Source organism: Salmo salar, chromosome ssa19 (assembly GCF_905237065.1).
Source record: "Salmo salar chromosome ssa19, Ssal_v3.1, whole genome shotgun sequence".
NCBI classification, from domain to species: Eukaryota; Metazoa; Chordata; class Actinopteri; order Salmoniformes; family Salmonidae; genus Salmo; species Salmo salar.
In genome coordinates, this window is record NC_059460.1 from 74,586,721 (window position 1) to 74,652,243 (window position 65,523).

The following is a 65,523-nucleotide window of genomic DNA, read 5'->3' on the forward strand; positions in this document are numbered from 1 at the left end:
CTGAGGTCTGGAATGTTAGCGACGATCCGGTTAAGTGCCAACGATATGTCCCCAGTATATCAAAACCGCCGTCAATGTCAACATTCACAGCAGTGATTTGTGATGACACAAAGTACCCTTGATTCTTCACTGTCTTTTTTTCCCCCATAGAGTATATTTATACTATATATTTCACAGGTGTGCTCGTCACAATTCACTTCGGTTTTGACAAAACATCAAGTGGTCTGTAGAATGCTTACGGAGATCTTATGTGGTCACTGTTTATCCTTCAAGGCTTCCATAGTTCATCTCATGTTGAGTAGTGCTAGCAAAACCAGATTTGATCATGCTAACATGGTCAGTCATCAGTAATTTTTTTTTATATGATATCACTGTATTGATATTTTCATGAAGTGGTTTTCCTCTGTTGTGTTTTGCAGGAAGTTCTACTACATCACCCTGCTGAGGGACCCTGTGTCACGCTACCTGAGTGAGTGGCGCCATGTGCAGCGCGGCGCCACCTGGAAGACGTCCCTCCACATGTGCGATGGGCGCACACCTACGCCCGAGGAGCTGCCGCCCTGCTACGAGGGTACGGACTGGTCAGGCTGCACCCTGCAACAGTTCATGGACTGCCCCTACAACCTGGCCAACAACCGGCAGGTGCGCATGCTTGCCGACCTCAGCCTGGTGGGCTGCTACAACCTCTCCACGGTGCCCGATAAGCGGCGCTCGCAACTTCTCCTCGAGTCGGCCAAGAAGAACCTGTGCGACATGGCCTTCTTCGGTCTGACGGAGTATCAACGCAAGACGCAGTTCCTGTTCGAGCGCACCTTCCGACTGCGCTTCATCCGGCCTTTTGTGCAGTACAACAGCACACGGGCGGCCGGCGTGGACCTGGACAACGACACGGTGGCACGCATCGAGGAGCTCAACGACCTGGACATGCAGCTGTATGACTACGCCCGCGACCTCTTCCAGCAGCGCTACCAGTACACTCGGCAGCTGGAAAGACGTGCGCACCGCCTGGCGCTTCGGAGTCACGGGCTGGACCCCCGGGATTTGCTCAGAGAGGAGGGTGGTGTGGGGGGCGAGGGGACAGCCAGGCTGCCCACAGAGGACTACATGAACCACATAATTAACAGGTGGTAGCCCCTACCCCATCCCATCCCACCCCAACCACCCACTTTCCTGACCTCCCCATTGTCTGGTATGGTGAGGTTGCATCAGAGTGAATGTTTAGGAAAGGTGGCGTTTGGCACTTGTTGCTTCGGGAGGAAGAAAGATGCAGAGGATTGGGTGCTGCAGTGGCTTAGCTACGGACTTTGCATGAGGCGAGCTGTGGGTTGCGAACCAGATGACATCACTTCCAGCTACTGGATGACATAGTCCTTCTGGTCTTCTTGGACTATGTGGAGAGGTCAGATCTTTGATTGGAAGCCCATGATAAACCTGAGTCACGGGGCTTTGATTGGAAGCCCATGATAAACCTGAGTCACGGGGCTTTGATTGGAAGCCCATGATAAACCTGAGTCACGGGGCTTTGTGATTGGAAGCCCATGAGAAACCTGAGTCACGGGGCTTTGATTGGAAGCCCATGATAAACCTGAGTCACGGGGCTTTGTGATTGGAAGCCCATGATAAACCTGAGTCACGGGGCTTTGTGATTGGAAGCCCGTGATAAACCTGAGTCACCCTCTGGAGTTCACGGAGCAACAACTGTCTCTACTCAGATTCCCAATGGAGCTAAAGAAAAACGACAGATAATTCCTTTACAAAGTAAACAAACTTGTTTTACTTTCCTTTCTATGTCTTGGCCCATCAGAATAACATATGCGCTTAATATGTTGTTGTAAGGAATTACAAAGCAGTGAGATGGGAGATTACCTGTACTGGACATTTCTGACGAGCCATCTTTTTATTTATTAAATTGCTTTCTGATCATTTGAAATACATATTTTTCCAATGTGAGAGACTATTTGGCTCGGCTTGATATACAGTTTGACACTTGTAAGTTATAAAAGTCATGATGGTGACTTTAAAAAAAAAATCTGTCATAACATACTCATCCATTTGCTGAAAGGTTACTAACATTTGCTATCAAAGTTTAGAGCTATATCTTAATATAAATGATGGATAGTTTTTTTTTTTACACTTGTATGTTTTTACCATTTTGTCAATGTCGTGTGAAGAGGCCAGTCTCTTTGGTTCCGATGTATTTTAATTTGCCCGTTGTACTGTGATCTGTACACTAAAGGAGATGTACAGAATTGAATGAGAAGGTTAAATAATTAGTAAAGGTTTGTCCAAGAACATTTCTGACCACAACCTCCATACAAAAATGGATGCTCAACAGGAGACCGACCAAGTGTCTCGCACTGAAGGGGAAACAGGAAACACTGTCTTATTACTTGTACAAAATAAAACTTCTGTGAGTGTGTGCATGTGTGTAAGTGTGTGTATTGTAAGTGTGTGTGCGCGTGCTTTTGTTTCTGAGCTTTCATGCTCAATTAATTTCCTTCTGATTGGGATCAAATGTGTCACCTAAAACCAGAACTACAGTAAACGGGTGTAATGGATGGATTATCCATTGAGTTTGCCATGCTCCTCAAGATGTACACCTGTTGGGGCATTATAAAATAAAACGATGTAAAAAAAGTGCAACAGATTCCATATTAAAGGGGTGAAGAATGCACAGCCACTTGTCAACCATAAGATTTTTTTGTTAATAATTTTAAAAAAATGTAAACTGAAATAGGATGATCCCCTGGTAAACTGTGTTTAATTAACATTCTAACAGAATGTGTCTGGACATGATATAACCCTCATCAATCAATACTGGTGTATATGGAACCTCCATAACTATCCTATTTAAAATTAAATTCCCTAAGTCCCCCATCCAACAACAACAAACTGTAGTCCCACAGGCAGAGCCAGTACTAAAAACAGACCCAAGACTAATTGTTTGGGGAGTGTTAAGATGCTAATGCCTTATTATTAAGGACATTTGGACCAGTGTGTGCAGATCATGCAAATGACTGTCTTTTCGTCAAAAACAGAATGTTTGTTTTAGTGACGACTATTTACATTAAGTCCAACCCTCTCCGGAGCGGAGGTATAATGATTGGTAGCAGGAGACTTCTCTAATGCAAAGTATTTTTATCTTATTTGAGAAAGATGGCTTTGGGGAAGATGGATTACAAAACTATGGATTAGACAAATTGTTACAGAATGAAGTGTATGTGTGTGCGTGCGGTCGTGTGAGATAAAGAGAAAGCAAAAGTGAGAGAACAAGAGAATTGAGTGAAGTGGGACATTTCTAAATGGGCTCTGGTCTGGTTTTACCCATATTGTATTATTGCTGTGAGTATTTCTGTTCTTCAAGCAGATTGGATCTTCTATTCAACAATAAAAATAAACAAATATTCTTTGTATTTGAGTCTCTGCTCTTATCCCTCTTGTCATCCATTGTTTGTTGTCCTGTTTGCATTTGTTGTATTTGTCGTTTGTTTTCTATCTTGTTTGTACTGGGAATGGACCAGACAGCATCCAGAAAACTGCACAGCACGTTGCCAAGGACTGAAAGATGAGGAGAGGAGGGCCCCCCCCCCCCGATAGCATGTGAAATCACATAAGTTATAACATTTTTTTTTTATTACAGGAAGTTAGCTTTAAAATGACAATTTCTCTTAACCTCATGGCAAAATGTGTCAATAGCAGGAAATTAGCTCAGGGATTCTTGAAAGTCAGGACAATCCTTGTCTGGCTGGGAAACTTCTTAATATTTTTTTTTATTGTAGTTTATTTGTATTTTATTTTTTTGGCATTATATGAGCTTAAAATGAACCATTTAGGGGAATTTTTATGAGAAAATAATTTTTTGAATACTTTAAATGTTATTCATTTCAATGTCGGCTCCATACCTGGAAATGCCCTTGTCCAGAGCAAAGGATCCCAATTTTAAACTCCAAAAAAGTGTTTAAATTCTGAAAACTGGCCATGGATATTAACTGGAAAATTATGGTAAGTAGGTTCTTGCAATAGCCCTCTGACTTTTTTTATAGAATATTTATCTCAAAACTTGGATTCCTAAAAGTAAAGTGACCAGATTTATGACATGAAAACCGGGGACATTTCCAGTTTGGCGGTCAATATACCATTAAAATATCCAATGTTATTATCTATGAAATAAAAAAATGGGGGGGACAATTCCGGTTTCATGTATTGAATCTCACTGTGATAGAAAGAGAAAACAACTATATTACAGAAATCCTACAGAAAAGAGAACTGTCTGATGTGAGCAGGCATTAAGTGGTCCTGGTAGAATAAGAGCAGAAAAGAACATGAGCAAAATTGAAAAAAAAGAGACAATAGTATTTGTGAAATACTTAACATAAGAAATAAGATGAGATTGGTAACTACATAATATACTTATACCAACCTAATCTGTATATTTCTCAGAAGAATGTATCTTCTTCAGGATTGCTCTGTCTTTGGCCAGCTTCTCCATGATCTCCTGGCAGGGGAGGATGAAGTATGTCTTCACAAAAAGCATGGCCTTGATGGTTAGAACAGTGAACCTATTTCTTGCTGCTGTCCATATATCATTGATTTGGGAGAACACTCTCTCTACTGGTGCATTACTTCCTGGTAAGCACATGACAACAGACGCTAATCTAGCCCGGTTAGTGTGTGGGATGTCATTCTCTTTGAAGTGTGTAACCATCGTGCTCCATATCTGACTAAACGTTGTCTCCAGATGTTTTCCATTCTTGAAGCGATCTCCCCCTTTAGGAACTCTTGCAGGCTAGTAACCTCGTCAAACAATGCATCCTCATTGATGGTCACATTGGGGCATCTTTCCTGCAGTGTGGCTGCAGCCTTCTGGATCTCTTCACGCTGAGGTTGCCTTTTTAAAAGGAGACAATGTAAATCTTTTAGATTGTCTGTGTGCTTTCCCCATGCTTGCATGTAGTTCACAGCCGTAGGGAAGAATGATTGGGATGTTTTGAGAAAGCTCTCTTTAGACATTGCTCCATTTCCCTCTAGCTCTCTCAGAAGTCCTCTGACCAAAACTGGAATGAAGTTGTCATCACGTCTTGCAGTCAATTTTGCCTCAACGTTTCTCAGAATTGCAGCGGACTCCACAGCACAGTGGTCCTGGTCTTCAAGCATCTTGATCGTGTCACTGAATACAGTCAGGTTTCATGGACAAAGGCCAGCCAAAGTTCGGTCAGTGGATCTTCGAACATTGTTCGCAGGACAACAGCGCATTTGTCTTCAGAAAGAAAAAAGGATTTCAATGACACATACATGGACAGCCAGCACTCTTTCTAGAGCAGGGAGCATGGACAGCCAGCAAACATTGGTGTCCTAAAATGTTATGATACTCCTGGACAACAAACTCACAAAAGCTCTTCAGTCTTTCTACTCTGACAGTGAAAATATATTTGTGAGCAGATACTCAACATCAAGGGGAATCATATTAAAATCTGTTCTGGCCATGTTATTTACTTATTTATTTCACCTTTATTAAACCAGGTAGGCTAGTTGAGAACAAGTTCTCATTCACAACTGCGACCTGGCCAAGAATAAAGCAAAGCAGTTCGACACAAATGTTTGTTTTGAACTTCTATTTTTAGAGGCAAAAATGTCTGTTTTGAGTCAACTCTGTAAGTAGCTTCTCACCTCCGTCACTAATATTCTGAAAATATATTGTAACTGTTCTGCAACATATGCTTAATCAATTAACGGGGCAATCAGCAGTTGCTGCATTCATTTTTGGACTTTTAATATGTACTCATTGATTCTTGAAGAATATTACTTTTAAATGCCTCATGAGCTTAGTTCAACTGTTCTAGCCCGTCAGAACCCAAAATATAAGCTTGTTTTCCTCCAATGTTTGTAAACAAAGAATGTAAAGAAACACTATATACCCTCAAAACATGGTTAAAACTATAGTTTTGATATCATGGATGGTCAATCCGCTGTCTTTAAATTTGAAAGGGAAACAATTCCTCCAGCTTCATCCCTCAGCTTTTTACCGAACCAGGGGTGGGGAGACCGCTGTGTTATTGTGTATATTGCTGATTGACGCTTTAAAGTATTTGCTGTGCAAGACAAGACCTAAGGGATAATGTTTGCTTTATAAATGTTTTATGTTCTAAATCGATAAAAACAAAATGCTAACGTAATTAGCTCTGGAGCATGTAATTGTGCTATAAAACAAAAATAAGTTGATTTGTATTACATATACTCAAGTATGAGAATTGGGTACATTTTCGACCACTAAGTTAACTAACACTTTGGCTTAAATGAATAATGAGTTAAGGAGTTGATGAATGACTTGCTGTCGGTTGAGAACAGGGCTGTACAATGTTGTCTGCAAGAAGTCAGGAAACATTTTGAGAATGTTAAGCAAGTGCACAGTTCTGTTGGGTTTGAACAAGCGGCAGTGGAAACGGAGAGGGAATTGGGATTATGACGGTCTCCCTGTCCCTACGGAGCAAGTCAAACAGATGGCAACAGCTGGCCAGGTTTAACCTGGGGGTGAAATCTGCTTGAGTTGAGCTCCACATGAGGTACCGCTGAGAGCATTCCAAGGTCACACTCAATCACCCAGTATATATCATTACTCTCTACAGAGAGCATTATTGCATTAACAATGTATTAAAGAACTGACGCAATACACGAGACAGCACCACATTAGCCATTCTCTTGGAATACTGGTTGCGTGTTTATGTGTTTGAATTTATCGAAACATACAGTAGAGCAAACCACTTTGGGTAATTTCTAGGTGAAATTAAAACAGTCCTAACAGTACTTTCTGGTGTAAACATGATTTTGATAACATGTATGTTTACGTTGTATGTTTATCATATGTAGTGATTAAGGGTTCTGTTGGATTTTTCAAATTGACTGTTGAAACATTACTTGAATGTGTTTCCTTCGTGCTCACTTACCTCACAATTTCAGTTCCATCTTTCAAGGATCCTGTTTTTGTTACCAAACCACCTAGCCTACATTATGTGTATCCACTATATATAATGTATTACTTTCGGGGCTTCAAGCTTAACGTCGGAGTCCTGTTTACAACTGAAGCGTACATATTTCAGGTGCCATATAGGAGTATAAACATGTGTCCACAAACACAACCAGGTGCACTTGTCACTATAACTGACCTTTAACCCAGACATGATGAATTAACTGAATAACAAGTCTTTCTGATGATATATTGTAGACGCTGTTGGGTTGTTTCATGTTGGAATCACAATGAATAAGTCAGAGCTCAGCTGGTGGCTGTGTCTGGAGAGAACTCCAAAGAAAGACTCCATCAAAACATTGCAATGAAAGATGAGTCGATTTGGCAGAGAAAGAGAGGCTGAGGAAATAGCTGGAGGATTGGCCGTAGAGTATTGTGCATTTTTCGGTTTACTCAAGAAATGAGTAAACCTTGTGCTTCTCATCACCTTTAAAATGTGTAAGTTGCACAAGACCATACATTCGCAACTGCCTAACCCAATTACAGTGTGACAAATGGGGACAGAATTTAATTGACAGAGCGATTCATTTATGTGAGATAAAACAGGCTTACATTGTATAGAGCTCTGAGATCAAAAGACCGCCTCAAAACTAAGACTGTTGTTAAATAACTCAAACTATTTCTCTCTTTGGTTTCCCGTAATGAGTGAACCATGGAGTGATCTCTTGCAAACCATTCAATTAATTGACTCAAACACATCAAACCAACTGAGTGATATTTATATAATTGAGCATTATAAGTATTTATTTTCTAAACAAAAGTTTTGTGAGTTGATATAAGGTGATAGCGCCAAAACTTTTCACTAATCCTTGAGTGGATGTTGAATTAATATTGACTCCCGAGTGGCAGAGCGGTCTAAGGCACTGCATCTCAGTGCAAGAGGAATCACTACAGTCTCTAATTCGAATCCAGGCTGTATCACATCCGGACGTGATCGGAAATCCCATAGGGCGGTGCACAATTGGCCCAGTGTCGTACGGGGTAGGCCGTCATTGTAAATAAGAATTTGTCTTTAACTGACTTGCTAGTTAGTAATGCTTAAATTAAAAAAAAAAATGGAATGGAATTCAAAACTAGCTATCATAGATTAGTCTCTGTCTCCATCTGCTGGTTATAAGCTGCCAATCCACTACTCCCCATTTGTTGATCTTGAATGGCATTTTCTTTTTAGAAGGTTTAAGTAAAACTGAGCCAACACATATAATGCTGTATTTCTTGTAATAAGCATGTATAAACATTAAGGTTCATATTATAATCTATTTCTATGTTGTAATTTATCAATGTTTATAATGGATTAAAAAAGAAACTGTCTTTCAAAGATAATTTGTAAAAATCCAAATAACTTCACAGATCTTCATTGTAAAGGGTTTAAACACTGTTTCCCATGCTTGTTCATTGAACCATAAACAATTAATGAACATGCACCTGTGGAACGGTCGTTAAGACACTAACAGCTTACAGACAGTAGGCAATTAGTTATGAAACTTAGGACACTAAAGAGGCCTTTCTACCGACTCTGAAAAACACCAAAAGAAAGATGCCCAGAGTCCCTGCTCATCTGCGTCAACGTGACTTAGGCATGCTGCAAGGAGGCATGAGGACTGCAGATGTGGCCAGGGCAATAAATTGCAATATCTGTATTGTGTGATGCTGGACCAGACAGAACTGGCAAAAAGTGCTCTTCACTGACAAGTCGCGGTTTTGTCTCACCAGGGGTGATGGTCGGATTCGCGTTTATCGTCGAAGGAATGAGCGTTACACCGTTACACCGAGGCCTGTACTCTGGAGCAGGATCGATTTGGAGGTGGAGGGTCCGTCGTGGTCTGGGGCAGTGTGTCCCAGCATAATCGGACTGAGCTTGTTGTCATTGCAGGCAATCTCAACGCTGTGCATTACAGGGAAGACATCCTCCTCCCTCATGTGGTACCCTTCCTGCATTCTCATCCTAACATGACCCTCCAGCATGACAATGCCACCAGCCATATTGTTCATTCTGTGTGTGATTTCCTGCAAGACAGGAATGTCAGTGTTCTGCCATGGCCAGCGAAGAACCTGGATCTCAATCCCATTGAGCACGTCTGGGACCTGTTGGATCGGAGGGTGAGGGCTAGGGCCATTCCCCCCAGAAATGTCCGGGAACTTGCAGGTGCCTGTTTCAGTATGATATATTGGATAAAGTAATAAAGACAGACACCAATGTCTAGTTCAACAGCCTTGTTCATGCATTGTACAAATCCCTACACGCGGAGTCCGGGGAACAGTCCGGCTAGTCGATTACCTATCAACTAGACTCCGTAACATCATCCTTTTCAATAGAAAGTGCAAACATAACAGCATAACATTAAATTCTTAACAATCAAGTCATAACAATTGAAAAAGCATGACATTTTCTTTTTTACTTCAGTTGTCATCTTCCTTTCTTTTTTTTCTTATAAACAGAGGACAAGTTAACACAGTCTCTTGCTTACAGAGTAAGCCTGTCTGGTGGCTTGCACAGCCGACCCACCCGTGAGTAAGTATTGGCTCTGACAGGGGTAGGATTAGGGCCACGAGCTGGAGAGCTTGGTGGGCTAGAAGCCTCACCTTCAGTTGGCTCATGTCTCAATTCTGCGCCTCTTACCCTTAGGCCTGGACTGTGATCCAGCTCATCTAGGTGAGTGTATGGCGTGTTCTGGTTTGTCTGCTCTGCTACGCGCAGATCCACCCGATTGCGACGATCGAGGGAGCCACCAACCTCCACCGGGTAAGAACGTGGTGCAACTCTCTGTAGCCACGTGCCCAGCCCCCAAAGTCCTGTGTAGTCTCCCGGCAGCGGTTTCATCCTTATCGTTTCACCCACCTCCAGCTCTGGTAGGTCTCGAGCAGTCCGGTCGTAGAAGCACATAGCGAGCTGCTTTCTGTGACGCAGTTTGTCCATGACGCCAACCATGACGCAGGGCTCAAGTAGCGCGTTAGCTACGGGGATGGTAGTCTTCAGACGTCTGGACAGAAGGCGTTGTGCTGGGCTGCTGTCCAGGTTTTTGGTGGGTGTGTTCCTCCACTGTAAGATCGCTTTCCATGGGTCGTTGCTGTCGCGCACGGCCCTGCTTAATTAACAGGTTTTTTGCAATCTTGACAGCTGACTCTGCCTTGCCATTTGCTTTTGGGTGTCTTGGAGAGGAGGTCACGTGGTCAAACTCCCATTCTGAGGCGAAACGCTTGAACTGTGCAGTGAATTGTGGGCCATTGTCCGTGATTACATTGTCAGGCAGACCTTGCCTTGCAAACTACGCCTTGCAGCACTTTATGACCGTCTCTGCAGACAAGTCAGGGAGCAGTTAAATTTCCCAAAAGTCAGAGTAGTGATCAACAATGAGAAGATAGTCCTTTTGGCTGTGGCTGAATAAGTCCATGCTGACGATTTGCAGGCCCTTGTGGGCAGTTCGTGTGACATCATTGTTTCCTTTTGCTGTTCATGAGCATAATCGTTGCATGTGGTACAGTTGCTGACAAAGTCTTTAATTTCTGCTTGCATGTTTGGCCAGTATAATGTTTCACGTGCCTGGCAGTAGCATGTGTCACCTCCAACGTGACTGGAGTGTATGCGCGTAAGCATCTCTGGACGTAGTGATTTGGGAATAATGACCTTCTGACCTCTTAACAAGACGCCATTTTGCACGCTGATCTCATCTCGAAAGGTCCAGTATTCTCTCACTGAGAAAGGTGTGTCTCCTCTTTCAGGTATGGCCAACCTGCGAGAGCCATGGACTTCAGTGATTGTAGGTGTTCGTCCTTGTCAGTGTGTTGCCTGATCTGGGCTAGGTGGTGATCTGTGACGTTTAAGTAGTCTGCCTGATTGATCTGTTGAACATCTTGTTATTCCTGCTGTAGCGAACAGATGGCATGCCGCTGATAGGCAGTGCCTCTGCCTGTACATTGTGCTGTTGCCCTGCTCAGTGTGTCACTGATGTACATCTCTGGTCCTGGCTTGTAAATGACCTTCAGGCTATAGTTTTGCAGAGTCAGGAGCATGCTTTGAAGCCTGTTGGGCACGTTGAGGAGAGGTTTACTGAATATGGCAATGTGTGGTTTGTGGTCAGTTTCAGCGGTGACCAGCTCTCTACCATATAAGTAGTGATGGAATCGCTGGCAGGAGAAGACGATGCTGAGGCACTTTTTCTCAATTTGTGCATAGTTTTGTTCGGTGGGGGTGAGCGCTCTCGAGGCAAACGCAATGGGCTGGCCTTCCTGCATAAGGTAGCATCCAAGTCCCCTTTGGCTGGAGTCGCTCTGGATTGTGACAGGCTTCGTCATGTCGTAGTAGCGCAACACTGGCATGGATGAAGCCAAAGATTTCATCTCCTGCACCGCGGCCTCATGCTTGGGTAGCCAGTGCCATGGTGTGTCTTTGTCCAGCAACCGGCGCAGAGGCTCACAGACTGCTGATAGGTGTGGCATGAACTTTGCAAGATAGTTTGCAAAACTGATGAGACGCTGTACTCCTTTTGCATCAGACGGCTTTGGCATGTCGAGGATCGCTCGGACCTTGTCTGGGTCCGGCTTCAGGCCTTTTGCCGAGAGAATGTGGCCATGGAAGTGGACGTCTTTCACCTTGAACTGCAGCTTCTTCAGGCCAAGACAAAGCTTAACTGATCGACAGCGCTCCATCAGTGCCAGGAGCTTCACATCGTGGTCGCGTTCTGCTTCTTCGTCTGTGTCACCACAGCCTACGATCAGGACATCAACGGCGATGGGTTCAATGCCCTTGAGCCCAGCCAGTAACTCGTGCTGCTTGCGTTGGTATTCCTCAGGCGCCACTGAGACACCAAACGGGAGCTTGAGCCAGAGTTTCCGACCCCAGGGGGACCAGAAGGTAGTCATGAAGCTGCTTTCTTCGTCCAGCTTGCATTGAAGGAATGCATCTCGGGCGTCCACCAAGGTGAAAATCCTGGCCTTGGGAAGCTTGTAGAGGACATCCTCTAGTGTCGGCATGATGTAGTGGGATCGTTTCAGTGCTTGGTTCAGATGCTTTGGGTCGATGCAGACCCTCAGCTTCTCTGGTTTTTTCACTATGACCATATTGCTGATCCAGTCAGTTGGTTCGGCCACAGATGTCATGTGGCCATCGGCCTCATACTTGTCCAGCTGGGCCTTCACAGCCACTTTCATTGCAATGGGCACATTGCGAGGAGCACACTGGACTGGAGTGATGCTCTCATCCACTTCAAAGTGTACCTCCCCAGGCACTGATTCAACGGGCATGTTGAATACATCGTCATATCTGCTGAGTAGTTGTTCTTTGGACAGGGGTCCATGCTGGACATGCTCCACTATGTGCAGGTCATTTGGTACAGTGAACTGCATCAGTCCCAGGCGTTCGCATGTAGAGCCTGAGAGGAGAGGATGTTGACTGGTTTTCACAATCTCAAACTCCAGCTTGTGTTTGCGTCCCCGAATAACACATTCGGTCTCAAAGGTGCCCATAGAGCTCATTAGCTCTCCTGAGTACAGCTTTAGTCTAGTGTCACTGGGCAATAGATGTGTGTCAGGTGCCAGATTGATTTTGTCTTTGTAGCTCATTACGTTGCATGTAGCACCGGAATCCAGTTGACATTGTTGTTGCTTGTTGTGTAATCGTAGTGTCACAAACCATTTCTTCCCTCGAGTGTACAGCCCCAATGGATTCATGCATGTAAATGTCACTTTCACTGTTCAGCTCTGAACATTGAGTGCCATCATCAACACAGTGAATCTTGCCCTCACTCACCCGTCTTTTGCTTTTGAGACACACTTTTGCAAAGTGATTATTAGTTCCACAAGCTCTGCATGGTTTTCCATAGGCAGGGCAGTGCTCTTTGCCACGTGTGTGTGTATTCCCACAGTATTTACATGCTACGGGGCTCTCTATGTTCACCGTTCGTGGTGAATGACTCTGCCTCGATTGGTTTTGTCGGAATGTCTGACTAGCAACAGCGTGAACAGTATCAACGTCGGAGCGTGGGGTTTCGATTTCCATTGCTCTCATTCTCATGTCAGTGACTTCAGCAGTGCGGCACATTTCGATGGCAGTTACTACTGTTAAGCCTCTCTCTCTCAGTAGACGCCGGCGCGTATCCTCATTTGCAATTCCTAGTACTATTTTGTCACAAATCAATTCATCTTTCAATCCCCCGTATTCACAAGTGCCGGATTTCTCTCTCAAACGGGTTACAAAGTTGTGTACTGACTCACCCTCTTCCTGTTTGCAGCTTCCGAAAACGAACCGCTCGTAAATGACGTTTTTGGCGGGTTTGAAGTAATTCTCCAATGCATCCAATATAGCCTTTGCATCACACTGTTGTCGCGCTGTGAGGGTGAGATTGTGCCGGTAGATATGCCTGCATTCCCTGCCCATTAAACTCCTCAGAGTTGCCGCTTGTACCTCGTTGGGTTTCTCATGTAGACCGGTCGCCAGCGCATAGTCCTCGAAATCATCCCTGAAATTGTCCCAATTAGTATTCCAGTCCCCTGTGAGAACCATGGGATTTGGTGGCGGAATGTTCGCTGCCATAGCGATGGAATAGGAGATTTCTTTGCCTTCAGTCATCGAGGTAGGTAGTGATGCTAGCTAACCAGCGAACAACAAGTTAATCAGTGTTGTGACTAGGAGTAGGAAACGGCGTGTGTTCGCATATGGAACGTAACTGTACCTATACTGTACTTCACTACAAAAATAACAAACGTGTGGTTTTCGAGCCACTTCTGATACCATGTTTCAGTATGATATATTGGTTAAAGTAATAAAGACAGACACCAATGTCTAGTTCAATAGCCTTGTTCATGCATTGTACAAATCCCTACACGCGGAGTCCGGGGAACAGTCCGGCTAGTCGATTGCCTATCAACTAGACTCCGTAACAGTGCCTTGGTGGAAGAGTGGGGTAAGAACTGCAAGAACTGGCAAATCTGTTGCAGTCCATGAGGAGGAGATGCACTGCAGTACTTAATGCAGCTGGTGGCCACACCAGATACTGACTGTTACTTTTGAGTTTGACCCCCCCTTTGTTCAGGGACGCATTATTCAATTTCTGTTAGTCACATGTCTGTGGAACTTGTTCAGTTTATGTCTCAGTTGTATCTTATGTATCTTATGTATCATCATCATCTTCCTGCTGCGTGCTTTCCCTCAAGGCTTTATGAAGTCTGATCCAGAACACCTCCTGGTCATGATCCTTCTTGGGCAACAACAAGTATGTTTTCCGACGCACCATCTTGCGTAACTGAGTGTAAGGGGAGAGACAGTCTGGCATCTCTTCGAGAAACATCAACAGAAGAACATCGTTTCCCTCACACAGAAATCTCAGACTGGCCAACTGGAAGTCCAGAATGCACCACTCGCTGGGGAGAAATTCTCAGGTCACCACGCAGAGCGTGCTTCGGGCGTTGTAGCTGGCTGCTTCAATCTTCTCTAGGATAGCCATGCCAGGCGGAAATTGCAGTGGTGCAGGTACAGTCAGAATGGAGCTGATCCCAACATAGTCCCCTCTAGACAAGCTACCAGCTCCCTCATCACCCACGACTCATCCTTGGAGCTGTAGGAGATGAAGGCATCGTACTGGTAGTCACCTTTCCCCGCTGCCTTACGACTCGAAGGCGAGTCTACAGGAAGAGCAGGTAACTGATGTCAAATTTGGAATTGTGCCAAATCTCCACCAGGGCCATGGTAGCGTAACGCCATGTACTTTGTTTGTTTGTTCTTGTACATAACTGTTCTGTACTTTGTCATGTATTTGTACGTTTCATGCATACCCCAGGAAGAGTAGCTGCTGCATGTGCAGTAGCTAATGGACCCCAGGTAGAGTAGCTGCTGCATGTACAGTATCTAATGGACCCCAGGAAGAGTAGCTGCTGCTGAATGTACAGTATCTAATGGACCCCAGGAAGAGTAGCTGCTGCATGTACAGTATCTAATGGACCCCAGGAAGAGTAGCTGCTGCATGAACAGTATCTAATGGACCCCAGGAAGAGTAGCTGCTGCTGAATGTACAGTATCTAATGGACCCCAGGAAGAGTAGCCGCTGCATGTACAGTATCTAATGGACCCCAGGAAGAGTAGCTGCTGCATGTACAGTATCTAATGGACCCCAGGAAGAGTAGCTGCTGCTGAATGTACAGTATCTAATGGACCCCAGGAAGAGTAGCTGCTGCTGAATGTACAGTATCTAATGGACCCCAGGAAGAGTAGCTGCTGCTGCATGTACAGTATCTAATGGACCCCAGGAAGAGTAGCTGCTGAATGTACAGTATCTAATGGACCCCAGGAAGAGTAGCTGCTGCTGCTGAATGCACAGTATCTAATGGACCCCAGGAAGAGTAGCTGCTGCTGAATGTACAGTATCTAATGGACCCCAGGAAGAGTAGCTGCTGCTGCATGTACAGTATCTAATGGACCCCAGGAAGATTAGCTGCTGCATGTACAGTATCTAATGGACCCCAGGAAGAGTTGCTGCTGCTGAATGTACAGTATCTAATGGACCCCAGGAAGAGTAGCTGCTGCATGTACAGTATCTAATGGACCCCAGGAAGAGTAGCTGCTGCTGAATGTACAGTATCTAATGGACCCCAGGAAGAGTAGCTGCTGCTGAATGTACAGTATCTAATGGACCCCAGGAAGAGTAGCTGCTGCATGTACAGTATCTAATGGACCCCAGGAAGATTAGCTGCTGCATGTACAGTATCTAATGGACCCCAGGAAGAGTAGCTGCTGCATGTACAGTATCTAATGGACCCCAGTAAGAGTAGCTGCTGCATGTACAGTATCTAATGGACCCCAGGAAGAGTAGCTGCTGCTGAATGTACAGTATCTAATGGACCCCAGGAAGAGTAGCTGCTGCTGAATGTACAGTATCTAATGGACCCCAGGAAGAGTAGCTGCTGCTGAATGTACAGTATCTAATGGACCCCAGGAAGAGTAGCTGCTGCATGTACAGTATCTAATGGACCCCAGGAAGAGTAGCTGCTGCTGAATGTACAGTATCTAATGGACCCCAGGAAGAGTAGCTGCTGCATGTACAGTATCTAATGGACCCCAGGAAGAGTAGCTGCTGCTGAATGTACAGTATCTAATGGACCCCAGGAAGAGTAGCTGCTGCTGAATGTACAGTATCTAATGGACCTCAGGAAGAGTAGCTGCTGCATGTACAGTATCTAATGGACCCCAGGAAGAGTAGCTGCTGCTGAATGTACAGTATCTAATGGACCCCAGGAAGAGTAGCTGCTGCATGTACAGTATCTAATGGACCCCAGGAAGAGTAGCTGCTGCAATGTACAGTATCTAATGGACCCCAGGAAGAGTAGCTGCTGCTGAATGTACAGTATCTAATGGACCCCAGGAAGAGTAGCTGCTGAATGTACAGTATCTAATGGACCCCAGGAAGAGTAGCTGCTCCATGTACAGTATCTAATGGACCCCAGGAAGAGTAGCTGCTGCATGTACAGTATCTAATGGACCCCAGGAAGAGTAGCTGCTGCATGTACAGTATCTAATGGACCCCAGGAAGAGTAGCTGCTGCATGTTCAGTATCTAATGAACCCCAGGAAGAGTAGCTGCTGCATGTACAGTATCTAATGGACCCCAGGAAGAGTAGCTGCTGCATGTACAGTATCTAATGGACCCCAGGAAGAGTAGCTGCTGCATGTACAGTATCTAATCCTCCAGATTGCAGGAAAAAGCTGTTTCAGGTGTTTGAAAAAGCAAAATTCCTCCAGCCATTCTCAGATTTTTGGGGTGCATGACACCACTGCCCAGTAGGCTACACTGCTGTAGGTATAGAAGTTACCTAAGTTATGGTATAGAAGTTGTGTGTGTGAGTAGCGACCCTCTGGTCTATGTTGTGGTAAATATATTCATCCCGTTGTTATCTGCCTTTACGCCCAGCAATTATTGCCCATTGGGGATAAATACAGTTGATTGAATTAAATGTAATAGATAGTCCTGTGCAAAGACCCTCAAAAAAATGAGGGTACATCTTACAAGGGCAGATACTGGACATGATCAAACAGCCAAACATCATAGAGAAACATCAACGGCGGCAGTACTGCTAAGCTCATGTATAGGAAATGAAACGCTCAAAGTAAGTGTGTAACATAGGCAGGTTGTCTCTTCCCTCTAGTCAATAACTGGAAGCTGGAGGGCGTTCTCCTTCACTGGGCACACCAGATTGAACAGGTGCTGACAGGGGGCGAGCAAATGAGGAAAGAGGACGATGATATAGGGCCCTCTGCTGAGCTGGAGCAGCCGCATGACCACTTTTAACAGGTACCCATGCTCACGTGTCATGCCACCCACCAGAAGAATCCCCCCTTTTTCTGACAAGCTGCTCAGCTCCACACTCAGTCTATCTCAATACATAACCTTGAACACTCGAAAATGTGTTCCAATTCATTCCAATAACCAACAATGCAGTTCAAGAATTACAGTTAAGAAAGATTTACAAAATATTTACTAAAATCAAATCAAAAAGTAACACAATAAATTACATAACAATAACGAGGCTATATAGAGGGGGTACAGGTTAGTCGATATATATATATATATATATATATATATATATATATATATATATATATATATATATTAGGTTGGTTGAATCCACACTAGTCTATATCAAATGTGTTATGTTTTCTCAGCCTTATGGATGAGATCAAACTGCTTTATGTGAAAAAAGTTATTGGAGTGCTGCAGGTGGCCAAGTCAAACACACACATGACGTGGACAGAGTTGGTCAGTTTCACCATCTCTCAAATGTTTTATATTAGAAGTCAAGCATTAATTATCAGTTGCATTCAGTCAATTTTAATACAGATATTTTGAATTCAAGCAGTAACCGAATGAACTTTAAAACTAACCTTTCGGACTGCAGTCTGTCCACACGTTTGTTTTCACCCATTAAATGGTCATAAATGATGCTACAGAGTACAGTGAGTTTTACTGTAACTTTTTCACAGTTGAGTGGTGTTGTGTGTGAGCAAAATGAATCCATATAGAAATGTAACCTAAATCGGATCTGCTGTTGGATGGAAACATCACCACTGTGGCAAATTAAGCAAAAGACAATGTGAAATACCTCCACACATTGAAGAAGTTATATGGCCCACTTGGAAAGTGTAAGAACATAGACATGATATCAGGGTGGGAATATGCAATAGGTTTATGAAAATACTGCCACATAATCTTCCAAGTCTAGACATTCTAAGTCTACTAAGACTAGACATGCTAAGGCTTCTACGACTAGACATGCTAAGGCTTCTACGACTAGACATGCTAAGGCTTCTACGACTAGACATGCTAAGGCTTCTACGACTAGACATGCTAAGGCTTCTACGACTAGACATGCTAAGGCTTCTACGACTAGACATGCTAAGGCTTCAAAGACTCGACATTCTAAGGCTTCAAAGACTCGACATTCTAAGGCTTCAAAGACTCAACATTCAAAGGCTTCTTACTTTAGCCATTGGGTATAGTGCTATTGCAAAGTGCAAACAGTCTTCACAGCCTAAACTTATGTAGTGTAAGTGTGTATGCAAATCCTTGAAACTGTGCATGCCACAATTTAACATACGCAATAAGACAGCACTGCTAAAACACTGCACCTGTCTATGTGGGTACATAGGTATTACGAACACATTGTAAAGCGTGGCCAACCAATTTGACAAGACATGTCGCCGTGTATGACCTCTTCTAGACGAGCATGTTGGAACACATCCCCAGGCTGAGGAACAGCCTCCATATGATCCACATAATCTCCCAGCACTATAAGACCTCAGAGAGAATGACCTCTGTCTTCGTCAAGGTCACCAACCAGACGATCACACCCTGCAAGCCCTACCTATGCCAGGACGTGGCCAAGGTCTGAGATAACGACAGGTATTTATCCTAATATTAAAATATACTGTATGTGATCCCTGCAGGAATTGAACCCACAACCTTCGAGTTGCTAGCAGCCAATGAGACACACAGCTGGCTTTCTTCCACCGTGGTCCAAAATGAACAATGCTCTGCATTGAACAATGGACGATGCTCTTCATTTCTTTAGCAGTTTTACTTCATGGTCGTCACAGAAACATGAGTGGGCATTATTAATGCCTTCAGTCTGTATGATCAGATTTAACATTAACATAAAAAAAAGTCCCCTGTTATGCAACTGAGTATTATATATATATATACACAGTATGTGATAATTATACCAAAATTATACACAGAAATACCACATACTGTATGTCACAATGTGTGACAAATGAAACCCTGAATGAAAAATATTGATTTATTTTGCAATCTAACAAACTGCAGCTATGAAAACATTTCAACCTATTTCCATAAAGTAAGTAAGCCTCTGAGATCGATGTAGGGATGTTGGCCATTTTTCTGCACAGTCATCGTATTCAAGCAATGTAATAAGTCACCCAATAACTTCTTGCGGAAAGTGGCCCTACCTTCTCAACTCAGACTTTGTAAACTGCAATACTGTGCACAAAGATTTCAGGACTACTCTACTCTGTAAGATGTTGCTTCATTCATATGTACATTTGTCTAGAGGGCATTCAAATGATAAAAAGTTTTAATTGCACCTTTATTTAAAAGATACACTATGCAGAAATCGAGTCGCCATTTCCTGTTTGCAAAAATTCTAATAGTTTGCGTAATTTCAGTGAATGTGACAAAACAAGCAAGCTTAGTGTAGAGAATCATTGTACAATTTAAACCACTGGGAAATGTATTTTCCTTTACCAAAATGTTTGTATTTTCAGCTGTTTGATGCTGGTGTACAAAACTGAAAATAAAAGACCGATCTATAGCTTCTTAGGCTAGATTTCAATGAGAATGATAGATCTAGAACTCACATTTCTATGTGAATTTGGTCAAAAAGGGGTCGCCCAAAAAGTTACATATTGCAGCTTTAACTAGGCAAGTCATTTTATCTTCCAACTAGTCGACATGACTGACATGGTGACTGCTGTAGTTGTTATGGTGACTGACATTGTGATTGCTGTAGTTGTTATGGTGACTGACATCTTGATTGCTATAAGGTTATTGTATATGTTTTTATAAAACTGTGCTAAAGTAAAGCAATACTAAAATTGGGCCAAGCAACTATTGTTAGCCCATACTATTAACTTATAGTAAAATTACATGGCATGTCTCCTCTCAGAAACAAGCTGTTGAGGAGGAGTGCATACAACTCAACCAGAGGGGTTTACTACAAAGAAAAATCTATTAATTAGCCAGCCAACTTTGATTAAAATAAACTACAGATTTTCTGGTTCATGCTAAACTTAGATATGCGTTTTTGGTTGTTGAGTCAATTATACCATGCCTATTTCAAGGTATTATCAACAAACAAACAAATATTTCAGAATATTTAGGCAATTTAACTGGCTAATTCACTGAGCCTGCTTTGTACAGTAGTATACCTGTGCTTCCAGAGGATGCGGGAGAAACTTCGAGACAAGCCCAACGACAAGCAGTTTGAGTTCAGATAAACAACTAAAAACTAGTCTAGCTGGAGAAACCTGACCTAGTGTAACGACCGTCGTCGCAATGAGACCAAGGTGCAGCGGAGGATTTGTTCATCATAAAGGATTTTAATAAACGAATGAACACTACAAACAAACCACGAAAAGAAATGAAAGCCAAACAGTCCTGTCAGGATTACCACAAACCTAGACAGAAAATAATCACCCACAAACCCCAAAGGAAAAACAGGCTGCCTATATATGACTCTCAATCAGCAACAACGATCTTCAGCTGTTCCTGATTGAGAGCCACACACGGCCAAACCAAAGAAACAAACCAACATAGAAAAATAAACATAGAACGCCCACCCATGTAACACCCTGGCCTAACCAAAATAGAGAAGAAAAAAAAACCTCTCTATGGCCAGGGTGTTACACCTAGGTCAATTATACACTGTCAAATACTTAAATTGCGCTTCATTTAATTTGCTCTATACAATGGAACCAAAATAGGATTAGTCCCAAAAGTGCAAACACAAATGAAGCGCACCTCATATACTTTCAAGTATTTTAAAGTACGGATAGGCCAATGACCTCTGTGTCACTGCCTGCAGTGAAAATGACATCTTTGGAATGTTAGACACATTCTGCAAGCGTCTGGAGAAGATTGCAGACATGGCTTCCATTTTGAAAGACCTTGCATCTCTGCAGCACATGAAAGTGGAGAGCATTGAGAAGATCTTTGTTCGCTATCAGACCATTGTGACCGTCACCAAGTCCAAGACCTACAGATGTAGTATCTTAATTTGATCACCCTGCTTAATGAAGAATAAAAGTGTTTTTGAGATTTAAAAAGGCTTCTGAAGTTTGTAATTTCAGATTTGAAAAATGTATCAACCCTGACAAAAACGTGCATGAATTATAATCCAAACAATAATTCACATGTCCTGTTGCTGCAAGACTATTTTCCTGCTGTAACAAACTGGTGCAAATTAAAATCCTACATCTGTAGTCTATGAATTCTTTGAATGCTACTGATCCTCCTGTTTTCTCAGTAACTACAGAGTTCAAGTTACAGATCCAAGGCCTCTTTCAGTCTCCCCAGTCATCGCTAGTGACCTGGTGACCATTTTTATTTGAACCATAGAGATTCTGATGTACAGTTTCTAGAGATTGATCATGACTGGTTATGTTGCATCTACTGTACGTAACCCATTGTTATAACTGGCAAAGCAGCATTTTACATGTTTCAGTTATGATTCCTCCCGTTTGACCTCACTGAATTGTTTCTCTACCATCAGGCTGTGCGAATGCTTGACCTCTAAGTTTGAGAATGGAGTCGGTGAGCAGCTGGACCTCACAGACAAATACATGGCAGCACTGCAACTCTATAGCCGAGACCTGGAGCTTGTCAGTAATCTCTATCAAAAGAAGAAGGACAACCATCCCATCCCTCAAAACATGCCTCCTGTAAGTCCATGTAGTCTAACTTTAGCAAATGAATGATGTCAAAGCATGATGAATAGTATTTTCTGTTCCTATCTACAATTTACATGTTCACATTTTTTTGCGTATACTGTACTGTACTCTGACCTCTGTGGCTCCTGCAAAATACATTTCACACAGACGTTGGCTGATGTAGACCCATAGAGCTATGCAGCACCGCCTCAGTTAAATTTGATGTTGGGTGACCGTGAGTGAGACCACAAGTAGTCACAGTGTAAATGTCAAAGTGTGTATGAAAGTGGATGTAATAGATGTAGACCTATTCACACATTTAAGGCATACTAGAACAAATACTATGTGAAGACCACAGCACAGCACAGCACATACAGAAATGTCAAGGGTCTTTTTGGTCTTCATAGGTTTTAAAATTATTCTCTCTCTGGCAGGTTCCAGGGAAGAGGATGTGGTCATGGCAACTATTCAGAAAGATTTAGTTATATCTGTCCTGAGAAACAATATGGACATTCTAAAGATAGTCTTTCAATAACGTTTCCTCAATTGTTTTGTTTTATAAGTAACCCTAAATGAGGTAAATGGGATACTTTGTATTGGCACCTTCCTAACTTTGTCTTCTGGAATCATAATTTTGTGTGGGAAACAAGTCAACCAATTTTAAATGTGACATCCACAGTACCTACTTTATAAAAAAGTTCAATAAAAATACCAGCTAATCAGCAGATGTGTTCCATCCATAATACATTGCTTCATTCTAAGCAGTATGCTAGTGTAGATATTGGTACAGAGACTCATATGTCTATGTTTGGCTTGAGATGAGGAAGGTGATCAGAAGCTATAACCAGATGGCCACCGTTCTTCTTGAGGTCAAGCTCCTGTACAGCAGAGGCTGGAGCCAAGCCATGGAGATGGCCTGTCACGGCCAGAATGCATCGCTGCTCGTCAGACACCCAAAAACAACGTTTTTTTACATTTAGCTGACGCTCTTATCCAGAGCGACTTACAGTAGTTTTTGAACGAATATACAACCCTGGAGTTGGAAGCGCCATACTTTACCAACTGAGCCACATGGGTTCTGCCCATTCCAAAGTTCCACTAACAAGACAGTGCACTAACGCCTACATTATATTCAGGAAATGTCATTTTACTTACAGGCCACAGCAATAGAGCTCCACAATGGAGGTGTCATAATACCCATAAAACCTAGCAGTCAAACAGGAAAATGGTTCCAATTGTTTTCCACCATTCATTTTTCCTAAAAGGAATTTTAGAATCACTTAAAATAGAGGCTGTGTTTCATGTAGGCTTATCCTGGCGTGATGTTTTGATAACCATGTAAATCTCTCTCGGACAAGGTGACTTTATCATTATATTCAGCTCTATTTACTCTCAGATTCGAAAATGCTGATTAGCATCAAAGTAGACATCATGCAAAACTACAAATCCCTGCAAGCTCCTGTAAATCATCTCTAGCGGACACCTTTGCTAACAGGTATTGTGTCAATTTAAATCTTGCACAAGACAGTTCATAGAATTGTCAATTTAAAGAAATGTTGCCAATATATTAATTCCTAAATTTAGCTAACATTAGATAGTTAATCCAGAGATTCTTCCCTTTGCCTCGATTTGGCAGTCCCATCCAGATCATCATGGCATTTGTAGTTCTTTATGATAGCCACATTAGCAACTAATTAGCATTTCATTTTTGGGGGGTAAATAAAAGCGAATATATTGAGAAAAGTCACCTTGTCCTAGAAAGATTTACACATTTATCAAAATGTCATGCCAGGGTAAGTGTACACGAAACACAGCCCTTATTTTAAGTGTTTCTAAAATTCCCTATGGGAAACATTAATAGTGAAAAAACAGTTGGAAGCGTTTCCTTGTTTGACCACTAAGTTTTATGGGTAGTATGATTCATACTGTGGTACTCTATAGAACTAAGCAACACCTTACATTAATATTTGTAAATGCTAGATTATATAAGAGTGTGTTGTGCAAATTTTAGATATCTCTCTGTTAACTCACCCTTCAATATTGTGATTCTTCCCTGACAGGAATATTTAAACCTTGACCCCTTTGTCCTGGAGGTGCCGCATGAAGCAAAGTGCATGCACGCATAAGCTTGGCATCGGTCGTCCCAATGGTGATCTTGAATGTGTGCCAAATAAGTGAAGTTCAAGCAACAATGCCCTTGGTATCATACAGGATGTTTTAAGAGTGAAATCCTTTTGTTCCAGGTTACAGGAAATGCTGCAGGACTTTGAAGCAGTTTTATCCGGGACCCCTCCCTTCCTTCTGCCCCTGATGAAGCCCTTCATCAGCCGCATGGAGAGTTCTCTCTCCTCATGGGTCACCACTCTCTCCTGGAACAACACCCACAGATGTGAGAGAAACAATGTAGTATTCCGGTCCTGTGCAGGTAGTACAGTATGTGTGCAGGCTTTAGTTCCAACCCTGCTGCAATACACCTGAAGATACCTGAGACCCTGGTTAGTTGATTATTTGAAATCAGGTAGTTGTTACTGTAGGGCTTGACCAAAGGCCTACACACCTAGTAGCTCTCCTGGAGCTGCTGCCTATATCAGTGATTAGGGCGGCAGATAGCCTAGCGCTTAGGGCATTGGGCCAGTAACCGAAAGGTCGCTGGTTCGAATACCCGAGCCGGCAAGGTGAAAGATCTGCCGGTGTGCCCTTGAGCAAGGCACTTAACCCTAGTTTGCTCCAGGGGCGCCATACTACTATGGCTGAGACTGTAAAACAATACATTTCACTGCACCTATACGGTGTATAGGAAAATATATATTTTATCAGTGACCTATTATCTATCAGTGATTATAATGAAACCAAACCCCTCCCCCACTCCACTGGAGTGTCACATCAGGCTACAGGCCATGTCATCCACTGCCCTGCTAATGCTGCCCGAAGATATGCCCATTTCATCCCAGACCATCCAGTGCCAAGCTGAGGACACAGTGAGGTCTGCTGGGTAGACACTGAGCTCCACAAGTCACACAAAAAGGTAATATATGCCTTGGTCACGGTAATGATTGACGTATCATTTTTCAAGTGTTTGTGAAATATTACATTACGTATCATTAATCATGCCATTGCTCTTTATTCTGCATACCATTGCTCTTTATTCTGTCCATACTGTTTACATCATGTCTGAAATATATTTTGAAAAAGCTGAACTGGAAGAACAGACCACATCAGACAAGCTTTGTTTGAAAGGTTCTCCCACATCAGATGTTTTTTCTCTTGATTTCACTGCAGAGATTTCTATGTAGGAGATGATTTGAGGATCTGAGGAAGAAGACGACGCCAGCAGAAACAGTCAACCTGGAGGTAGGTTCATGTGATCGACTGGGTTCAAACCTGGATTTCCTGCAAGCATGCGACAAACCTGTTTAAGCCCGCTGGGCTAAAGCCTAGGCATTAGCTCGGGGAAGCTAATGTCTTCATGTCTCAAAACAAGTTACTCATCACGGGAGCGTGGTTCAGTGAACTACCTCCGTTGGTTTAGACATAAACATCCAACAACACCTATCAGCAACACACTAACTCTCCAGGCTCTACACCCGGATGCTAAACAGAAGACACTTTGCCAGTTGTGTCTACCCTGTCGCTATTACAACCTGATGGCTCAGCTATGCCAGAGGAACACATAGGCCCTGGTCAAAGCTGAGAGAGGACATTTATTCAGATTGACTTTTGACATGTGAGGTCATCAGGGTTGGACTCAACTCTGTTTGGCTCAATCAAACCAAGACATGCAACAATTGAATGAAATTATACACATTGGCAACAGTTAGTTGCTTATGAGTACCACAACCACCATAAATTGAAGTATTTTTTTTCCTAGAATAATTTATATTTTCATAGCTCCGAGGTCATCCATTGATTCTGAGACAAAAACTTCATGTGGTGAGCTCCAAGTACCAGTCGCACTCTTACCTGAGTCGACCACAGGTCCAGGTTCCTTTGCTCAAGGCCTCTATTCAGCTGGCCATTCCCAACATTGTCCTCAGGCACCAGTCTGAAAGACATGAAGGTACTCCTTCACACATTTAAAGAGAGAGTTCAACTTTCTCCAGTCTCCATCACAAGCATCTCCAGGTAGGATTCCTGAATTGTGTTACTATCAGGTCTTTCATTATAATTACTCATTCCTTAAATATTGTTAAAATAATAATTTAAGAAGTGATCTAAATTGGGGTCTTTCTTTGTGCCACTCCATTGATTCCATTCAAGCCATTACAATGAGCCCGTCCTCCTATAGCTCCTCCCACCAGCCTCCTCTGTCATCAATAGTATTCACTGTGCAAACACTAGTCTGCACCATGAAAATTGGAAAATAGTATTGAATAGTTGTCTGTGGTTTTTACCTGTATTTTCAATACTCAAAACAGGGCAAGAATGTCCAAAGGTAAACAGAGTGAAAGAGGAAAAGAGAGTGCATCTCTAGGCCTACTTTAGTTCTTTAATCTTGGTTACCCAGAAGCAAAATGATCTTGTGAAGGTTTGTTATTTCTTGTTTTATTCTGGGGGGGGGCGTTAACAATTGTGATTACCTTTGTACAAAGGAAGGAAGCGAAGTCTCCTTCCTCGTAAATGGAAACTCTTGGCCGTTTCATCTGTCCACGAGAAATGAGTTCTTCCCAGGACCCAGAGGAGCAGGTGAAAGCCTTCTTGGACACCAGTCCATCCCTCCCAGTGTTCACCACTCAAATTGTCTCCTACTCTGTAGGTGACACTCTCAATGTTGAAAATGCCAAATTGTAGTCCCATTTAAAATGTATTAAAATGTTTGTATTTAAAATAAAAATGAATACATTTACCGCAGCAATGAGACTTGGATTGGCAACATCAGAGGAAAGAGATGAGAGCTTCTGCCTGTTTTAGTATGACCTTTGACCCCTATCACAGTAATTCAGTAAAAGTACCTCTACAGTATTACTTCAGGAGCTATGTTCTTTGTATGACTAGTCTTCCTCTGCTCACCTTATGCAGAAACTGGAGGCTCAGATTGAAGACTTGCCAGCCTCCTGCACCATGGGTTCAGTCCTGTTCCACAGACCACCTCAAGCTCTCCCTGACTCAGGAGTGTTGTGCCTGGACGCTGTGGCGCTGAGCTGAACAGCCAGGCCTCAGCCAACATACACTCCTTTGTGGACAGCTTGACCAAGAGGCTCCAGAGGCCTATCGATGACCTGGAGGATGTTTCTGAGAGGTAAGAAAGGCAGAGATCCGGATAGATGCCACCATCGGCCCCCTGGAGGAGTTGTTCACCCTGCTCAACCGCCACGAGTTGATCTTCAGCGAAGGTCGACGGGCTGATGTACGCCTGGAAGAACTTTAATGCACTGGTGGGTGGAAAATTAAACCTCATTGGACAGGAAAAGGCGCAACGCTCGCTCATCGTTAAAAAAAATCCAAGTTTTATTAGGCAAGTTTAAAAGATTGACGTTTCGGCCTTCTTCAGAATAATCACTAAGGGAATGGACAAGTTCATATAGGGCATGGGGAAGACAGTTAGGGAGAAAGCACCACCAACTGAAGAGAGTTAATGAGACCATACATGGTGGTAGTGATGGTGTGGGGTGCTATGGCCAATGTCTCCATCTAGTGATGAAATACAGAAGTGGAACCAGTAAAAATCTATTGGAAAACTGGGCAAGCTTTTTTCAACTACAGTAGGTGTAAATGGTATACAACCATTACCATATGATACATGCTGAAAATGTTGGGTATTTAAGCAGTAAGGCACAAGGGGGTGTGGTATATGACCAACAACGCAATCCCAGAGGTGCCTTATTGCTATTAGAAACTGGTTCCCAACGTAATTAGGGTTATGTTTTGTCATACCCGTGGTATACGGTCTGATATACTATGACTGTCAGCCAATCAGGATTCAAGGCTCAAACCACACAATTTATAATGGAAAATAAACAACTGGGCCATGCAAATCTACAAAACATCAACAGCTTGAACAACAGTTAGTGAGCTCCCTCCATGTGTAAACAATGGGGGGGTCCTTCAGTGTTTGTCAACATCGCCACCACGTTTCTTTTACAGACTTGTTCAATTCCAATTCCTCATACACTTTAGATGTGTATGTCACGGCCCGACCTGGGGTGCTAAAAACTTTTCATACATTTGGTGTCCTAGCTTTGAGTACAATTTCCACAGTTAAACCTGCCATCAACTGTACGTCACATGTAAGTCATATGTCACATTTTCTCGCCTGATATTTCATGGTTCTTCGATTCACTTGTCGTGTGTGAAGTGTGGTTATCTTGTAGCCTACCGAGGCAAAATATACAAAAATGTCTCAGGAATTTGACAAAGTTCAAGACTAACATACTGTAGAGAGTGTATTAGTTGTTGTAACCAACCAATACATATATTCTATACATTTGGCAGCAGAGGGCAGCAAATAACTGAGTATGTGATGGACATATCCTTCCTGCTCTTGCTCAAATTTATGCCAAAGATGGTGGATAAAGGAAGATGTCCAACAACAACAACAAAAAATCACAGTTCCAGTCTGCTTAAAGGGTGGCTATCCCATAGGCACCAATGCATTAGCAGCTGTGACTGATCTGCTTAGTTCATTGAATGTATATGAACCAGAAAAAAGGATGGAGTTAAATATCTCACTTCCACTCCTGTATCTGTTTGAGCTGTGCTCTGTATCTGAAACCAAAACAATGACTAAGATTCAACCTGTCATGAAGGCAGACCTACTGTCAGTGGTGGAGGCCTTCCAAACTCTGTCCAGATCTACTACTCTGACTATGACAAAAGGTACGGTACAGTAAGCATTCTTATTGAAAATGGGGCGGCAGGTAGCCTAGTGGTTAGAGTGTTGGGCCAGTAACCGAAAGGTCGCTGGATTGAATCCCTGAACTGATAAAAAAATAAATAATAATAATTCTGCCCCTGAACAAGGCTGTTAACCCACTATTCCCCAGTAGGCTGTCATTGTAAATAAGAATTTGTTCTTAACTGACTTGCCTAGTTAAATAAAGATTAAATGCAAAAAAATAAAAGAGAAAGTCCACCCCAAAATCGACCTGTCCTGAAGCCACTCCTGCGTTGTCTTGGCTGTGTGCTTGGGGTTGTTGTCCTGTTGGAAGGCGACCCTTCGCCCCAGTCTGAGGTCCTGAGCACTCATCAAGGATCTCTCTGTACTTTGCTACGATCATCTTTCCCTCGATCCTGACTAGTCTCCCAGTCCCTGCCGCTGAAAAACATATCCACAGCATGATGCTGTCACCAACATACTTCATTGTAGGGATAGTATTGGCCAGGCGATGAGTGGTTCCTGGTAACCTCCAAATGTGACGCTTGGGATTCAGGCCAAAGAGTTCAATCTTGGTTTCATCAGACTAGAGAATCTTGTTTCTTATGGTCTGAGTGTCCTTTTGCCTTTTGGCAAACTCCAAGCGGGCTGTCATGTGCCTTTTACTGAGGAGTGGCTTCCGTCTGGCCACTCTACCATAACGGCCTGATTGGTGGAGTGCTGCAGAGATGTTTGTCCTTTTGGAAGGTTCTCCCATCTCCACAGAGGAACTCTGGAGCTCTGTCAGAATGACCATTGGGTTCTCCCCCGATTGCTCAGTTTACTTTATTTTACTTTACTGACTTTATTGTCCCCATGGTGAAATGTTGATGCAGTGTCATGTACACGTTTAAAGTGGAGTTTAAATACAAAACAAATTGACAATACAACTTTCATAACAGTTACATACCAATAAAAAGAGACTAGCCTGCTGGCCTTACTGAGTCGATAGGAACATTAGCCCGAGCTATTTAGGAGGGATATCACATCTGGCACAAATGACTGTCTAGTTCTGTTTTTCCTGCCAAGGGGTGCCCTATACCTGCTCCCAGAGGGGAGTAGTTCAAAGACCGGGTACAGGGGGTGGCTTGGGTCTAAAATAATTTTGTGAGCCTTGCGGAGGGCCCTGACCTTCAAGATCTCATCCAGGCCTGTCTGTTTGAATCCAAGTACCTTTCTTGCTGTGGTGATAATCCTTCTCAGCATATTTCTCTGGATGACAGTGGCATTGCCAAACCAACAAACAATACAACAAGTTAAAATACTCTCAATGAAAGATTTGTTTAATAGTCAGCATAATACAGTCAACATTAAAAGATCCCAGCTTTTTGAGAAAGTACAGTCTCTGTTGACTCTTTTTGTAGATCACGTCTGTACATTTACTCCACTGAAGCTTATTGTCCAAGAGGACAGACACCCAGATATTTGTATTCCTCTGCAATCTCTATGTTCTGACCTCTGATAGATGTTGCAGAGGTAGGCGTTGTACGCTTTCTGAAGTCTATGCACATCTCTTTGGTCTTGTTGGTATTGAGGACCAAGTGTGATTCCTCACACCACTCTAGAAAGTCATTTAGGACCGGGTCATGGTGTTCCTCATCATCATGCAACAGGCTGATCAAGGCAGTGTCATCAGCGAACTTAACTAGGTGTCTGTCAGGATGGGAACTAGTACAACTATTAGTGTACAAGATGTACAGGATTGGGGACAAAACACATCCCTGAGGAGAGCCTGTGTTGGTGGTGCGTATGTTCCACACGTGCAGACCTACTTTGACCCGCTGTGACTGGTGGCTCAGGAAGTTCAACAGCCACAAAACCAGCCCCCCATCTAAGGTGAAGTCCCAAATGAGTCTCTGTGCCAGAATGTAAGGCTGGATTGTGTTGAAGGCAGAAGAAAAGTCAACAAACAAAACCCTGACGTGATTTGGCACCCTCTAGATGTCTGTAGACCATGTTGAGGAGAGTACACCCTCTAGATGTCTGTAGACCATGTTGAGGAGAGTACACCCTCTAGATGTCTATAGACCATGTTGAGGAGAGTACACCCTCTACATGTCTATAGACCATGTTGAGGAGAGTACACCCTCTAGATGTCATTAGACCATGTTGAGGAGAGTACACCCTCTAGATGTCTTTAGACCATGTTGAGGAGAGTACACCCTCTAGATGTCTATAGACCATGTTGAGGAGAGTACACCCTCTAGATGTCTATAGACCATGTTGAGGAGAGTACACCCTCTAGATGTCTATAGACCATGTTGAGGAGAGTACACCCTCTAGATGTCTATAGACCATGTTGAGGAGAGTACACCCTCTAGATGTTTGTAGACCATGTTGAGGAGAGTACACCCTCTAGATGTTTGTAGACCATGTTGAGGAGAGTACACCCTCTAGATGTTTGTAGACCATGTTGAGGAGAGTACACCCTCTACATGTCTATAGACCATGTTGAGGAGAGTACACCCTCTAGATGTCATTAGACCATGTTGAGGAGAGTACACCCTCTAGATGTCTATAGACCATGTTGAGGAGAGTACACCCTCTAGATGTCTATAGACCATGTTGAGGAGAGTACACCCTCTAGATGTCTATAGACCATGTTGAGGAGAGTACACCCTCTAGATGTCTATAGACCATGTTGAGGAGAGTACACCCTCTAGATGTCTATAGACCATGTTGAGGAGAGTACACCCTCTAGATGTCTATAGACCATGTTGAGGAGAGTACACCCTCTAGATGTCTGTAGACCATGTTGAGGAGAGTACACCCTCTAGATGTCTGTAGACCATGTTGAGGAGAGTACACCCTCTAGATGTTTGTAGACCATGTTGAGGAGAGTACACCCTCTAGATGTCTATAGACCATGTTGAGGAGAGTACACCCTCTAGATGTTTGTAGACCATGTCGAGGAGAGTAAGAATGGCATCATCAGCTCCTCTGATGGGCTGATAGGCAAACTTAAACGGGTCGAGAAGCTTCTGGATGGCACTGAGAACATGACCTTTCACAAGTTTCTCAAGGCATTTCATTACTTAGGATGTCAAGGCAACAGGGCGGTAGTCATTCAGCCCAGAGGAATTAGATGCTTTAGGAATGGGTATAATTATTTTGTTTTTCCACAATATTGGCACGTGTTGCTGGTCGAGCGAGGATTGGAAAATGTCTGTTAAAACACCAGCCAATTGTTCAGCACAGTGCTTTAACACATGTCCACTTATTTTGTCTGGACCTGGGCTTTTGTGTGTGTTATATCCCCTAAACAACTTCAAAACATTAGTCTGTTTAACAACAACCTTCTCAAACATTTGTAATGTTGCTTCCATTTGTTTTATCTCTGACACAAAGTTGTCTGATTCAAATCTTGAGAAGAAAACATTCAGTTCATTAGCCATGTTCTGGCCCTCATGTCTCCCAAGGTCAGCACTGGTTTTTCCCCTGCCTATGTGGGGGGCACTAGCCATGGATTTAATCCCTCGCCAGGTCACCCTTGCGTTTCCTGAGGAGAGGGTCCTCTCCACCCTTTGCTTGTATGCCTCCTTTTCCACCAGTATCTGACATTTTGATCTCACGTTGTACATCTCTTAAAGCCTGTCTATTACCCTCAGCATAAACTGCCAGCTCTAGGAAGAGTCTTGGTTGTTCCAAACTTTTTCCATTTAAGAATGATGGAGGCCACTGTGTTCTTGGGGACCTTCAATGACGCAGAACTGTTTTGGTACCCTTCCCCAGATCTGTGCCTCGACACAATCCTGTCTCGGAACTCGACGGATAATTCCTTCGACCTCATGGCTTGGTTTTTGCTCTGACATGCACTGTCAACTGTGGGACCTTATATAGACTGGTGTGTGCCTTTCCAAATCATGTCTAATCAATTGAATTTACCACAGGTGGACTCCAAACCAGTCTCCCTCTCCTCAGACCTGGTCAAGCTGAACCGTCTCCCTCTCCCCAGACCTGGTCAAGCTGACCCCTCTCCCCAGACCTGGTCAAGCTGACCCCTCTCCCTCTCCCCAGACCTGGTCAAGCTGACCCCTCTCCCTCTCCCCAGACCTGGTCAAGCTGACCCCTCTCCCTCTCCCCAGACCTGGTCAAGCTGACCCCTCTCCCCAGACCTGGTCAAGCTGAACCGTCTCCCAGACCTGGTCAAGCTGAACCATCTCCCTCTCCCCAGACCTGGCCAAGCTGACCCCTCTCCCCAGACCTGGTCAAGCTGAACCGTCTCCCTCTCCCCAGACCTGGTCAAGCTGAACCGTCTCCCTCTCCCCAGACCTGGTCAAGCTGAACCGTCTCCCTCTCCCCAGACCAGGTCAAGCTGAACCGTCTCCCTCTCCCCAGACCTGGTCAAGCTGAACCGTCTCCCTCTCCCCAGACCTGGTCAAGCTGAACCGTCTCCCTCTCCCCAGACCTGGTCAAGCTGAACCGTCTCCCTCTCCCCAGACCAGGTCAAGCTGAACCGTCTCCCTCTCCCCAGACCTGGTCAAGCTGAACGTCTCCCTCTCCCCAGACCTGGTCAAGCTGAACCGTCTCCCTCTCCCCAGACCTGGTCAAGATGACCCCTCTCCCCAGACCTGGTCAAGATGACCCCTCTCCCCAGACCTGGTCAAGATGAACCGTCTCATTCTCCCCAGACCTGGTCAAGGTGACCCGTCTCCCCAGACCTGGTCAAGGTGACCCCTCTCCCCAAACCTGGTCAAGGTGAACCGTCTCCCTCTCAAGGTGAACCGTCTCCCTCTCCTCAGACCTGGTCAAGCTGAACCGTGTCCCTCTCCCCAGACCTGGTCAAGCTGACCCCTCTCCCTCTCCCCAGACCTGGCCAAGCTGAACCGTCTCTCTCTCTCCCCAGACCTGGTCAAGCTGAACTGTCTCTCTCTCCCCAGACCTGGTCAAGCTGAACCGTCTCCCTCTCCTCAGACCTGGCCAAGCTGAACCGTCTCTCTCTCCCCAGACCTGGTCAAGCTGAACCGTCTCCCTCTCCCCAGACCTGGTCAAGCTGAACCGTCTCCCCAGACCTGGCCAAGCTGAACCATCTCCCTCTCCCCATCCCTGGCCAAGCTAATGGAGGCAGAGCAGTCTGTGAGCCAGTTGTCCAGGGAGCTGGGCGTAAAGGAGCAAGAGCTGGAGGTGGCCTCCAAGAAGCCTGACAGGGTCCTGTAGGAGCTCACGGTCAAGGCCCAAGCGGCCGAGAAGGTCAAGTTGAAGGTTCAGAAGGTGAAGGACAGGACTCAGGCCAACGTGGATGACATCAAAGTCAATAAGAAAGTGGCAGAGAGGAAGCTGGAGGCAGTCCAGCTAGCAGCCACAGAGGCTGCGCTTCAGGTACAGTAGTGAACCCGCACCATTAGTACAGTAGTGAACCCGCACCATTAGTACAGTAGTGAACCCGCACCATTAGTACAGTAGTGAACCCGCACCATTAGTACAGTAGTAAACCCACACCATTAGTACAGTAGTGAACACAGACCATTAGTAAAGTAGTGAACCCGCACCATTATTACAGTAGTGAACCTGCACCATTATTACAGTAGTGAACCTGCACCATTAGTACAGTAGTGAACCTGCACCATTAGTACAGTAGTAAACCCACACCATTAGTAAAGTAGTGAACACACACCATTAGTACAGTAGTGAACCTGCACCATTAGTACAGTAGTGAACCCGCACCATTAGTACAGTAGTGAACCCGCACCATTAGTAAAGTAGTGAACCCACACCATTAGTACAGTAGTGAACCCACACCATTAGTGTGGGGGGGGGCTAGGGTCAGTCTGTCACATCTGGAGTATATCTCTTGTCTTTTCCGGTGTCCTGTGTGAATTTAAATATGCTCTCTCTAATTCTCTCTTTCTCTTTCTTTCTTTCTCTCTCTCGGAGGACCTGAGCCCTAGGACCATGCCTCAGGACTACCTGGCTTGATGACTCCTTGCTGTCCCCAGTTCACCTGGCCGTGCTGCTGCTCCAGTTCCAACTGTTCTGCCTGCAGCTATGGAACCCTGACCTGTTCACCGGACGTGCTACCTGTCCCAGACCTGTTGTCCCAGACCTGCTGGAACCCTGACCTATTCACCGGACGTGCTACCTGTCCCAGACCTGCTGTTTTCAACTCTCTAGAGACAGCAGGAGCGGTAGAGATACTCTCAAAGATCGGCTATGAAAAAGCCAACTGACACTTACTCTTGTGTTACTGACTTGTTGCACCCTCGACAACTACTATGATTATTATTATTTGACAATGCTGGTCATTTATGAACATTTGAACATCTAGGTCATGTGCTGTTATAATCTCCACCCGGCACAGCCAGAAGAGGACTGGCCACCCCTCATAGCCTGGTTCCTCTCTAGGTTTCTTCCTAGGTTTTGGCCTTTCTAGGGAGTTTTTCCTAGCCACCGTGCTTCTACACCTGCATTGCTTGCTGTTTGGGGTTTTAGGCTGGGTTTCTGTACAGCACTTTGTGATATCAGCTGATGTAAGAAGGGCTATATAAATAAATTTGATTTGATTAGTAAAGTAGTGAACCCGCACCATTAGTACAGTAGTGAACCCGCACCATTAGTACAGTAGTGAACCCGCACCATTAGTAAAGTAGTGAACCCGCACCATTAGTACAGTAGTGAACCCGCACCATCTGTAAAGTAGTGAACCCGCACCATCAGTAAAGTAGTGAACCCGCACCATTAGTACAGTAGTGAACCCGCACCATTAGTAAAGTAGTGAACCCGCACCATTAGTAAAGTAGTGAACCCGCACCATTAGTAAAGTAGTGAACCCGCACCATTAGTAAAGTAGTGAACCCGCATCATCAGTAAAGTACTGAACCCGCACCATTAGTACAGTAGTGAACCCGCACCATTAGTACAGTTGTGAACCCGCACCATTAGTACAGTAGTGAACCCGCACCATTAGTACAGTAGTGAACCTGCACCATTAGTACAGTAGTGAACCCATACCATTAGTGGACAACTAACCGATACAGCATTTATTTTCCACGCAAAGCTTTAGCTGAAAATGTTCTGGGTGGCACAAGGTAACAATGTTTAACATCTTCCTTCAACAGTATGACCAGAGCCATCTGTACTGTGGATCTGAGTATGACGTTTGGGTATGACGTTTGGGTATGACGTTTGGATATGACGTCTGGGTATGACGTTTGGATATGACGTCTGGGTATGACATGCTAACCCCATGAAGACACTCTTTCTAAAATGTCTCACCTACACAGAGGAGGTAGGTGGCACCTTAATTGGGGAAGACGGGCTCGTGGTAATAGCTGGAGCAGAATTAGTGGAATGGTATCAAATACATCAAATGCATGGTTTCCGTTCCAGCCATTATTATGAGCCGTCCTCCCCTCAGCAGCCTCCACTGCACCTACAGTGTGGCTATAACAAGTTTCGAAGTAAAGCCCCTCTGCAGGTCATTATTAGCCTTGGCCTTAAATATATAACGATGCCATTCACTGTCTGTCAGTGTGTGTGGCTTCAAGACAGGTGCCTCCCTGTATCTTAACTCTTATAATGGCTCTAGAGTTTCTTCCCTAACTGTCTGCAGTCATCTGCACACATTCACTAGGGAACACACACACACACACACACACACACACACACTGAGGGGATTAGAAAGTCTGTCATTCACAGGCAGTGAAATATGGACACCAGGGGAATTCCCCGGCATGTAAGACTGTGTGGCAGTGTGAAATAGAAACAGATGTGCCAGTGAAGTCAAGGAATCTGATGTCACAGCCATTTGTCCCATCAACTCTCAGAGGAACATGGTGTTTTTGAAGTTGCAAAACCACATGCGGTCTGATATGACTGACTGAATTTCTTCTGTCCAATCTGTCATGAGCCTTTTAATAGATGTTTATCAAATGACTGTCCTTATTTTAGACCAGGGTTATTCAACTACCGGCCCTCAAGGGCTGAAGAACTGCTGGTTGCATTTTTCGACCTGGAAGTCTATTGTTAGATTGGTCAATGCCACTGATAGGCCACAGAGTCAACACTGAATCAGTGTCTGATTATAGGGGAAGAATGAACATCTGATTGTGTTCCTGTCCTCCAGGCCTGGAGTAGAATAGCCCTGAATTAAAACCAAAATATAATTTAAACCTAGTTGTTGTCAATTACTACCAATACATGTGTGTACTCTTGTACCGTCATGGCATCAGGACTCTATCACTGAAGAGGTAGCCATTCGCACTGTACCTGGACTAGAGGATTACAACCTGGAGGCATCCAAGAGGATATTGGCTATGTGGTTGGCCTCTGCTCCTGGACTGAAGCTATGAAGGACTTATTTTTCATTAACAAAGAGGTCATCCCTTTGAAGGTACACTACTCTGCAACGATGCACCCTTGGATGAAGGGAATATACAGTGGGGTCCGAAATTATTCACACCCTTGGTAAAGATAAGCAAAAATTACATAAAATAAATCATTCAAAGACTGAGATATATTGTACACTCAAAACATTTGGGAAATGATATTCCTTTATTCTAATACAATTATTTTTATTCTCAAAAAGGTAGTCGTCAAGATTATTGACACCTCTGTTTTTAATACCTTTCACTACCTCACCATGCGAGGATAACGGCACTGAGCCTTTTTCTAAAATGTTTTATGAGTTGGCGAACACATTGGGAGGGATCTTAGACCATTCCTCAATGCAGAATCCTTCCAGATCCTTGATATCCTTCATCTGCGCTGATAGACTGCCCTTTTCAATTCAAACCACAGGTTTTCAAGAGACTGATATGGCCATTGCAAAATGTTGGATTTGTTGGCAATTAGCCATTTCTATGTGGATTTTGATATGTGCTTGGGGGTTATTGTCTTGCTGCGGCCAAGTTTAAGCCTCCTGGCAGAGGAAACCAGGTTTTTGGCAAAAATATCCTGGTACTGGGTACATTTCATGATGCCATTGATCTTAACAAGGGCCCCAGGACCAGTGAAAGCAAAATGGCCCCCTCTCTATCAGGAGCTGGAGCCAGAGCGTGTGAAGCACTTGGAGGAAGTGACGTCCAACAAAAGGAAGATTCAGGAGGATAGCCTCCTGTACAGACTGACCAGCACTGAGGGCCCTATAGGTAGAGGACAAGCCCCTCATCGAGGTCCTAATGGTCAGCAAGACCACAGCAGAGGAAGTATGTTACAGGTACTGTTGCAGAGCTATTTGGGTTGTTAATTGGATTCGTTCTGACATTTCTTGATTTTTTTTCAAAATGTATTTATTAAATTATAATTATTTGTGTACTTGTTTGTCATTTTACTGCATTGCTAGGGCAGGTTACATGTGTGTGTGTGTCTCCCTTCAAAATCTTTCAAGTAATGCGAAAATATCAAATCAAGCTACAATGCCAGATTTCCATTTACAGGTCCACATATCCTTCCTATTCTGTCATATGATAAGTATGATACAAAAGGCTGCTTTGAAAGAGCATGACATTTTAAAATACATTTTTAGGCATCCCAATATGTTTTTCAACTAAGATTCATGAAGACACAATAATCCAACAATGTACTTGAATTGTTCCAATGACTGAGAAATGAACAGTGGCCGCTGAGAGGTAAAGATCAACCTGGCCAAGGAGCAGTACCGTCCGGTGGCCACACGGGGCAGCATCCTGTACTTCCTCATAGTAGAGATGAGCCTGGTCAACATCACATCATGTACCTGACCTCCCTACACCAGTTTCTGGTCAAAATCACGTATCAGACCTCACTACTCCAGTTCCTGGTCAACATCATGTACCAGACCTCACTACTCCAGTACCTGGTCAACATCATGTACCAGACCTCACTACTCCAGTTCCTGGTCCACATCATGTATCAGACCTCACTACTCCAGTTCCTGGTCAACATCATGTACCAGACCTCACTACTCCAGTTCCTGGTCAACATCATGTACCAGACCTCACTACTCCAGTTCCTGGTCAACATCATGTACCAGACCTCACTACTCCAGTTCCTGGTCAACATCATGTATCAGACCTCACTACTCCAGTTCCTGGTCAGCATCATGTACCTGACCTCACTACTCCAGTTCCTGGTCAGCATCATGTACCAGACCTCACTACTCCAGTTCCTGGTCAGCATCATGTACCAGACCTCACTACTCTAGTTCCTGGTCAACATCATGTATCAGACCTCCCTATGTCAGTTCCTGGTCAACATCATGTATCAGACCTCCCTACATCAGTTCCTGGGTATCTTCAACTCCTCAATGGAGAAATCCACCAAGTCCCAGATCACCTCCAATAGGATCCTCAACATCATTGAGTTTATGAACTACTAGGAATTTCGATATACAGCGAAAGGCCTGTACAAGGACCACAAGTTCACCCTGTTGCTTACCCTGAGGACCGACCTGCAGGCCAGGAACATCTCCCACAGCGACATTTATCAAAGGTTCATCCAATAATGTTCATATTTACAGACCTATATCACATTGACATCAGAGTTCTTACTTGCTGATGTGTTCTGAATGTGGCTGATGTTTTCTACTTCCCAGACATCCAGCTTGGAAATGATACTGATAACTAAATACAGCAAACACTTTTTGAACATACCATTTGAATCGCTGTGGAGTAAATTGTTTAGAACCTGTTGATACAGTGGCATTTCCATAACGGAAACGAGTTTAATCCCAACCTGACTACTACCTTATGTTTAGGATAAACTGTGGGGCAGAACTTTAACCAGGTCACCTATCTATGATTTTAAACAAGACAATTTCAACTTAACCCTTCAATTAACATATCATATAATCACATGTATCGATATCAGTTAGTGTCTTTTGGAGACAATTGACTTGTCAAGAATAAAATCTATCCCTTTTCTTTTATCACCCAAGTAGGGTAGTGATCTCATAGTGTCTCACATGCGACTTGGCCCACCCACAAGGTGTGTAACTGAATATCTCAGACCTAGTTCAGCTTACTTCCCACTGCTGACTTTATGCATCCAGATCTATTTTAGCCCCCTGAATTTCCCTTCACCAATGGCATTAGGACTTTCTTTGATATAATGTACACCAGGTTGAGTTGCTCTTATTTTATTTATTTAAAAGATCACCTTTAATATTGCAGATAGATTGTAGTTTCTATCAATGTAGTTGTCTGCATAAATTCCAAACTCGTATATATTTATTTTATATATATTTTCCATTATTATTATTATTATTTTCCCCTAACCCTAACACCCCTCCCCTAATTGTAGTAAACTAATGGACAACAACACTTAGGCTTCTACTTCCAGCTTACACATACTATATACATTTTATAGACACAGTATATTTTACATTAGTTATCTATTGTTTGTTTTTAGTCCCATCCTTCACCTACCCTCAACCCCTCCCATCTATCTCTGAACACCATCCAGTTTTGATTTCTACTTAGTGATGAGGATGGTTAGCTGCCATACTTCCATCTCGTAATGAACCCACTATTTTCTCAGCAAATTTCCTATGAGTTGACTTCTTCACCCTCAGCCCCAATTTGTTACAAATTAGCAATGAATCGTCATATAGGAAACGTCATCATTCTCAGTCTCTCTACTGTGTTGCAGTTATTCAATGAAATAATTATTGACCCAGTAGTAGTAGGCATATTCACTGTGCAGCGAAACATTACAGAAGATGCTATTACTTAAATCATACCACAGCATTGTTGAATACTCTGATTGGCTAGAAGGGCATACTAGAATAAGCATTAAAACCATATAGTTGGAAAAGATATCGGGACACCTTGCAATCATGATGCAATATGCACCTACACATGCAGCCCGTATTTGTTACAGAAAGCTAATCCAACAACCACACAAACTGAAATTGGATACATTGTAAACGCAGGCCCAACGAGGAAAAATGTAACGATCAATCCCTTTGGATGAGTCTGGTCAATATCCAGGCCTTCGGACCTTCTCACATCCCTGAGGTGTGCGTAATTCCCTGGCAATGCACAGTATATCATGTGTTGATGCTTATGTAATGTACAGAACCTCAGGGTTTATACCTTACATGCACTACATGACCAAAAGTATGTGGACACCTGCTCGTCGAACATCTCATTCCAAAATTATGGGCATTAATATGGAGTTGGTCCCCCCTTTGCTGATATAAAAGCCTCCACTCTTCTGGGAAGGCTTTTCACTAGATGGTGGAACATTGCTGCAGGGACTTACTTCCATTTAGCCACAAGAGCATTAGTGAGGTCGGGCACTGATGTTGGGTGATTAGGCCTGGCTCTCAGTCGGCGTTCCAATTCATCCCAAAGGTGTTTGATGGGGTTGAGGTCAGGGCCATGTGCAGGCCAAATCCAGATTCGTCCGTCGGACTGCCAGATGGTGAAGCGTGATTCATCACTCCAGAGAACGCGTTTCCACTGCTCCAGAGTCCAATGGCGGGTAGCTTTACACCACTCCAGCCGACACTTGGCATTGCGCATGGTGATCTTAGGCTTGTGTGCAGCTGCTCGGCCATAGAAACCCACTTCACGAAGCTCCCGACGAACAGTTCTTGTTGCAACAGAGGATAGATCGGCAGTCCCGTTCTGTGAGCTTGTGTGGCCTATCACTCCGCGGCTGAGCCGTTGTGTTGCTTCTAGACGTTTCCACTTCACAATAACAGCACCGACAGTTGACATGGGCAGCTCAGAAATCTGACAAACTGACTTGTTGGAAAAGTGGTGTCATATGACGGTGCTAAGTTGAAAGTCACTGAGCTCTTCAGTAAGGCCATTCTACTGCCAATGTGTGTCTATGGAGATTGCAAGGCTGTGTGCTCGATTTTATACACCTGTGAGCAACAGGTGTGGCTGAAATAGCTAAATCCACTATTTTGAAGGCGTGTCCACATACTTTTGTGTGTGTATATATAGTGTATATGTATAGCTAGTTAAACAAATGAAATGCATCTCCTCCTCCTCCTCCTCCCCTAGGAGGTGCTTCCCTCGACCTGAACTATATGAGGCCCAAGCCGAACACAGGATGCAGGACATGACGTAGCTCGGCCTGGTCCATCTGTCCAGCGTGCCCCTCTTTCACCCAGCTGCTGACCCAGGTCACCCACAATGACCCCCGAGGACGCCCTGGCACCTGACGGGTACAACACCATCCTGGACACCTTCAGGAAGTTATTGTTGATCCAGAGCTGGTGACCCGACCGTACCATCGCACAGGTGGGTGAGGGTGGGCCTACCTGTTGTTATTTATGCCTCACTTCCGAATTGGGTCAGAGTCTGCTCAATCAACATTTCCTGTGCTATCGGCAACAATCTATTTCAGTTTCAACAGAAGATTCTTAAATGAATGTGAAAAAGTTTCATTATCTCTGTCTTCTAGTGTAATATGAACATTTGCATATCCGTTTATTTCCGAGGTACTAGTTTGTATCTACCCCTCAAATCAAATGTAATTCTTTCACTATATCAGCCAAGCTTGAGCACATCTTTATGAATCTTTCTTTGAGTCTAAATGATGCCTTTAATCTTTTGCTGCAGCTACTGTGCCTGAGAAATAAACATCCATGAAATTATACCAATCAGGGACTAATTAACTCTTATTTAAATCTAAATAAAGCCGATTGCTGAGTGATGTCATTTGAAAGGCCCATTTACTCGGTAACCATGGAAACTCTGGGGAGAGAGAGAGAGAGAAAGGCACAGGTGCACTGTAATCTTTTACAAATGTATCATTACAGACAAGCACCTCCCATTTCGGTTCGAACTTGGGAGGGAACTATAAAAAGCCTCTCTGAAATGAGCGAACAGCTGACAGCCCACATAGCCAGAGATTACCAGTTCAAATCCCCCATCTCTCCTCAACCAAACCATTGGCAAGTTACACAAACCTGACTGTGTAGTGGAGTGGGTCCAAGTGCTTTTAACACTGAGCAAATGTTATGTGTCTGAAGAAATAACAACTGTTTGATGATACGATGTGCTGTATTGTGTAATCATAATTTGAGGTCAGGTTAATTATGGTTTCGAAAAACGATTTAAAAATGTATCGGTTTTGTCAACAGCATATGCTCCTTCCTGAACTGAAATGAATAGACATAACAGCAAGGTAAGGGTGGGGTGGTACTTTCCCACTTTTGGATAGCCAGAGGAACTAAGGCACTGAACTCCCATGTCAAATCTGATCTGAGCCCTCGACTTTCGAAATGCCACCGACGTAATGAGGGGAGGCAGCGTATTACATTTTGACACACAGGACAGGTGGAAGCTGAGCTTGAGGCCCTTTGCCAAACATCCCCTAAAGTAGGACTAATCCACAAACCTGAACCCTTTTCACACTACTGAGCCAAACCAGGCTAAGCCCAGCAGAGGTGTACTGGGCTGGCCTGATAACTCAGCCACCATAGTTTATGGATCCGTGCTGGAAAGAACAATGTGAAAATAAAATACCTGAGCCAGCGCAGTATTGTCCATGTCTGCTCCCTACGGGGTTAATCAGGCACTGCATGCTCCTGAAACTGGGATGAAGTTCCCTCACAGTGTGGGTGCTGTAAACAAGCTGATTTTTAAATGAATGTTTCATAGATTTAGTTTATGTTCTCCACACAGTTTATTCTCCTTTAGTCAGTGTTGAACTCTGTGGCTTCCCCCTTTGAGAACACCTGTCTGTGTCTATTCTGCCAGCGCAATGCTGGCCATGCGTCACGGTTCCAGTCCTCTATATTTATAGAACACGACTCACACTACTGCTCCCTATGCTCCTAGGCTGCAGATCCTCTGTGTTGAAGGCTGCAGATCTTCTGTGTTGCAGGCTGCATATCTTCTGTGTAACACGGCAGTTATTTTTCTTTAAGTTACTATTTACTATTGACCTTATTATCACCCTGAAATATCAACTTTTCACAAATAAAAATAGGTGGATTCAAACATGTAGATTTTTATTTCACTATTCTCGGTCATCTTAGAACCCTATGTTAATGTTTTACGTCTACAGTTGAAGTCGGAAGTTTACATCACTTAGGTTGGAGTCATTAAAACTCGTTTTTCAACCACTCCACAAATTTCTTGTTAACAAACTATAGTTTTGGCAAGTCGGTTAGGACATCTACTTTGTGCATGACACAAGTCATTTTTCCAACAATTGTTTACAGACAATTGTTTACAAAATTCACTGTATCACAATTCCAGTGGGTCAGAAGTTTACATACACTAAGTTGACTGTGCCTTTGAACAGCTTGGAAAATTCCAGAAAATGATGTCATGGCTTTAGAAGCTTCTGATAGGCTAATTGACATCATTTGAGTCAATTGGAGATGTACCTGTGGATGTATTTCAAGGCCTACCTTCAAACTCAGTGCTTCTTTGCTTGACATCATGGGAAAATCAAAAGAAGTCAGCCAAAACCTCAGATTGTAGACCTCCACAAGTCTGGTTCATCCTTGGGAGCAATTTCCAAATGCCTGAAGGTACCATGTTCATCTGTACAAACAATAGTACACAAGTATAAACACCATGGATATCATAAGGTGAATCCACCAATTTGTAAGTCGCTCTGGATAAGAGCGTCTGCTAAATGACTTAAATGTAAATGTAATGGGACCACACAGCCGTCATACCGCTAAGGAAGGAGACGCATTCTGTCTCCTAGAGATTAACGTACTTTGGTGCAAAAAGCAAAGGACCTTGTGAAGATACTGGAGGTAACATGTACAAAAGTATCTATATCCACTGTAAAACGAGTCCTATCTTGACATAACCTGAAAGGCCGCTCAGCAAGGAAGAAGCCACAGCTCCAAAACCGCCATAAAAAAAGCCAGACTACGGTTTGCAACTGCACATGGGGACAAAGATTGTACTTTTTGGAGAAATGTCCTCTGGTCTGATAAAACAAATATACAACTGACCATCTTTATGTTTTGGAGGAAAAAGAGGGGAGGCTTGCAAGCCGAAGAACACCATCCCACTAGTGAAGCACAGGGGTGGCAGCATCATGTTGTGGGGGTGCTTTGCTGCAGGTGTCACGTCCTGACCCTTGTAAGATGTCATTTTCTATAGTAAAGTAGGTCAGGACGTGACAGGGGTTGTTTTGGGTGGTTTTTTATGTTTTCTATTTCTATGTATAAGTTCTAGTTTTTCCATTTCTATGTTGTTTTTTGGGGGGTTGATCTCCAATTGGAGGCAGCTGGTCCTCGTTGCCTCTAATTTGGAGATCATATTTAAGTTGGGTTTTTTTCTATTGTGTTTGTGGGTAGTTGTTTTCCGTTTTGTTGTCTGTTGCCTGACGGAATTGTTTGCTGTCATATTTGTTTCTTTGTAAAAGTGTTTAGAATAATCATGAGCACTCAACACGCCGCGCCTTGGTCCCCTCTATACGACGCACATTACAGAACTACCCACCATGATTGGTTCAAGCGGCGTGCCCGGGCAGAGATGGATACCTGGTCGATGAAGGAGTGGACCGAAAGGAGAAACTGGACTTGGGGCCAGGTAATAGACAGGTATCATAGCCTGGAAGAACGAGAGGCAGCCCCCAATTTGTTTTGGGGGGGGGGGGCACACGGGTAGTTTGGCTGGGCCAGGGGTGAGACCTGAGCCAACTCCCCGTGCTTATTGTGGTGAGCCTGTGCCTGCTCCTCGCACTCTCCCTCCAGTGCGCCTCCATAGCCCAGTACATCCTGTGCCTGCTCCTCGCACTCTCCTTCAAGTGCGCCTCCATAGCCCAGTACATCCTATGCCTGCTCCTCGCACTCTCCCGCCAGTGCGCCTCCATAGCCCAGTACGGCCGGTGCCTGCTCTGCGCACCTCAGTGCGTCTCTCCAGTCCGGTGAGACCTGTTCCAGCTCCACGAGAAAAGCCTCCAGTGATAATCTATGGTGCGAAGCCTGTAGAGATGATCCATGGCACAAAACCTGTAGTGATGATCCATGGCCCGGAGCCACGTAGAGATAATCCATGGCAAGAAGCCTGTAGGGATTATCCATGGTCCGGAGCCTGTAGGGATAATCCATGGCAAGAAGCATGTAGGAATGATCCATGGCCCGGAGCCTGTAGAGATGATCCATGGCATGGAGCCTGCAGCAACGGTCCCTAGTCCGGAACCTATAATGACGCTTCCCAGTCCGGAGCCTCCGGCGACACTCCTCAGTCCCGGAACCTCCGGCGACGCTCCCCTAGTCCGGAGCCTCCAGCGACAGCCTGCAGCCCGGAGTCTCCAGCGACGGCCTGCAGCCCGGAGTCTCCAGCGTCGGCCTGCAGCCCGGAGTCTCCAGCGTCGGCCTGCAGCCCGGAGTCTCCAGCGTCGGCCTGCAGCCCGGAGTCTCCAGCGTCGGCCTGCAGCCCGGAACCTCCAGCGGCGGCCTGCAGTCCGGTTCCTCCTCCTCCGACGATCCACGGTCCGGTGTTACAGAAGCAGAGGGATCTGCGGGTGGCACGGGGTTACGCTCCGGACCGGAGCCACCTCCGCTGCTGGAGGATCTGCTGGATGGTAAGGTTCTGGGTACTGCACTAGAACCGCCATAGACAATTGTCACCCTCCCTACCCTGCCTTTTTGTTTTGTGGTTTCTTTTGTTTTGTTTTTTGTTGCATTCGGAGTCTGCACCTTTGGGCGGGGGTACCTTTGTAAGATGTCATTTTCTATAGTAAAGTAGTCAGGGCGTGACAGGGAGTGTTTTGGGTGGTTTTCTATGTTTTCTATTTCTATGTTTAAGTTCTAGTTTTTCTATTTCTATGTTGTTTTTTGGGTGGTTGATCTCCAATTGGAGGCAGCTGGTCCTCGTTGCCTCTAATTTGGAGATCATATCTAAGTTGGGGTTTTTCTATTGTGTTTGTGGGTAGTTGTTTTCCGTTTTGTTGTCTGTTGCCTTACAGAACTGTTTGCTGTCGTTTTTGTTTCTTTGTAAAAGTGTTTAGTTTTCATTAAAGAATAATCATGAGCACTCAACACACCGCGCCTTGGTCCCCTCTATACGACGCACGTTACAGCAGGAGGGACTGGTGCACTTCACAAAATAGATGGCAACATGAGGAAGGAAAATTATGTGGATATATTGAAGCAACATCTCAAGACATCAGTCAGGAAGTTAAAGCTTGGTCGCAGATGACCCCAAGCATACTTTAAAAGTTGTGGCAAAATGGCTTAAGGAAAACAAAGTCAAGGTATTGGAGTGGCCATCACAAAGCCCTGACCTCAATCCCATAGACAGTTTGTGGGCAGAACTGAAAAAGCATGTGCGAGCAAGGAGGCCTACAAACCTGACTCAGTTACACCAGCTCTGTCATGAGGAATGTGCCAAAATTCACCCAACTTATTGTGGGAAGCTTGTGGAAGGCTACCCGAAACATTTGAACCAAGTTAAACAATTTAAAGGCAATGCTACTGTAACCGATGTGAAATGGCTAGTTAGTTAGCGGTGGTGCGCGCTAATAGCGTTTCAATCGGGTGATGTCACTCGCTCTGCGACCTTAAGTAGTTGTTCCCCTTGCTAAGCAAGGGCCGCGGCTTTTGTGGAGTGATGGGTAACGATGCTTCGTGGGTGTCAGTTGTTGATGTATGCAGAGGGTCCCTGGTTCAAGCCCAGGTTGGGGCGAGGAGAGGGACGGAAGCTATACTGTTACACTACCAAATACTAGTTGAGTGTATGTAAACTTATGACCCACTGGGAATGTGATGAAATAAATAAAAGCTGAAATAAATAATTCTCTCTAAATCATTCTCTCTATTATTATTCATTCTTAAAATTAGGTGGGGATCCTAACTGACCTAAGACAGGGAATTTTTCCTACGACTAAATGTCAGGAATTGTGAAAAACTGAGTTTAAATGTATTTGGCTAAGGTGTATGTAAACTTCCGACTTCAAATGTATGTTAATGTTTTCAACATATGTAAATTGTAAAGTATTTTTCGTCCGTTACAGAGGTATAGCCTGTGTTCTCCACATTAGCTGGTGAATGTTAATAATATGCATGTAAATCTCTCATGGCTCTAGGTGGAGGAGAGATTGACTTCATGATTACTTGTTTTTGTAAGAAGTGTTGACATGCTGAATGCACCGAGGTGTCTGTTTAAACTACTAGCACACAGCTCGGACACCCATACATACCCCACAAGACATGCCATCAAAGGTCACTTTACAGTCCCCAGGTCAAGAACAGACTATAGGAAGCACACAGTACTACATAGAGCCATGACTACATGGAACTCTATTCCACATCAGGTAACTGATGCAAGCAGTAAAATTAGATTTAACAAACAGATACAAATACACCTTATGGAACAGTGGGAACTGTGAAGAAACACACACAAGCACAGACACACATACACATGGTAAGGGGGGAACACACTGAATGTGTTGTGTAAGGTGTTGTGAAATGTAATGTCATGTAGTATTTTAAACTGTATGTAACTATCTTATGCTGCTGGACCCCAGAAAGAGTAGCTTCTGCCTTGGCAGCACCTACTGTGGATCCATAACAAATACAAATAACCCATATCATACCCCTATATCATAACCCTATATCATAATCCATATCATAGCCCTATATCATAATCCATATCATACCTCTATATCATAATCCATATCATTCCCCATATCATAACCCACATCATATCCCATATCCCCAATGACTGTTGTTTCTTTCATAACAATAACTCTCTTTCCATCTACTGTTCCTGTTTCCCTTTTCTCTGGTTCTTCCTACTGCTCTGTCTCTGCCTCTCTTTCCCCTCTGCAGGACAGGGAACCTTCTGAAAATCACTACTGTACGTCTACTATGAAAGACTAAGTTGTACACCCTGTCTGAATACATGGATGAATGAATGTATAATTCACAAATTTATAAATTACTTAAGAAATTAATGAATCAGTCAATCCATCCGTCAATCTAATGTGTGTTAGGTTTTATCCTTGCATGAGAGATATAAGTTTGGCCCCCTGGGCTGGAACATCCTCTATGAGTCCATCCAGACAGACTTCACTTCCTTTCATGCAGTTTGTCCAGAACCACCTGGACGAGTTGGGTGTGAAGCGTGGCGTCAACTGGAGCTGCCTGCGCTTTATTCTGACCCATGTCCGATTTGGTGGCCACATCACAGACAACCTGGACAAACACCTTAACCCACATGTGGTTCTGCGAGAGCACGTTCGCCTACAAGTTCCGTTTCTACAAGGGTTCATACTATACCCAAAGCCAAGAATGTGCTGGATTAGCGGCGCCACATTGAGACCCTGCTGCTGGTCGACTCACCAGTATTGGTGTGACATCGGTGCTACATCGTACTTTTCTGATTTCAGTCAGCAGACGGTTCATGTTAGACAGCTTTTGGTTCATTTTTAATAGGCAACTATCAGAATGGAGCAGCTAAGATATTTTGCTCTACTCAAACATACAACACATATACTAATCCCAGTTGTGTGACCGACAAGTATTCATTCAGTCTTCACGAGACCCTGAGCACCATCATCAATATCCAACCCAAGGACAGCGAGGGAGGGACAGCAGGGAGGGGGAAGGACAGCACGGGAGGGGGAGGGGGTGGGGAAGGGACAATGAGGGAGGGACAGTGGGGGAGACAAGGGGAGGGGGAGTGGAAGGGACAGTGAGGGAGGGACAGAGGAGGGTGTGTGGAAGGGAGAGTGAGGGAGGGACAGTGGGGGAGATACAGCTGAGGGGGAGGGGGAGTGGAAGGGACAGTGAGGGAGGGACAGTGGGGGAGGGGGAGCGGAGGGGAGGGGGGAGTGGAAGGGACAGTGAGGGAGGGACAGTGGGGGAGGACAGCGGAGGGGGAGGGGGAGTGGAAGGGACAGTGAGGGAGGGACAGTGGGGGAGGGACAGCGGAGGGGGAGGGGGAGTGGAAGGGACAGTGAGGGAGGGACAGTGGGGGAGGTACAGCGGAGGGGGAGGGGGAGTGGAAGGGACAGTGAGGGAGGGACAGTGGGGGTGGGGAGACTATAGAGGCCACTGTGTCAGAAGCTGGTCAACGAGATGCTGGACAAACTATGTTCCACATGAGGTACCCAACCAGACATGGACAAGATCGTTAGTGTCATTCAATGGTTGGGGTCAACAAACTTTATTTATTGGCATTGTAAAGATCCCATAAGTACCACAGATCAACTGAACAACTGTGTCAATAATAAGGTCCCCTGTACTTTGTTCTTCAGGTGACAGCTCATCTTCATGAACATCTTTCTGTGGCAGGACCTTGACCGCATGCAGCGAATCATAGTCTGAGTACCCTCACTGATCTGACACCGGCCATCGATGATAAGTCTCTGAAAAACACATACTGTAATACAGAGATAATATAAAAAAGGAAATCTGTAATAAAAACAATTTTTCACACTGTACTGTGTAACTAACATTAGACAATATTTTCCTCTAGTCATCATGTTTTACCAACTGAATCCTTTGAGTCGCGTTTCAATAGGTTTCAGGAAAAAAAACTTAACTGAGTACGATTAGAGATCATTATCATGTCTGAGGATTTGAGGGATGCCCTGGACAGCATGTATGATGCCTGCATCCACAAGCTGTGTCAGAAGATCAGATGGGACTTGGCAATGTGGGCTTCTGGTTCATCAAGCTACTGGAGAGGAACCAGCAGTTCCATACCTGGACCTCCACTGGACGGCCCCACCGGTCCTGGCTCACTGGATTCTTCAATCCACAGGTGGGGTATAAACGATTATACTACGGTTGGGTCTAATTCTGAATGCTGATTGGTTAAAACTGTATTCCAGTCAGTGTCTATTCCACAAGTTACCACCGTCTAAATCTGTGACGTTATAATGCCTATTTACTCTGTTCCATCTGACTGTCTCGTCAGCCCAGCCAGGCAATTTATATTCTCCACTATAAAAACCATTGAGATATTATCTCACATTTCTTATAGACTAACATTTAGTTTTCAACAGCGGAGATTTGTATAAACCTTCCGTCATCTGTCTCTTCGGCGTTTGCAATATTGTTTCAATATTCAAATTTGATCTCCAGAGGTCCCATAGTAATGAACATGTCGGGATGAGACAGGCAGGCAGGCAGCTTTTCTCAGCCAGTTGAAATCATGAATCAGCATAATTTTTATGGATATGAGGCAGGAGACCACGAAGGTTTGTCATAGGGTTTTCTGACTGCCATGAGGCAGGAGACCACGAGGGTTTGCCATAGGGCTTTCTGACTGGCATGAGACCACAAGGATGAACCTGGCCAAAGGCTGGGCCCTGAACACTGTTGTCCTGCAAAATGATGTCGCCTGGATGATGAGGAAGGATGTCACGGTGCCGCCACCAAAACGATGTCGCCTGGATGATGAGGAAGGATGTCACGATGCCGCCACCAAAACGATGTCGCCTGGATGATGAGGAAGGATGTCACGATGCCGCCACCAAAACGATGTCGCCTGGATGATGAGGAAGGATGTCAAGGCGCCGCCACCAGACGAAATGGGTGGAGTCTACATCTACTGACTCTTCTTGGACAGGGGAGGGCGGGACCGGAAAAAAGTCAAACTCACGAGTCGCCTTTGAAAGGTTACAAGAAACATCTAATCTTTCAATGGAAATGTTTATACAGTTTTTCATTTATAAAACGTATACTGAAATGATCTGAATTAAAAAGAGGTGATGTACCAGGCCTGGGTCAAATAATAATGTCATATACTTTCAAATACTATCTTCACGCTATTTTCCTCTTCACGCCCCTCTCTGTGGTCAATGTCTATGTTATCAGCACCTTGGCTGACGATGCTAGGGTCTGCAAGATGAGCCTGTATCCCTGTCCCATGTATAAGAAACCTAGACATACAGACCTGATCTTCCTCTTATGTCCCCTGACCACTGGATGCTGAGGGGAGTGGCTCTGCTCTGTGACTGAAAATGAGTGGGAATTTCACTTCAAGTGGTAGCTATTTTAGTTTGCACAAGTTATGGGTGGTGTGTGTGCATGTGCGTGTGCGTGTGCGTGTGTGGGTCTCAACCACATACTGAATACGATAATGACAATGTGTGTGTTTATCTCATTCCAAGTGATTTGTCAGAATTATACTCAATCGAAGTACAAATGAATTGATTAATCAATAACAATATCATTTTGTGCAGCCAATTTACAATCATTTGCATTTTTATTAAACATATTTTCAAAGAATACCGGAAGATGGAAACAATGCAATGGTCTTATAGAAATTGCTGTTTTTGAGTAACTCATCATCACATCCTGGTGTTGTATCTGCTCAAGTGCTGTAGAAAAGATTGTTGTTTGATAGTCAACCTGTCATTCCTACCACCCTTATCCTAAGACATCCACATAAATCAACCCCTCTATGACACTTGATGCTCTAAAGAAGCATTTAAATAGCATCATGTGGCATCATAGTAACAGCTTTATAACCTTTTTTGGTCCCTCTTTATTTGAAGTGCGTTTTATGAAGGCTTCATAAAGCCTTCATATAGGATTCATAAGTGCTACATAGATGCTTCACAAATCATCTGTAACCGTATATCATGCTCTATAAAGATTAATAATGTGGTATAACTGTGTAACAACTATCAATTTATTTTTTCAAGTTTATTAATCTTTTATAGAGCATGAAATACGGTTATAGATTATTTGTGACCCATTTATGCAGTTCTAATGAAGCCTTCATAAGATGCACTTCAAATAAAGCAGGACCCATTTTTTAAGTAATTTTGTAATTAAGCATAACATAGCAAACAAGGATGCCATTTTTATTTTACAGTTGTATACTTTATGACTGGGTCGTGTACGTTGCAATAAACAAAGTGTGGTTGTCAAACTGTTACGACACATTCATGGGAACTTACAAAAGCTTTTGACTTCATGTAAAAAATGCCAACTATCTTGAGATATGTTGCGCTATAGCAAAACAGTCAGTCTGGTATTGCACCTATTTTAGACCTTTATAAACAGGAGTAAAGAACTGTGTTCATTAACATAGAAACAACATCTACAATTAACAAGATTATTGGACAATTGAATAAAAGGATAACATGCACAATGTGTTACCTCTCCTTAGCAGCAGAGAGGCGTCATATATATATTATATATTCAGTAACATTCACTCTAGAGAATTACTCTCAACTTAAACTTAAAATAAAATATTATCTATAAACATGCAAAATCACTCACTCTGTTGCAGCAAACAACTGTCAATAAAATGTCCTAGTAATGGCTTTATATATTTAACTACACTAGATGTGGAGCAGATGCATATATTTATGAATCTGCTTATGTCCATTTGGCCATTTGTATAACTAATTTTAAAAATTACAGTAAAAATGTAATATCCATAGATATTTGACATAATGCACATTAGTTTCTTCACCCACCAATTTGTCCATTCAATTATATATGCATTTTATATATGCTTTACTCCTCAGACACCAGCTGATTGAGTTTTTATCTGCAAAAATTGCACAAGAAATTCTATTTATCACTAAATTCTGGTTTGGCTGGCATGAATTTACATAATTGAGACCAAATGCTCATCATTCTTCACTTACCTTTGCACAAAGACACTTTCCAGTCAATTTAATGTTTTGTGTATGAAACATTAACCTTAATCAAACCATACCAGAACTCCATTTCAACTTCCATCACTTCAATAGTTTAGCCTTAACATCCCATATTCAGCCTTTCAACATGCAAATTAAAGACAATTGAATGTCTTATGTATTATAATATGTTGATTTATAAGTCTGTAGAAAATGTCCAATCGCACAAATTTGCTGTAATTCTTGTCAGTTTATTTGTTTTGCATACTTGTGTTAAATGACAAAAAAATGACAAAAAAAAGATCAAGTATATCTATATCTATCCAGAACGCTGCAGCCCGTCTGGTGTTCAACCTTCCCAAGTTCTCTCACGTCACCCCGCTCCTCCGCTCTCTCCACTGGCTTCCAGTTGAAGCTCGCATCTGCTACAAGACCATGGTGCTTGCCTACGGAGCTGTGAGGGGAACGGCACCTCCGTACCTTCAGGCTCTAATCAGGCCCTACACCCAAACAAGGGCACTGCGTTCATCCACCTCTGGCCTGCTGGCCCCCCTACCCCTGCGGAAGCACAGTTCCCGCTCAGCCCAGTCAAAACTGTTCGCTGCTCCGGCACCCCAATGGTGGAACAAGCTCCCTCACGACGCCAGGACAGCGGAGTCAATCACCACCTTCCGTAGACACCTGAAACCCCACCTCTTTAAGGAATACCTAGGATAGGATAAAGTAATCCTTCTAACCCCCCCCCAAAAAAAAGATATAGATGTACTATTGTAAAGTGGTTGTTCCACTGGATATCATAAGGTGAATGCACCAATTTGTAAGTAGCTCTGGATAAGAGCGTCTGCTAAATTACGTAAATGTAAATGTATATAAATCATTGAATTTCCAAAACAAAGACGACTTCAAAATGTTGTGTGGATTATATAAACTCATTGTGTTGAAACCCTAATTGGCCTGTTTATGGGACTATCGGTCACAGGCCAATCCTTCAAAAAGAAAAAAAGATGAAAAGAAAAACCTGCATGTTGCTGTTTTCCGTTTGATTGAACGCTGGTTTAGGAGAGCTGTTTAATATCATGCATCGGCACCTCCTCCTCTACGCCATCCTCAGCGAGCTTAGGGCTGATGGATTTGTGGCCCTTGGGTGGCGGGACGGGTGTGGCGTCCTCGGTGACCCCCACAGCCCCCTCCTGGCCCTCCGCCACAGTCCTCTCCTTCTTTAGTTTGGCTGGCACATGGCTGGCAATGGATTCCTTAAGCCGTGAGCCGGACTGCTTGAGCCTCTCCCCAGACTGGCGGATCTTCTGCCGACGCTCGGTTGATACGATGCGCTCCCCCATCTGGCCAACCTTGCTGCTCATGTTCTCTTTCGTCTTGGTCATGTTCACGCGGGAGAAGGTGGACTTGAAGCTCTCCATGCGGGTTAGGCCTGATTTCTTCATCTTAGCGGCCGTGGACGAGGCTTCCTCCACCACCATGTACTCATCATCAGACTCAGGGGGGAGCTCAAAGTGGTCTGGCTCCACTTCGGCCACAGACGGTTTGGGTTCCTTAGGATCCTTGGGTTCTTTGGGTTTCTTTCCGGCTGCCACAGCTGACACCTCACTGTCCCCCTGTAATGAGAACAGAAACCAGATCAAGTGTCATAAAACTAACTCAAAAGAATCAAAGGGATTCACAAAAGCACTTGTGAGCTGCCTGCTAGAACACATCTGTAATATCAAGTGGTAGTATTTTATCAGGTCTGAATAATGTCTGAGCACTGACAGAAGCATTGCAATAGTATTGAGCTGTAACACTTAGAAAATAAAGACCTCAAATAAAAGTCCTGATAGATGTTTGGAGGAGAATGGCAGCCATAATATTTCTGTTTGTGTCTTATTTGTATGATCTAAATCATGTTAAATAAAGTATCTCAAGCCTTGACAATCCTGAGAAGGAGAGACCAATTGTTTTCGCTTAATGCCGCGGTTCCCATAACCCAGTTAAGACATTAGTTAATGGGTTAATGTTTCATGTTTGAAATAAGAGCAGCCATTATGAAGACATTGCCAAGAATCATAAATCATTCTATTTTATGAATGACCATAGAGTGCAGCTACAGTGCCATCAGAAAGTATTCATACCCCTTGACTTGTTCCACATTTTGTTGGGTTACAGTCTGAATTCAAAATGGATTCAATATTTTTTTTCCCTCACCCATCCACACGGTACTCCATAATGACAAAGTGAAAACATGTTTTTAGAAATGTGTTTTTTCCTACAGAAGGACTTTTGTAAAGTTGAATATTAAATACAGAAATTCCTCATTTACATAAGAATTCACACCCCTGAGTCAATATATGTTGTTGATCATTGCTAGACAACCATTTTCAAGTCTTGCCATACATTTTTAAGCAGATTTAAGTCAAAACTGTAACTCGGCCACTCTTGGTAAGCAATTCCAGTGTAGATTTGGCCTTGTGTTTTAGGTTATTGTCCTGAAAAGTGAATTAACCTCCCAGTGTCTGGTAGAAAGCAGACTGAATCAGGTTTTCCTCTAGGATTTTGCCTGTGCTTAGCTCCATTCTGTTTATTTTTTATCCTGAAAAGCTCCCGAGTCCTTAACGATTACAAGCATAACATAACATGATGCGGCCACCACTATGCTTGGAAATATGGAGAGAGGTACCCAAATGTATTGGATTTGCACTTTGTATTCAGGACAAAAAGTGAATTTCTTTGCCACATTTTTAGCAGTATGACTTTAGTGCCTTTTTGCAAACAGGATGCATGTTTTGGAATATTGTTATTGTACAGGCTTCCTTCTTTTCACCCTGTCAATTAGGTTTGTATTGTGAAGTAACTACAATGTTGTTAATCCATCCTTTACTTTTCTCCTATAACAACCATTAAACTCTGTAACTGTTTTAAAATCACCATTGGCCTCATGGTGAAATCCATGAGCGGTTTCCTTCCTGTCCAGAAGGACGCCTGTATCTTTGTAGCGACTGGATGTATTGATACATAATCCAAATTGTAATTAATAACTTGATCATACTCAAAGGGATATTCAGTGTCTGCTGTAAGGTACCCTTCTTTGCGTGGCATTGGAAAACCTATTTGGTCTTTGTGGTTGAATCTGTGTTTAAAATTCACTGCTTGACTGAGGGACCTTACAGATAATTGTATGTGTGTGGTACAGAGATGAGGTAGTCATTCAAAAATCATGTTAAACACCATTATTGCACATAGAGTGAGTCAATGCAACTTAGCAAATCTTTACTCCTGAACTTATTTAGGCTTGTCATAATGAAGGGGTTGAATACTTATTGACTCAAGACATTTCAGCTTTTCACTTTAATACATTTGTAAACATTTAGAAAAACATAATTCAGTTTTGGCATGATGGGGTATTGTGTGTAGGCCAGTGATAAAAACAAATCTCAATTGAATCCATTTTAAATTCAAGCTGTAACACAACAAAATGTGGAATGTGGAAAAGTCAAGGGGTGTGAATACTTTCTGTAATTTTTTTTTAAATGAGTCTAGCTATTTACGTATGTAATTAGCATGCAAATACATGGTCTAGCACCACTTTAATTCAAAGTGGGACGGTCCACTGCGTATATTGTTCTCACTGAATAAAGTTGGGAGTTTAAAGGTGAACTGGGGACTATTAATAATACTCACACCGGCTGATATAGCTCAGCTATAGGCGGTAGAAAGCTAAACATATCACATCATAGTTTTTGCAACTTTTTACAGTGTGTAAGTAGCTTTAAGCAAGCTGTATTCGTTTCAAAGAGCAGCTTTATCAGTCAGGTAACTTGATGTCTAATATATTACAACAAATAAGAAAACAAAAAATACAAATAATTAGTTAAAAGTATCATGCTAAAGCCTTACAAGTATTCAAGTTCCATTTATGGTTGACGAAGTTTGCTTGCAGTGCCTAATTCAGAGTTGCAGGGTTGTTCCAATATAGCTACGTAGCTAGGTAGGTACCATTCAATATATGAGATATAATCACTATTAATGTACTGTATCATTTATATGCCTCTTGCGTATTATGTGAAACCTGATCTAAAGACTTATAGTCGACATTCAAACATTTGACTGTATAAAAATATAGCCTCACACGTAGGATGAACACCCTGTATACCTTGACAATCAACCAACGTTACTGTAACCATGCCATAGATATGGTTACAGAAAAACAAAATCCATAACTACTGTTGATGGGGGTCGTCTTGTTTAATTCCAACTTCACATTAAAAAAAAACAGATAAATACCAGTAGTAATATTAAATAAATCATTACATTTCCTATAAGGTCTTTCAGTACCAAGTGGTGTTAAAATGTTAGACAATTGATCCAGTCATCTTACATAGCTTTAATTACAGCATGACATTCCATTTTCATAGAAGGGAGAGTATGAATTAAATCAGTTCATTTGATGCTGACTTCAAAGCATGTGCTTGATTCAACATTAGAATGTGACGCATGCCTAACTGCATATTTGTCAGTGATTATGCGGCTGCCAGTGAATCCAGTTTGTCTATGGAAAAAGCATGTTGTTCTTTATGTTATTTGACCTTCCCCTCTTCTTTCCTCATCTCAAATAAAATGGCTGCCAAAGTCCACTACGCCCTCATCCAAATCGTATCGTCATTGGCTATTTGTCACATTGTTTCTTGTTCTTGAGTGCAGCATCTAACCTTCAGTAGACTGCAGTAAATCTTGTGTGCTGTGAAGGCAACTTAGACCCTGAAAAACTCTGGTCAACGGTGGGCTTGCAGCTGTTAGCTTTGAAGGCCAAAGTAAAATTAAGCCGGTACCATTCTGCCATCTAAAATAGTCCATGCTTTGAATTCACTATAACACCCTCAATTTTATCAGATGCTTTCTCCCCTCCTGTCTGTTGTTTCTGTCGGCAAAATCTTAACTAAAATCCACAAGTTTTTAACAATTTACCACATCCTTCTACAACTATTGAGAGTATGATCCTCAAATAACCGATAATGAAGCCAGTTAGTGGATAAAGATGATAATGATGACTACCACTTGCTTCTCACACCATGCTTTTTGCAACAATGAAATTGGATGGATGGGATTACCTGGTAGATAACAACCCGGAACTTGTTCTTGGCCAACAGTTCCTCCTGGGTGGTTTCCACCTTCTTGACGCGGATGTTCTGATTCTCTACCCGTACACGGACGTCCTTGATGTGGCAGCTGACCTTGCGCGTCTTCTCCAGAAGCTTGTCCACTGTGCTGCTGGTGGCAGCATGGTTTACCGTCAGCTTCACCACGTCCTCCTGGATGGTCTTGACACTGTTCTCCAGCTCGAGCTGCCTCTCCTCCATACGCGTCTGGCACGTCTGCACATTGTCGATGATGCCCGCCACACGCTCCAATAGCGCCATGATGGTCGCAGTATCGTCCCCCACAGCCAGACCTAGTTTATCAGCCATGGTTGGTGTCTTCAACCACCGCGTCTCGGATCCAAAGGGAAAAGGTTGAGGTTAGAAATCCTATTTTTTCTTAGTGGTCAGTAGAAACCACAGAAAGGGTAACCAGGCCTCTAGGTAGCTTCAACCTGAGACTTGTCAGACCAGCAGGTGTTGGGTAGGGTTGGGTTGCTGGATCATTGGGCCATGGAGGGCAGCAGACACCTCGGCCAAAGAGACTCACCCTGCAACTGGTGCCTCACTCAGATCCAATGCACAAGAACATGGAGGCTCCACCTCTCTAGGGTGTGGGCAGCTCAGATACGAGAGGGCAGACACCGTCAGGCAGGGCTCAGAGTGAGAGAGTGACAGAGAGAGACATGGGGCCCACTTGTCATGCGTTCACCCCAGCTAAAAATACTGAGCGTAAAGTGACTCCTGTACATTTTTTGAAGATGTGTGGCTGGGATCATGGAAACCCCCTATCCATTCTACTTTCATCTTCTCTAAGCGAGTTATAACTTTTCTGTTGTACCATTGGACAACAATACGCAAGCTATTGCTCTGAACGCCTACAGCACAATCAGGAACATGTCTTTAATTGGAAAAACCTCTCAATGGAGCTATCATTAAATACAGTAGACCTTTTATGCTAAGGTACACTAAGGTACATAACTGTTGCCCCAGTTAACATTGGCATCCAGAGGTCTATGCTGTCCCCTGGGCAGACCCCTCTGAGATCTATGCTTTCGCCCCAGCAGACCAATCAGATCAGGGGTTGGGCATGCGTTCCAAGAAGTATGCTAGTATGGATGTTGGAACGTAGCCCAGGGCTCATGCATACTATGGGAGTGACATCACATTTGTGACCTTGTGGTACTGGATACAGACTTAAAACAACAAGTCCAACAAGATTACAGGCCTAAGAGTTCAATAATTGCTAATTCCCTTGTGTAATGTGTCTTGTATCTCTGTACTGCCTTTTATTATATGAATGCATTCCAAGGGTATCTTTGGTTTGTAATTTGGTTTAAGAACAGATACATAATTTTGTCTCTGCATCACTTAAGTGAATTTCTCGGATGGGGTGCTAAGCTCTTCTTCTACCCTTCTTTCTATTTAGGCCCGTCCGAGGGGACTTCCATCTCAATATAGAATTGGTAATATAACTCAAGTTAATCATCGTAAGATTATTATTGGTGCAAAGAATTTGACTCAACTCAGCTATTTAGCAGTCAGAATCATCAGTAGGAAATGAAGTAAACTAATCAGTTACTGATTGATACATTAAGTTAGAACAGGTGCTGGCAGGGAGCTTAGCAGTTAACAGCATTTGGCCAGTAACTGAAAGACTGCTGGTTTGAATCCCTCTGCCGACAAGGTAAAAAAATCTGTCAATTTACCCCTTGAGCAAGGCACTTAACCCTAATTGCTCCTGTTAGTCACTCTGGATGAGAACATCTGCTAAATGACTAAAATGCTGGGAAAGCAATAGATTCTTGGAAGTTGTGGATCCCTGCTGTAGATTGTGACTTTTTCTCTGCACACTGATTGGATATTGCAAACAATCAGTTACCTGAAATAGAATCGATATCTATTTCATGTGATAAATTACAACTGAGTTGCAAGCAGATTGCAGGCAATTGTTGAGAGTGACACACGGAACGTGCAACCCAGTTGCAACTTTGTTTAAGCAAACAAAGGATGTGTGTTGAATGATTTTACCTTCATTTAAATAGGTACATTGATTGAGAACGCATTCTCATTTACAACAACGGGATACGGCAGGACAGAAGTGAACGTTATCACTATTTATTTTCCAAAATATCGAAAGGTCAGGCTGGCTGAGTAGGCCTCCATAACTTAGCAACCTGTGCAAGGCGTTCCTTCCATACAGGGAGGGGCTAGGCACCTCCATGGGGACTGGGTAGGGGGAAGGGGACTGTCTAACTCCTAAAATGATGCCACCAGCTGCTGTCTATAATTAAACACTGGGTATATCTATAATTGCCCATGTCCCGTCATAGAGGAGAGCAGGCTTACTTCATCCTTATGAAATCTTCATCCATATGAAAGTTACTCACTCACTCACATAACCCAGTGTATATAATATCCCCAAATACCATCATCCATCTCTATACCTCATATCCCCATGTTGTGCCTCTCCCAAGATCTCTTAAACAAAAGATTACACATCCGTTTTAAGCTGACACGGTTTTGAACTCCTCACATACTAAGATAGGAACAGAGTCCTTGAAGGATTGGCTAATCCTGCCAAGTATCTGTAAATGTAATGTATGCTGAGAAGTGTGTCTGCTGCCAGCATGACTATCAGAGACACTTTTGTACCCATCAGCTTCATACCAGTGAGCTTCGTACCAATCAGCTTTGTGACCATCAGCTTCGTACTCATCAGCTTCGTACCCATCAGGGTTGATTCCAGAAAATGATGGGTTGATTATATGAAAGGGTAATACACTTAACTTAATACTGTATATAACATAAATAATTATATTCGTTAAGGTCAAATTTTTTATTCACAACCGTCATTTAAAAATCTCTTAGATTTGAACACTGTCACCTTTTAAAAGTCACCCTAATCCTATTCATTAACATGGAATGTTTAGAGATATGTTGACAGTAATGGTCCAAGAGAGATACAGTGACTTTGGAAAGTATTCAAATCAAATCAAATTCTATTAGTTATATGCTCCGAATACAACAGGTGTAGACCTTACAGTGAAATGCTTACTTATGAGCCCCTAACCGACAGTGGAGTTTCAAAAAATATGGATAAGAATAAGAGATAAAAGTAACAAGTAATTAAAGAGGATCAGCAAAAAATAACAATATATACAGGGGGGTGCCGGTACAGAGTCAATGTGCGGGGGCACCGGTTAGTTGAGGTATTATGTACATGTAGGTAGAGTTAATTCAAGTGACTATGCATAGATGACAACAGAGAGTGGCAGTGGTGTGGAGGGGGGGCAATGTGAATAGTCTGGGTAGCCATTTGACTGGATGTTCAGGAGTCTTATGGCTTGAGGGTAGAAGCTGTTTAGAAGCCTAATGGACCTAGACTTGGCGCTCCAGTACCGCTTGCCGTGTGGTAGCAGAGAGAACAGTCTATGACTAGGGTGGTTGGAGTCTTTGACAATTTTCAGGGCCTTTCTCTGACACCGCCTGGTATAGAGGTCTTGGATGTCAGGAAGCTTGGCCCCAGTGATGTACTAGGCCGTTTGCACAACCCTCTGTATTGCCTTGTGGTCAGAGGAAGAGCAGTTGCCATACCAGGCAGTGATGCAACCAGTCAGGATGCTCTCGATGGTGCAGCTGTATAACCTTTTGAGGATCTGAGGACCCATGCCAAATATTTTCAGTCTCGTGAGGGGGAATAGGTTTTGTCGTGCCCGCTTCATGACTGTCATGGTGTGCTTGGACCATGTTAGTTTGTTGGTGATGTGGACACCAAGGCACTTGAAGCTCTCAACCTGCTCCACTGCAACCTGCTCCACTGCTCGGTCCTCCTTTTCCTGTAGTCCACAATCATCTCCTTTGTCTTGATCACGTTGAGGGAGAGGTTGTTGTCCTGGCACCACATGGCCAGGTCTCTGACCTCCTCCCTATAGGCTGTCTCGTTGTTGTCGGTGATCAGGCCTACCACTGTTGTGTCATCAGCAAATTTAATGGCGGTGTTGGAGTCGTTCCTGGCCGTGCAGTCATGAGTGAACAGGGAGTACAGGAGGGGGCTGAGCACGCACCCCTGAGGGGCCCCTGTGTTGAGGATCAGCATGGTGGATGTGTTGTTACCAACCATTACCACTTGGGGGCGGCCCGTCAGGAAGGCCAGGATCCAGTTGCAGAGGGAGGTGTTTAGTCCCAGGGTCCTTAGCTTATGGATGAGCTTTGAGGGCACTATGGTTTTGAACACAATCAATGAATAGCATTCTCACATAGGTGTTCCTTCTGTCCAGGCGGGAAAGGGCAGTGTGGAGTGCAATGGAGACTGCATCATCTGTGGATCTGTTAGGGCGGTATGCAAATTGGAGTGGGTCTAGGGTTTCTGGGATGATGGTGTTGATGTGAGCCATGACCAGCCTTTCAAAGCACTTCATGGCTACAGACTTGGTCAGTAGTCATTTAGGCAGGTTACCTTAGTGTTCTTGGGCACAGGCACTATAGTGGAATTACAGACTCGGACAGGGAGAGGTTGAAAACGTCAGTGAAGACACTCGCTAGTTGATCAGCGCATGCTCGCAGTAAACGTCCTGGTAATCCGTCTGGCCCTGCGGCCTTGTGAATGTTGACCTGTCTAAAGGTCTTACTCATATCGGCTGCGGAGAGCGCAAACACACAGTCGTCCGGAACAACTGGTGCTCTCATGCATGTTTCAGTATGATTTACCTCGAAGCGAGAATAGAAGTAGTTTAGCTCGTCCGGTAGGCTTGTGTCATTGGGCAACTCTCGGCTGTGCTTCCCTTTGTAGTCTGTAATGGTTTGCAGGCCCTGCCACATCCGACGAGCGTCAGAGTCGGTGTAGTAAGACTCGATCTTAGTCCTGTATTGACGCTTTGCCTGTTTGATGGTTTGTCAGAAGGCATAGCGGGATTTCTTATAAGCTTCCAGGTTAGAGTCCCGCTCCTTGAAAGCGGCAGCTCTAGCCTTTAGCTCAGTGCGGATGCTGCCTGTAATCCATGGTTTCTGGTTGGGCTATGTATGTACGGTCACTGTGGGGACGACATCATAGATGCACTTATTGATGAAGCCAATGACAGATGTGGTGTACTCCTCAATGCCATTGGAGGAATCCCAGAACATATTCCAGTCTGTGCTAGCAAAACAGTCCTGTCGCTTAGCATCTGCTTCACCACTTTTTTATTGATCTAGTCACTGGTGCTTCCTGCTTTAATTTTTTGCTTGTAAGCAGGAATCAGGAGGACAGAATTATGGTCAGATTTGCCAAATGGAGGGTGAGGGAGAGCTTTGTATGCGTCTCTGTGTGTGGAGTATAGGTGGTCCAGAGTTCTTTTCCCTCTGGTTGCACATTTAACATTTTGATAGAAATGAGGTAAAACTGATTTAAGTTTCCTTGCATTAAAGTCCCCGGCTACTAGGAGCACCGCCTCTGGGTGAGCGTTTTCTTGTTTGCTTATGGCGGAATACAGCTCATTCAATGCTATCTTGGTGCCAGCCTCTGACTGTGGTGGTATGTAAACAGCTACAGAGAATATAGATGAGAACTCTCTCGATAGGTAATGTGGTCTGCAGCTTATCATGAGAAACTCTACCTCAGGCGAGCATTGGCTCGAGACTTCCTTAGATATCGTGCACCAGCTGTTGTTTACAAAAATACATAGACCACCGCCCCTTGTCTTACCAGACGCAGCTGTTCTATCCTGCCGGTACATCGTATAACCAGCCAGCTGTATGTTGATATTGTCGTTGTTCAGCCACGACTCCGTGAAGCGTAAGATGTTACAGTTTTTAATGTCCCGCCGGTAGTTTAATCTTCCCAACAACTCGGCCATTTTATTGTCCAAAGATTGCATGTTTGCGAGCAGAATTGAGGGGAGTGGGGGTTAATTCGATCGCCGCCTATTCCTCAGAAGGCAGCCTGCCCTCCGGCCTCGCTTTCTCCGCCTCCTCTTCACGCAGATCACTGGGGTCGGGGCCTGAGCTGTATATCCTCCGCCTCGGGCTTGTCAGAGTCGTGAAAGAAGAAAAAGGATTCTGCTAGTCCGTGGTGAGTAATCGCAGTCCTGATATCTAGAAGTTATTTTTGGTCATAAGAGACGGTAGCAGCAACATTATGTACTAAAATAATAATAAAATTAAAAAAAGTTACAAACAACGCAGATAAACAAACAAAAAAACACAATCGGTAGGGGGCATGTAAAACATCTTTCTGCTCCGGCGCCATTTTACTACCCCTTGTCAGACCCCTTGTCTTTTTCCACATTTTGTTGTGTTTCAGCCTTATTCTAAAATGGATTAAAAAAAAATTCTCCTCAGCAATCTACACACAATACCGCATAATGACAAAGTGAAAACAGGTGTTTAGACATTTTTGCCATTTTTATTAAACATAAATACCTTATTTACATAAGTATTCAGACCCTTTGCTATGGGACTCAAAATTGAGCTCAGATGCCCACTGTTTCCATTGATCATCCTTGAGCTGTTTCTACAATTTCATTGGAGTCCACCTGTGGTAAATTCAATTGATTGAGCATGATTTGGAAAGGCACACACCTGTCTATCTAAGGTCCCACAGTTGACAGTGAATGTCAGAGCAAAAAACAAGCCATGAGGTCAAAGGAATTGTCCGTAAAGGTCTGAGACAGGATTGTGTCGAAGCACAGAACCTGGGGAAGGGTACCAAAAAATGCCTGCAGCATTGAAGGTCCCCAAGAACACAGTGACCTCCATCATTCTTGAATGGAAGAAGTTTGAAACCACCAAGACTCTTCCTAGAGCTGGCCGCCCGGCCAAACTGAGCAATCGGGGGAGAAGGGCCTTGATCAGGGAGGTGACCAAGAACCGGATGGTCACTCTGACAGAGCTCTAGAGTTCCTCTGTGGAGCTGGTTGTCCTTCTGGAACGTTCTCCTATCTCTACCACACTCCACCAATCAGGCCTTTATGGTAGAGTGGCCAGATGGAAGCCACTCCTCAGTAAAAGGCACATGACAGCCCGCTTGGAGTTTGCCAAATGGCACCTAAAGACTATCAGACCATGAGAAACAAGATTCTCTGGACTGATGAAATCAAGATTGAACTCTTTGGCCTGAACGCCAAGCGCCACTTCTGGAGGACAGCTGGCACCAT

General features: G+C 43.8%; 2 protein-coding genes across 2 annotated transcripts in view; one reads left to right on the plus strand and one right to left on the minus strand.

Annotated features, from left to right (window-relative positions):
* The window catches only part of hs6st1b (heparan sulfate 6-O-sulfotransferase 1b), a 98,740-nt gene extending 95,309 nt beyond the window's left edge, over positions 1–3,431 (plus strand). The window contains exon 2 of the mRNA XM_014159644.2: positions 420–3,431. Coding sequence (XP_014015119.2) covers positions 420–1,131 — 712 coding nt within the window. The 3' untranslated portion in view covers positions 1,132–3,431. The remainder of the gene's footprint in view (positions 1–419) is intronic.
* Positions 3,432–54,006: 50,575 nt separating this feature from the next.
* On the minus strand, positions 54,007–59,086 carry LOC106579590 (caveolae-associated protein 4a). Its single transcript, XM_014159643.2, has 2 exons — positions 58,364–59,086; positions 54,007–54,877 (listed from the first exon to the last, which is right to left on the minus strand). Exons 1-2 carry the CDS (start codon positions 58,718–58,720, stop codon positions 54,320–54,322), a joined length of 915 nt encoding a protein of 304 aa, XP_014015118.1. The 5' UTR covers positions 58,721–59,086; the 3' UTR covers positions 54,007–54,319.
* Positions 59,087–65,523: the final 6,437 nt, after the last annotated feature.

Bases quoted from the DNA above. Each gene is read 5' to 3' on its own strand.
- LOC106579590 (XM_014159643.2), bottom strand. From the start codon at position 58,720: ATGGCTGATAAACTAGGTCTGGCTGTGGGGGACGATACTGCGACCATC. The intron at 54,878-58,363 runs GTAATCCCATCC...TTCTCATTACAG, and splicing joins TCCGGGTTGTTATCTACCAG to GGGGACAGTGAGGTGTCAGC.